The 68,795-nt window shown below is 41.7% G+C and overlaps 4 protein-coding genes across 8 annotated transcripts; 3 read left to right on the forward strand and 1 right to left on the reverse strand.

Annotated features, from left to right (window-relative positions):
- The first annotated feature begins 3,464 nt into the window (after positions 1 to 3,464).
- LOC141017742 (solute carrier family 23 member 1-like) lies at positions 3,465 to 9,113 on the forward strand. Its single transcript, XM_073492473.1, has 12 exons — positions 3,465 to 3,515; positions 4,620 to 4,766; positions 5,097 to 5,254; positions 6,015 to 6,174; positions 6,374 to 6,555; positions 6,865 to 6,985; positions 7,085 to 7,241; positions 7,603 to 7,856; positions 7,978 to 8,142; positions 8,227 to 8,335; positions 8,530 to 8,625; positions 8,848 to 9,113. Exons 1-12 carry the CDS (start codon positions 3,465 to 3,467, stop codon positions 9,111 to 9,113), a joined length of 1,866 nt encoding a protein of 621 aa, XP_073348574.1.
- A 5,879-nt stretch (positions 9,114 to 14,992) lies between these two features.
- On the forward strand, positions 14,993 to 28,762 carry gpcpd1 (glycerophosphocholine phosphodiesterase 1). 3 transcript variants are annotated; one of them, XM_073492261.1, is made up of 20 exons: positions 14,993 to 15,194; positions 16,639 to 16,728; positions 16,979 to 17,069; positions 17,205 to 17,289; positions 18,931 to 19,006; positions 19,805 to 19,846; positions 20,189 to 20,312; positions 20,527 to 20,764; positions 20,912 to 21,074; positions 21,180 to 21,309; positions 21,463 to 21,517; positions 21,606 to 21,698; positions 21,888 to 21,965; positions 22,320 to 22,359; positions 22,561 to 22,619; positions 22,746 to 22,811; positions 23,023 to 23,159; positions 23,516 to 23,651; positions 24,128 to 24,288; positions 27,339 to 28,762. In XM_073492261.1, exons 2-20 carry the CDS (start codon positions 16,680 to 16,682, stop codon positions 27,523 to 27,525), a joined length of 2,010 nt encoding a protein of 669 aa, XP_073348362.1. In that variant the 5' UTR covers positions 14,993 to 15,194; positions 16,639 to 16,679; the 3' UTR covers positions 27,526 to 28,762. The 3 variants fall into 3 exon arrangements, with proteins under 3 accessions (XP_073348362.1, XP_073348361.1, XP_073348363.1); XM_073492260.1 differs by lacking the exon at positions 14,993 to 15,194 and adding an exon at positions 16,008 to 16,309; XM_073492262.1 differs by lacking the exons at positions 14,993 to 15,194; positions 16,639 to 16,728; positions 16,979 to 17,069; positions 17,205 to 17,289 and adding an exon at positions 18,444 to 18,464.
- Positions 28,763 to 31,697: 2,935 nt separating this feature from the next.
- On the forward strand, positions 31,698 to 39,857 carry napbb (N-ethylmaleimide-sensitive factor attachment protein, beta b). The gene is made up of 11 exons (XM_073493425.1): positions 31,698 to 31,838; positions 33,480 to 33,559; positions 33,808 to 33,924; positions 34,700 to 34,746; positions 35,216 to 35,293; positions 35,421 to 35,476; positions 36,626 to 36,710; positions 36,806 to 36,910; positions 36,995 to 37,063; positions 37,164 to 37,214; positions 38,576 to 39,857. The coding sequence occupies exons 1-11, from the start codon at positions 31,738 to 31,740 to the stop codon at positions 38,675 to 38,677; spliced, it is 891 nt and encodes a 296-aa protein (XP_073349526.1). The 5' UTR covers positions 31,698 to 31,737; the 3' UTR covers positions 38,678 to 39,857.
- A 1,525-nt stretch (positions 39,858 to 41,382) lies between these two features.
- On the reverse strand, positions 41,383 to 45,841 carry gzf1 (GDNF-inducible zinc finger protein 1). 3 transcript variants are annotated; one of them, XM_073493467.1, is made up of 8 exons: positions 45,756 to 45,841; positions 44,183 to 45,201; positions 43,883 to 44,066; positions 43,566 to 43,735; positions 43,266 to 43,360; positions 42,926 to 43,093; positions 42,604 to 42,761; positions 41,383 to 42,359 (listed from the first exon to the last, which is right to left on the reverse strand). In XM_073493467.1, exons 2-8 carry the CDS (start codon positions 45,184 to 45,186, stop codon positions 41,604 to 41,606), a joined length of 2,535 nt encoding a protein of 844 aa, XP_073349568.1. In that variant the 5' UTR covers positions 45,187 to 45,201; positions 45,756 to 45,841; the 3' UTR covers positions 41,383 to 41,603. The 3 variants fall into 3 exon arrangements, with proteins under 3 accessions (XP_073349568.1, XP_073349570.1, XP_073349569.1); XM_073493469.1 differs by having other exon boundaries at positions 44,183 to 45,198; positions 45,756 to 45,774; XM_073493468.1 differs by having other exon boundaries at positions 45,679 to 45,758.
- Positions 45,842 to 68,795: the final 22,954 nt, after the last annotated feature.

A 68,795-nucleotide genomic window follows, 5' to 3' on the forward strand; every position in this document is an offset into this window, starting at 1 on the left:
ATTCTGTTGCCCATCACAAGCTCATCGACGAAGGCGGAGGAAGACAAGAGTTCATAACATCGGTTCAGCTTTCACGTGTTGGAGTCACTCAGCTCCCTCAAAGAAAATCCCTTTTTGAGGAAGTCATTTGCTGAGTTTCAACCACACAAAATGGATCAACCCCAAGTGGACTACGCCCTGTCTCACTTGCCCTGCTTAGTTTACAATGGAGCAAACATGCTTGCTGTGTTTATTGTGCAAAGTGATCGCTAGATATTCAAGGCACATGAGCGATGCTGCCTTAATTTATAATCCTGTTTAACTCCTGCTTAATTTACATTTGTGTTACCTTAGAGCCTCTCACTTGGATAGGCAAAGGGGTGAAAAGGAAAGAGAGAACATTTAAATAAATAACGGAAATCAAAACAAGTATTTGCATAAAAAATAGACAGTAACATCGGCTTTACATTATATGTAACATATATAGTATGTTGCTCTTTTGATCAATCTTTTAATCAATAGCACTGAGCCTGCCTTTCTGTGAGGACACTCACACCGGCGTCAAGATCAATGGCAGTTTGGGAATAAAGTTGTGTTTTCCCTCTCCCCCCTGACTTCACATTTGAATAGATTGGTGCTGGCACTTGTTTGCTTTGAAAAGGTCTGCGCTCTCTGCTGGAGACGAGTATTAGCCGTTCAGCCATTAATCAGATTTTACTCAGCTCGAGGAGTTTGGGGCACGAAAGCGCATGCATGTTTGATGTAAAAACCTGTAGATGCTCCTCAGGCGGAGTCAGTCTGACTGAGGGAGCACACGAATAATATCTCACTGCTTGTTTTCATTCCTTCAGAGAGGTGATAGCATGGCATTAAAATATCACAAAGTCTACGATAAGATAACAACAAGGTGGCTTTCTTGCTGAGTATCACAACTAGGAACATGTTACACCCTTTCCAAACCTGATTAAAAGCTGTTTCACCCATGCATGTTAATGTTTGATCTGTCTACTCCCTCCTTACTGGAAGCAGTTAATGTGTTGTCCAAATATCTTTTCAGCAAGTTATGAAACTAAATATTTGACACAAGAATGAAAAGATGCACAGGCGACAGAGCTTTCTTTTACTACTCGTCCCCTCAGGCTCGACTGAGAGACGATGGTTTGTTGCCGGATGAACAAATGCTTCATGTGCTGCGACGTCTGCTGACTGAATGTTCTTTGCTTCGTCTTTACATCTCTGCAGCCTACCTTTCCCTGTCAGGATGTGTCACAATAAGTCCGTGCTATTGTGCAGAATGAAAGTCACAGTCTTAGTCATACTACTGAAACATGAATGTTTTATAAGAGATGTCTCACTGTTTTCAAAAGCATAGTTTGCATTAGCAGCGGGAGCAGTTACCTAATAGATGATTCCCACCCTAAATACAGACAAAATAACTCATTAAGGAGTTCGCTTCTGGGTTTTAATGAGCAGAGAGCAGAGTTACAAACTTTTTACACAGTCTCCACGCAAACTGGCTTCACTAAAACACCAAAGATGAAAAATTAAACCCGCCTGGTTATAACTCACAAAGTGATAAAGCAGCATTATCTGTAAAAAATGTCGGAGGGAGTTAATGATGTGCTGCATCGTGGCCAATGACATTAAAGTTTGCTGTTCTGCAAAGAGCATCCTTTAGAATATAAATGGCTAAGTGCAGAGCCCGGCTGCACTAATAAACCAGCACATATTAACATTATTATAAGTTATTATCTCAAAGTTCCTGCCTGCGTTGCTGCTGGTTCTCCCTCCATGCCTTGCTCCAATTAGTGCCTCCTTACACTGAGGCAGATTAAGTGGTGTGTCAGTTTGACCTGGTGTGATCCTGTGATACTGTTTGTACTCGTGTCACTATGATAATAGTAATAATGATAATATTTATTTATATATAAAAACAGAGTTTACAAAGTGCTTCGACAATCAAGCAAAAAGCAGGAAACTCAGGAAGAAAATAACTAGTAAGTGAGTAAACACTCAACAGTCGAGCCAAAAAACACAAAAAATGTAAATGAGTTATTACAGGTAAAAGGAGTAAAAGTGATAAAAACAGGCAAAATCACAGAAAAGGAAAGGAGGAAGAAAAAAAGAAAAGAAAAGTTAAATAAATAAAAAAATAAAACAATAAAGGACGATTAGGTGACGATATTAAGAACAGATAAAAAAGATTATGAGCAGTTAAAGGAATAAGGGACAATAAATAGATAACAATGAGAAAGCAGGAAAGGACGGTAAGAAGAAAAAAATTAAAAACATACGTCATCCAAGTGCAGTAAAAGGAATAGAGAATGAAAATTCAGTTAAAAAAGGATGACTTAACTCAACACAGTGAGAATATGGGAGATGCACAAGCCCCAGGAGAGCAAGTAAGTCTGGGTGACTATGACCTGACATCAGAGACGACCACAGACAAAGGGCAGGTGCTACAGTCGAAGCTTTCGCTGTCCTGTAACTTCTATGATTGCCTCCGTTATAAAACCGGAGACTAGGAGTGTGTTTCCACTTGATAATTTCCCAAGACGTGTTGCTGCACCTGCCTCGACACATTCATCAGCGTCACGGAGAGATCGTATCAGTTCTCCACATCCTCTCCCCCCCTCTGAGCGAGGGAAACATCTCCTCTTTGAAGGCGCTAAATCTCTTTATCTAACCATCTTCCCAATTTTGTCCCGTCAACAAGTTTTGACAGTTTGACGTAAATGCAAAACACGATCAAACAAAGCGTCGAGCTGAAACTGTCAGCATTCTCTCCAGATTTCCTCCTTTTTTTTTGTCTCAAAATGAAGTGAGTAACTTTGCCATTAACAAAAAGATCTCTTCGTCCATCCTGTTTTCATCCATCAGTCCATTCATCCATACTTGTGTCCCTCAGTGTTGCTCTAAAGCGTTTTTCTTCTCTTTCCTATAGTTGAATATTTGAGATTCACTGTGTGCACCGGTGTACAAGCAGAGTTTTGCACTAGGAGGCTGTTTTCACATGCATTGCCCAAAGAGAAAAATGTGTATGTGCTCACTGAAAATCATATTTTAAGAGGCTTGAAGTAAAGTTAGAGGCATTGTGTGTCCGGTTAAACTTAAACTGTGATGAAAACTATTTGCATATTCCTATATTCTATCATTTTTAATGAGGGAGAAGGAATAGGTGTACTTTTACATTGAAAATAGCACATACTAGTTAGCATACTTACGCAACTGAGTGAAGAATGAGCTTAACTTTGGCCTCAGTAGGTCAGGCAGAGGTGTTGTCACTTTGCGTTGTCATTAAAGCACCTTTACAACTCCCTCTAAGTGAATGATTTCCCCTAGACCTGAATATGACCCTGTGCTCCTCCTTTGACTGGCATTTAGTGTGCCAGTGTGTTTCTCTGCGGTTTGCTTTTAATTTCCAGTTCACCTCTTGTTAGGAGAAATCCAACCTCAAGAAACCAGACACAAGCACTGCAGCTGCAATGGCTTCAGGGAAAGAAAGCGGTTTTGGACTCGACAACCTTGCATTTGATGTAAGTATAATGACTTATTCATGCACAAAATCTTTAGTTATTAATTCAGCATCACCTGGATACATTCAGAAGAAAAACTGCTTTTGGTTTCTTGTTGAACTGTGAGGATTTCACCACACTGAGTTTTGATTTATCGTGCTACACTGTGGGCAAGGGTTCGCACAAGTGGGAGTAATTTGAGGTTGAAAGTTTCTGAAAGTTGTGCGACTGCTGTTGAAATGATCTCTGTGCTCTGACAGCCCTCGTACAGGGAGAGCCCACACAGCAATACATCTTATTTTGTTTGGATCACATCCATAAATCTGTATCTTTTTAAATGTAGTTGCTTTATAACTTACTGTTGGTAAGACTTTACCATGATCTGTCGTCTATAATGTCTGTCGGCCCGAAATTTCCATTTAAAAACAGTGGTAGAAGCTAACTACGATTATTTACTCATGTACTGTGCTTAAAGGTCCTGTGTGTTGGATTTAGTAACCTCTAGTGATGTGGTTGCAGATGGCAACTAACTGAACATCCCTTGTCTCACCCTCTACTATGGTATCTTTGGTTTGTCCACTCTGGGCTACTGTAGAAACATGGCAGAGCAGCATGGTGGACATATAAAGGGCTCTTTCTAAAATCACGAAGCACAACAATCCTTAGTTTCAGGTGATTATACATTGATGAAAACTTAATTATGAATATCATAATATATGTTGGTTGTTGATGCTGTACTTTTATCACACTACATTTATTTTACAACTTTAATTACATTGCATACACATTGCAGGCGAACATTTTATAAACCTATGACATACAATGCATTGAGTCAGGTTAAACATCCCAACAGTGTAAAAAAAAAAAAAAGAATGAAATTAGCTCTGTTGGGAACAAAGAGTTTTTAAATCAGTAAATAGGTAGTAATAAGTAAAAGATCTTCATACTTCCTCCACCACTGCCTACAAATCCAAACTGTTTTGAATAATTCAGCGTGGTATACATTAACTAGATGTTTAAACATGAGAACAAGTTATGCATTGGTACATCTCCAGGTGAGCTTAACTTAACTTTCTGATGATGTCCGTGTTTTTGCATTTGCATGTTTTTTATACGGTGCTGCAGATGGATGACCAAGTCAATGATCCACCCAAAAGAAAGGAGGGAAAGACATGTGGCAGCAGCTGTACAGAAGAGGAAGAGAGAAATAAACCCACCTATTGTGTGACTGATGTTCCCCCGTGGTACCTTTGTATTTTTCTGGCCATTCAGGTGGGTGTGATCCTCTCTGTGTTGTGAGCTGATTTTAGCCTTTAGTATTATTTGAAGTCTGTTATCTCTTTGAATGAGTTGGGAATTTCCTGTTTTGTGACACTGTGTAACCCACACTGTAATTGTGGCAATAAAGATTTCAGATTAAAACTTTTATTACCTCATCATTGTAACAATATTATAGCTCTCATTCTGATTCTAAATGCAATGAAAGAAGATAACAAACTTTTTGTTGCATAGTGCAGCGTTCTTAATGCTGTTTTGTGTTTGTGGTGGTGCGTTCAGTACCATCTATTCATCATATCTCCTCACTGTTCCTCTGCTGTGCAGCATTACCTGACAGCGTTCGGTGGGATCCTCTCCATCCCTCTCATTCTGTCGGAGGGGCTGTGTCTGCAGCACGACAGCCTGGTCCAGAGTCGCCTCATTAACACCATTTTCTTCGTCTCTGGACTGTGCACCCTGCTGCAGGTCATCTTCGGTGTCAGGTCAGAAAAATATGTCGCTGATTTATTCCATCACTCACCATCCTGTAAGAGATACATTGGCAAGATAGTTGGGATAAACTCTGTTAGCATAAGTTAGACCCTAAGCGACACATTTAGACAGTTGAAAAGTGGTACACTCGCTGCTACTTTTACTTTCTTCCTCTTAATGGAAACATTCTTAAAGCTCCATGAAGGATATTTACACAGTGAGCTCCATGTAGCTTTTTAGCTTCTTTTAGATCAATGTTTTGGTTTTACACCACATTTACTTTATGGTTCATACTCCCAACTTTTATCCACCCATTTTCAAGCAGACATGATCAGCAGCTGTTTTCAGTTCAGCTCTGATAAAACTAGCTCGTGAACAAATGCAATAAAGTTGGCAGCTGTTGCCAGATATTGGGTCGGTGAAGAACTAAAACAGAGCTAAAGGTTGAAGATGTGATCTCATCTTCGTCTGGTAGACAAGGCAAGTTTTTGATAACCTTTCAGTGCTACTGTTTAAATTGTGTTATTACTGTTAATTTGACAAAAAAACCTGCAACACTGATGACATTTCCATCAGCCTCAGCTTTGGTTTAGTGCTGATTACAATACAAAAATGTCCATCAAACACAAGCTAACCAGTTGCATACTGCTCTGTGTTGTGGTCTTGTACATTAGTAGACACGTGGCGTCCTTTTACTGCTTTGTTTTGGACTCATATCTCAGTGAATTTGTGTCTGACAGAGAACTGTTTTCATTTATCACACACTTGTAGGCTTCCCATCCTACAGGGGGGCACATTTGCTCTGCTGACCCCTGCCATGGCCATGTTGTCCATGCCAGAGTGGAAGTGCCCAGCTTGGACCCAGAACGCCAGTCTGGTCAACACGTCCTCACCTCTTTTTATAGAAGTGTGGCAGAGCCGCATGCAAACAGTGAGCAAACGCAAACACTGTGCATTCACAGTTTTCTAAAGAAGCAAGCCAACAAAGACGACAAACACACACTTCTGTGGAGCTCATGATTAATTCACTGAGGTTTTGAGGAAGAAACCGATCATATAGTTGATATCAGACAAAGAAAGAACGGTGACGTTGATGTTAATTGTATCGCCTATTGTGTTCCTGTCCACAGCTGCAGGGCTCTATCATGGTGGCGTCTCTTCTTCAGGTCCTCGTCGGTTTCTCTGGACTCATTGGCTTCCTCATGCGCTTCATTGGCCCGTTAACCATTGCCCCTACAGTCTCTCTCATAGGCCTGTCGCTGTACGATTCAGCCGGGACCAAGCTTGGCAGCCACTGGGGCATCTCTGCTATGTACGTAACTGCTCGCCGCCAGTAATGGTTCATTTTGCCAAGTTGGAGCAGTGAACCAGCAGTATTTGGCTACATTTTTCGCCCTGGCCTTTTTTTCAGAGGAGGCAACAGTCTGAAATTACATTCAAAACTAAATTTTTCCTGGTAATGTCGGAGCCTGTAGCCAAATCTCTTTGCAAAATTAGATTTGACAAGCCAGATTTTCCTTCGGTGGGGGAGATGTGATCATCAGTGGCCTGTTTCAAGTCTCTAAAATCACTCTCTAATTATGTATCATCATGCTAATTACAGTTCTTCTCATACACACAGGACCACGGTGCTGATCATCCTGTTCTCCCAGTACCTCCGTCTCATACCAATCCCTGTTCCTGCATATAGCAAAGCCAAGAAACTTCACAGCTCAAAGTTCTACATCTTCCAGATAATGCCTGTGTGTTTTTCACTTTTTATATCTTTTGAAGCATTTTTTGTTGTTTATCATGGTTAACTGGGAATATTGACACTGGTACTAATATTAGATATTGATTAGATTCTTCTGGGCATTGCGGTCTCATGGTTAGTCTGCTACCTGCTCACCATCTATGATGTCCTACCATCCGATCCAGCCCAGTATGGCTACCTGGCCCGTACTGATGTGAAGGGAAATGTGGTGAATGAGGCCTCCTGGTTCACATTACCATATCCTGGTAAATTCACAAGACATACTATCGACATACCTCTGTGTTTATCTGTCTTAGCTTTAATTCATTTATGTTTTTTTGGACGGGGATGGGCAAAGGCAAGCTGGTTAGCATGCTAACTTAATAGATATCTCTGTAACCCAATAACGTAGATATCATTATATCAAAACTGCTATTTCTTCAACTTTAATTTTTTCACATATTGCCCCTTTAATACGTAAGTCATATTATTAGTGCTTACAGGAAGATAAGGGAAGACAAGAGGGATAGTGGGTGTGTAGTAGGAACAAATATTGACAATATTGTTGAAAATACCAGGATGTTTTTATGGAGCATTCAATAATCATAGTTTTGACTCCTCGTTCAGGTCAATGGGGCGTGCCAACTGTGAGCCTGGCAGGCGTTTTTGGCATTATGGCTGGAATAATATGCTCCATGGCAGAATCCGTGGGCGACTACCATGCGTGCGCCAAGCTGTCAGGGGCCCCTCCTCCCCCTAAGCACGCCATCAACAGGGGTATTGGCGTTGAAGGGGTCGGCTCTTTGTTGGCAGGGGCCTTTGGCACAGGCAATGGCACCACCTCCTTTAGTGAGAATGTGGCTGCCCTGGGTATCACCAAGGTAAAAATCATTCATACTGCTTGATTTCATAACTAGGCAGTTTCCAAGTGGCTGTTTTCAGCAAATAAGCTCTGGTAAGTCCGCTGTCGTACGCTACCTGCACTGCCTGTTTGTCTGACAGGTTGGTAGCCGAACAGTGATTCTTCTGAGTGGAGTTTTCATGATTCTGATGGGGATGTTGGGTAAAATTGGAGCCATCTTCACAACCATCCCCACCCCTGTGCTTGGAGGGATGTTCCTGATCATGTTTGGAGTCATAACTGCAGCAGGCATTTCTAATCTGCAGGTAAACGACAGCATGAAATGTGATTTGATATTCTTTCCAAATGCTTCGCTACTATTTAGAATTTGACATGTCTTTATTTTTCAGTCCACAGATATGAATTCCTCCAGGAATATATTTGTTTTTGGTTTTTCCATGTTTACTGCGCTTGTCATTCCGAACTGGATCTTGAAAAATCCTGATTTCTTCAAAACAGGTATAAGCTGCCAGGGAATGTCATTACTTTTTAACAGCTTTCACCTCAACTGCTACGAGCTGACATAAAACTATTTGGTTCTCCTTGTGAAAAAAAGAAGATGAGCTTTCTGACTTGTAACTTGGTTAGAGCAGCAAGTGATGCACATCAATCTTAAGGTGTTTTGACATTTTTTCTCCTCTCTTGCAACTCAGGTGTGAAAGAGCTAGACCAAGTGGTGCACATATTGTTGACCACCCATATGTTTGTAGGAGGGTTTCTTGGCTTCTTCCTTGATAACACAATACCTGGTAAGCTAAAGTGGAAGGGTGTAATTTCGTCAAATTGCAATCAGTGCACATGGCCGCCTTACAGCGTTTCCATGTAGCTCCTGGGCATGTAATTTGCTTTTTGCGTATTGTTTCTCTCCTATTATTGAATCATTATGTAAACCACAGCTTTTCTACCTTGTGCACATAAACTGTTTGTGTTATTTAAGTCAATTTGTGGTGTATGGCTGTCTTCTATCTCAGGGACTAAACGTGAGCGTGGCCTCTTAGCTTGGGACAAAGCGCATCGTGAGGACTCTGGCACCACCCTGGAAACCGAAGAGATATATGACCTGCCCTTCGGCATAACCTCTTGCCTCTCATCTCAGTCTTGGGTTCGTTACATACCTTTCTGCCCATGGAAGGGCAACAGAACTCAGTACAGCTCTGAGGACAACAATAAGCCACAGTGCAAGGGGAATGGGGATCTTCCCAACGGGACAGGGGTCACTGAGGACATACATCTGTAAGGTCTGAAATAGAGGTGGTGTAATAACATACAATAATAAGAACTGTATCTAGATCTGCAACAATTTATTTATTTATTGATAAGTCAATGAGAATAAAATACAAGGCCAACTATTTTGACAAGCTAGTTTGGCACGTAAGAATTCATTTAGGGAAGCTGCTCTGTTGTTGTAAGCAGTTCTGGCTCAGGCGTGTGTGAGCTGACCAATCAGGGCAGACTGGGTATTTGGGAGGAGGGGCCTTAAAGAGACAGCAGCTCAGACAGAGGGGGAATACAGAGCTGCAGTACTGGACATTATGAGAAAACTGATGTTTTTTGAGCATTAAAGCATGTAAATATATTCTATTAGTAAGCCAAAATAAAAATATGAACCAGAAAATGAGCATCATATGTCTCCTTTGATCGTTTAAGTCATTTTTCAAGCAAAAATGTCAAACATTTTCTGGTTTCAGCTTCTCAAATGTAAGGATTCGCTGTTTTCTTCTGGTTTGGGAGTGCTTATGTGTGTATTATGGGGTGTGTGCAATATATGTTATGTGCAATGTGTTTTACCATGGGGCTGGTGCCTTATTTGTTATGTGCAATTTATTGTTGCGACTGACACAGCTGGTGCTTTTTTGATTCATGTAGTTTATCTAACTGTAACTTGGAGGCATTTATGTGCGCAGCATTGGAAGACAATAAAGTATATCGTATCGTATCATATGGTAACGTATCGTATCGTATCGTATCGTATCGTATCGTATCGTATCGCATTGTATCGTATCGTATCATATCGTATCATATCGTATCATATCGCATCGCATATTCATCTTTTGCACTCATTGAGTTGCTGTGCTTCTTAAATGCAAATTTTAAATGTTCCTTGTGGATTTATTAATGTTTTATTCCTCATAATTAGAATTAAAGTAAGTTTATCTACGTTTACTGTCCTACATGTAGCAAGGCTGCCAGCAGTGAGTTTATTTTTGATGTATTTGAGTCTGACTACACACAGAGAGAAATAATAATATCTTATAGTGAAGCGCTCACTCCTGTCTACACCAATTAAAACAGAACAACCAAATGATCAAAGTGTTAAACTGTTTGCATGTTCCACCACTACTCAGAACTCTTCCAGTAGCTCATGGACAGAAGTAGAATAATGCGCTCTCTGTTCTCCTCTTTCAAAGGAAATTAAATTTAGCCTGTGGATAAATTTATTATCACGCAGCCCTATCTTCACACTGCAGCTGCTTAAAAAACCCACAGCAGCAACCCTCTAGCTGTTATTGTGTTCCCCCCTGCAAAAACAAACAGAGATAACACATCTATCTCAATCTTTCTCTTCGATGCCTTCATCTCTTTCTCTCCGTATTCATTTCCTCTGTCTAACCAGCTTTGACAGCCAGGTGGGATATGGTGTAATGCTTTGATCTGTAGAGCCAGAGGTTTTCCCCGGGGCCCATTTAGACCACTGGTCAATGGTTGGCTGCCCGCTCTAATGTTATTTCAGGATGGTAAAATAGCACAATTGTAATTTGCACTTTAAAAATCTTGCTTTTTTTTTTTTTCTCTTTGGCTATCTTATTTGTATCTCACTGAGATCACATTACAGAATATTATAATTTGTGTGTTGGTGTTCCGGGAAGGGTTTTTGCGCATTCACAATAAGGTTTTATGTAACACTGTGCCAGCAATCTGCATTTCAATTGGAAATGATCACGATAACTCAGCAGTTCTCTCCTTATCAGGGAAGGCAACTCTAGAATTTATCAGCACCATATCTTTTTTTTCCTTCTGTCTGAGACTTCGACCTTGAGGATTTACTTTTATTCTCTTTTTGAATTTGACATTATATCATCTTTTCCTCCCAGCTTACAGGCAGTTGATGAGATCTCTTGCGCCAAGTTCATCTTTATGGCTTACATATTATTGCCAATGGAGGTAGGGGAGCAGGTAAAAGTGACGAACAGAAGACATGAGAGACAGAAAGGGAGAGAGCGATCGTGTATTCATGACCAGTAGGTGGGGATCATATGCAGGCAAATGTGGGAGACACTACAGGAGCTCTACACACTCCTGCTGATTCATTCATTCGAACACAAACAGAGTAAATAAAAAATGTCCATGCATGTATACAGGGAGTAAATATATGTGTTCAGCAGATCTCATTTACAGTACCCATATTCATTCATGTGACCGATTTTTATTTGAAAACTGTAAACTGCTTTGATACGTGCTGCAGTTGATGCATATTACTTCCATGTCTTGTGGGCTAGAATTTCAATATTGAATGCTATGTTTCCTTTCTTATTTAATTTATCTAAGCATCACACTCAAAAAACTATGCTGTAGATTTAAACTCAAATACCCTTAAGGCAATTTCTTCCCATAATTTACAAGAGAATTAAATATATCACCATGTCAAGAAATATGTGTGAATACATCGATAAGATACTTGACAATTTTACATCACGTTTTTGCACACACTCTGGAAATATTGATATGTTACCATTCAGTACAAGAGTCCTGTCAAAATGCTGTAGTCAATAACAATGGTAGATTATTATAATATGAGTCAGGTTAAGCCTTGGGCTTTTTAAGTGGGCCATAATATTAAGTTCTGTTCATTTCCCGAGCTCAGTGGAGGATATATCGGATTCTTCAGTGCTCGGAAATACTGTATGAATCAGCACACTGGGGTGAAAATGGCTCTCACTGTCGAGCTCGATCTGAGCGAGAATATTGTGACTGGTGCTTCCCGGACTGAAGTGAGTCTGACTCATAAACCCCCGCCTGACAAAGGAAACTCACACACTGATTTAACATGAATCCTAACGCTTAACCGACCTTGATATTATTGTTTGACAGGAGGTGTGGAAATACTATGAGGAAGGTATTCTGGTAAGTCTCTGCTAACATAATCACTTATTGTAAATCGGAAACTATATTCTAGAATCTAAAAAAAAGACCTTTGTGTAGATGTCGACTTTAAGATGATCTATTCTGTATTGCTTTTTTTCCTGAGACATATAATTGTACTTACATACATTTGTGGACATTGGGAGCAACCCACTGTGTCATATTCACTACTACTATGACTTTTTATTATCACAAGGGTGAGGAGATAATGACTAAATTTTCATTTTTGGCTGAACCTGTCCTTTAACTGGGCATTGTTCTAATTTTTATTACATTAATAATGGGATTCAGACATTAAACCACTGAAATGCACTAAGTGTAACTATATAGATGATTCTAAATGTATGGAAGACATTATAGATTTATTGATCGAGTGTTTCCTAGTAACAACCCACACACCAAGTTGAGTGCAACGGTCTTCACCTACTGCGTCTGTGCCTCCAACTGTTCTTTCCCTAACCGGTGTTGTGTTTCTGAGAGATACGGACTGTTGCAGACTTCCAGCCTCTTCAGCTGAGCTGAAAGCACATGCATGGTATTTTGTATTTTATCACTGGCAATAATTTGATACAATTATGATTTATTCAAGTAGCATTATTTTTTATTCTGTTTTGCCACTTAATGTAACATCAGCTGTGATTCTGGTATATTTGAACCACTGCATAATTAACCTACTGCAGTGACAGAGACATGCAAACAGATAAGTTCACACGTAAATAAATTAGATTAGCAGGTAGTGACTGGTGAAAGTGATCTGTAATGAGAGCACTGCTGGGTGCTGAGAACCAGTTTGAAATATTCATAACGCTGCAGTCTCTCTTCACCCATCATGATTTCTCTCTGTTTCCTTTTCATCGAGCCATCACATTCCTCTCTCTCCCTCCCTTTCTTGCCACCCCAAACCACTTTTAGGTACTGATCCACTGTTAAGACACCAGAGTAATCGGGGCCCATATACTTCACTCTGGCAGCAAAATGCTTTCCAAAACTTTTCATGCTTGAAACAACCAGAGCAGAGATTTTCAGCCTCTTCCCGGGTCAAATGGGTAATTTCCTCCCATCCGGAGGCTTGCCCCTGCCTCATCACAGTGGGATCCCACTGGTGTTCATTAACAAAGTCAGCCAAGAAGTGGAGACAGCCTACTTTAAAGCATTGCTCATCCCAAAATGAAAACTCTCATCTGTCTCATTAATACTTTGCAATGTCTGCCTTATCAAAAACAAGTGGGACTCAGTAATCCCTGCTCAATCACAGGCCTCAGTGCATAATTTACACTGCTTTGTTTCCACATGTGTGTGATTCTTATACAGGCCTATTGCACGTCAGAAATGAGGAATTGCACTGTGAGGAAGTCCTGATTGATTTAGTTTAATTTATAATGCGATGTTTCTTTCAATGGCACGGTGTATTATTTTCATTTGGACACTGGAGGGGGCTACAGGCTTAACTTTAGTTTTCAGTCTGTATGCAAAAAACCTGGGAGTGGTTGAGAGTCATAGACACAAATCTTTTTTGTTTGCAAGAAAGTGGTCCATTTGAATCAGGTCTACTCATTTCCTGAGCTCTGTGGCGAATATATCTGCCACTGAGAATTACTGAATGAATCAGCACACTGAGGTGAAACAGGCTCTTACAATTGTTCTCACTCTGAGCAGGAACTCACACACTGATTCCACATTAATCCAGAAACTCGAACCATCCCTGATTTTATTATTTGACTTGAGGTGTGGCGAACGGACTTATGATAAGGTAGTCCTCTTATAACACAGTCACTGATTCTAACTCTGAAACAGTATTTCAGCATCTATGTGCTTTCTGGAAAATAAACTATATTTTGTTTTGTATTTGTTTTTACAACTTTCGCTTGTAGCTACTTAAAAAAAAGAGCTATTCTGTAAATGGGCAGCACCATTTACAGGTGGTTGGAGGTTATCTACAGTGACACAAGGTCAACCAAAACTTCACAGCATCAACATTTAGTGTAAACGTCCTCCTATTTAAAGGGGTGTTGACTCTTTTATTAGAGATCCAGACTATTCAGTATGTCTCAGTGTAAACTACAGCACTGTAATTTGTACAAAAAACGGTATCACTTTATGTTCAGGATAAAAAAAAGTTGAGCAGTTACTCAGGAGTGAGTGAGAAATGAATCAGGAACGACTTCATAATCAATTAATCTTTATGAGTAATCCCTGAATAACTGTGATTTGAGGACAACATCGTAGATAATGATGAGAGAAACAACATTAATGAATGATTAGTTCATGAATCGCTGTAAATCTACATACTGACCACTTTCTTCATGAGTTGTTCATAATCAACTATCTGCCAGCTGCTGAGTTGGATGAACTAGTGACGACTCATTACTAATTACTTAACCATTAGTTACTCTTTATGAACCTAAAGTGTTTCAATGTATTTATTACTACTATTATTGTTGTTGTTATTCATTAGGCTACACTGTATCAGAAATACTTTTGAATGTGGCCAAGTAAAGTTGGGTGGAAATAATTGAAATTAAAACATAATAGGTAGGCTATAAAGTTTATTGTCAGTCGTTGACAAGGCAACGAAAGTAAGCTGGCCAGACAGCGTTTACCCTGGCACATAATTCATTACACGCGTCAGTGCCTGGACCAACACCGTCCATTAATTAACCATGCCTAGAGAATCCAGTAGCCTACTGAGAGGTTAATGATATTAACTTCTCTATGCTGTATCTTCTGGTGATACACTTTTATGCAAAATAAAAGATTTTATTGTGTATGTAATAAAACTAATCTTCTTGTTTATATGATTATCATATGAAATAAAGACTTTTCAATGAAACTGATGCAGATCTTATTGTAGAATAGACAACATGGGTGAGTGAAAGGTGAAGTGAAAGTGTTGAACTCTGTAAGCCTGGGTACACGTGAGCTACAAAGTCACGTGATCCCTTCTATTCAGCCAGCTGAGTCAAATATTGACATTTTATTGGATGCTTTCGTAGAACAGGCTTTTGCCAAGACTGGACTTGGACTTAACCAGTCAACAGTCAAGGATCACAGTGTTTATCATGACGTAGCGGTCCAAAACACCCCCCTCCTATTTAAGGGAGTACTGCTGCCACATCCTCAAGTCAAAACAAGTTTTTCTTTCACCGGAAATGAGCATTTTTCTCGATTTCTTCTGACGGTATGTTCACACTTGTTGTCATGCAGTGAAATTTTCTTGAACGTACATTTTTTTTTTCCTCTGTTTAGTTTTTATCTGTGAAAAAAACACACGGCAGCCAGCTGACGCGGCATTGAACAAACCTCGGAAATCCCGAAGCCTTTACGCAATTAGAGACAGCACCTTTATTTCGTCATTATTTTGTAATTACCGTTTTATCACCGACCCCGTTTGGTCACACGAAATAAACTGTTTTAATTGATGTATGCTATTTCGCTTCAGAAAACCATGTTGGCTAAAATTATAATGTATTCGCAGTAACATATTATAAAAGCGCCGTATTTCATGTATGTGGCCAACACAGTATCCTTAAAAGTTTGTGATTACGTCACTTTTCCCATCGTCTGTTCCAGCTAACATCTTCGCAGGGAGATGTCTTCAAAATGCGCGAGTTTACCGCTTATTTACAACCTTATACTGGAAATTGCGGTATTTCCGATGGTACGTTAATGCAGCGTGCATGGCACGGACGCAGTTCCGGAGCAGGGCGGTTTGAACCGGTACGAACCATGGCGGAGCCGTCAGCGGAAGCCGGAGCAGGTGAAAGTCAAAATAAAACTAAAAGAACTGTTAGTTCCATAAAACTGTAAATAAAAAACACTGCGACGTCGAAGCAAGTGTGAAGAGTGATTGTGTGTGTACAGAAAAGCCCAACACAACATAATTTGTTGATGAAACTTAGGCTATTTGGCTTCTTAAGGAATCTTTTAATCCAACATCGAAGCACGTTGGCCGCTACATCCTTTACTTCGAAAGGCTCTACCGGAAGCCGTGTTTCACATCTCGGGGAGCTTGACGCGCGTGCGATTTGTTTACTAAACCGTCCAAGTAGCATAACGGTGAATCTTTGTCTCGGCTTGTCCGTCGCGGACGGCTTTTTAAACACAGCTCAGACAAAGCTAACTATCTTAGTCGCCGTTGGATGGACAGGAGGGCAGGAATGAGAACCGATGCCGCTGGTTAGTTAGTCCTGCTTTCGCTCGGACGGATGGCCAAATGCGGCGAGGCGTGTACTCGGTGAACTCTGGAATTAACGGGGCTGCCTGAAAGAGCCGACAGCTGCCAACAACAAGAAGGTAGCTGCTGTGTTGACCCTGGTTCCCTTCCGCTTCGGTTGTTTTGTTCCTGTGTTGATATTCAAAGGGTGTCAGGTAGCTAGTGGACGTGCACTTTACCGGTGGCTAGCTAGCTTAGCAGCTTAACGGTAATGTTATAATTAGCCAGCGACCTTTTGGACGAGCTGGCTCATTTTTTTAAGTGACGCAAGTGCAAGTCATCAAAACAGCCGGTGTCAGTCACACTTGGTGTCTGACTACATTTTCTTTCTGTGCGTTGCTTGTGTTGTGTGATTGATTGTTAGTTAATGAATAACACCATTTTCCTAAAATGTATCGATGTCTTTCAGATTGATACAGCCGCCAATCTTTCTCCGTGCTGTTGGCCATCATGGAGACCACTCAGGTGACTTTGGCTGTCAGAGGAGAGACGTCCCCAGGTGAGGCTTGACTAATGATGAAGTGATCAACACTTGTTAGGACATAATCTTTATTAATCTATGTATTTGAATGTTTTCTGTAACATGTATCCTACATGATTTGGGCCATGTGAGCATTTTATTATTTAGGAATACATCTCAGGCATGTTGACATCAACATATTTTAGTGAAAATAGTTAGAGGTGTCAGTCATGTTTTGTTTTTTAAATGTTGTTATATCAGATTAACACACCAATTTGAACATTTTCAGGGGAGGTGATTGCAGTTGTTGGTAGCTGTGAAGCCCTGGGAAACTGGAACCCTCAAAAAGCTGTGATCTTACACCCTGGAGGTGATGATGGGTAGGTTACATGTTATCTATAATGCCTCACTCATTATAAACACGCCGTTGAAATGTGACAGCATGTTGTTTTTCCCTGCACGGTTGCAAAAGGTGGTCCTCTAAAACATGAATGTGTTTGTTGATTCCCTGACAGAAATGCGTGGACCACAACAATCACTGTGCCTAAAGGAGTTGTGTCCAAGTACCGCTATTTCAAAGGCTTCTTTCTGGAGTCGAAGGTGAGAAGATACCCCTGTTTACATTGTGGTATAACCTTAAAAACAGGGTTCGAGTTACATGGGAGCCAATGTGAGCCGAGCTCCCATAAGGTAGGGTAAAAGTAAAATCTCAGATCTGTGAGGGTCTCTAATACATTACCAACAACCGTTGTTTTAATCACAAATAATGCATGTTTCAATCAATTTTTACTTTCAGAAGAACTACGTACCACAGACTGTAATTCTCTCTCTCTGGGGTGTGCGCTGTCCTACCTTTTCTTCTTTGAATTGAATAACTGCTGTTGTGATCTATTTCACAAAATTGTTGCAAGAAGTGGGCTGCTGTGTGTGTGTGTGTGTGTGTGTGTGTGTGTCTGAAAGTTAATCTGATATGGACCACATAATGAAGTGATGAATGTCATCAGTGATGGCAATATCCCAGACTCCCTTACAAATCAGGTGATTTTAAGAGTTGATGCATCGTGAGGAGAAACTTTGTGAAATGGCTGTGGCAAATTTTAACTCATTGGTGCCTTCATGTAAATTCGGCATTAACTACACTACATTAAGATGTTTCTTTCTTTGTAAAAAGTGTCAGTTTCTTTGCGGTTTTGCTGTAAAAGCCTGTTACTTCTTCGTCGGACTCCCTTAAAAAACCCTCAATGATACATGAAGACATTTTTTCATTGTGTAAAAAATGTATCCGTTCTAATGATGTCGGTGTAGCTGTACACATCTAGAGCGCGGCGCAAAGCGAATAATTTTTTAAAATTTTTCTATTTCCATCCTAACGTTGGTTAGGGTTACTTATCTTAGAGACCCCCACAAAGCTTATATTACAACTCGAACCCTGCTTAAAAATCACAGATTAATTTGCTCATAGTTGCGTAAGATAATCTTTTGAAAGCCATAATGGCTTTTACTTGCTAAAAAAGTTAAATATTGCTAAATTAAAAGCCAGTGTCACGTTTTTTGTTGTCACGATCTCAGATATTCTGTTACATGTTACCTTTCCATTTCAGCTCATCAGCAGGAAGGTCACTAACAGGTTCTGTAGTTTGTTTTTGTTTCACTAACTTTGAAAGAGTGTGTTATAAATTCACAAGATTTTGTCTATCAATTTCCCTATATCTGTGTTCAGGCCCTTAGAAGCAGCTGTAACGCATTATTGGGGACTAGCCAGCCCTACATGCGAGGTAATAGTTGCCAGTGTGCTAATGTATTCATGTTTGTAAGTCATACTTAAAATTTAAGAAACTGAAGTTACACCCACAGAAATAGCAGCAATATATATACAGTTTTCTTGACTAATGAATCATGATTGTTCAGGGTTTCTCTTTCCCTAGTGTAATATTATATTTACCAAAATGTGGTGCTACAAAGGTATTGTTTCTATAATTAACAATGGCTTTATTACAGATAATGAGATCACCCAAATGTGTAACTGAAGTAACGTTTCCAAGTTTTTTTTTTCTTCACTAACAAACACACTTTTCAGATTTCAACCCATGTTGGCTGACTGCCCTAGAAGGGGGACTGGTGACTATAATGCCTCTAATTCTTTTCTCACACTCCAAAAACAGCACGGACGCCAAGACTGAAAAATAGTTCAATGTGTTTGATTTGAAAACCCTAACACTGTACCAAACATTGGAATTGCAGAGTGCAGGTGGTCCCTGTCAAGTGATAGTCAATATGTGGGAGACCCATCATCAGCCCCGCACGATGAGCCCCACAGGTATAGAACAACAACAAAAAACGCTGGTTGGGTTTGGTGAAGAATGTCATACTCAAACCCCCTAAAGATCTCCCATTCTCTGCCATAGCACTTGAACAGTTACCCATGTGACAATGCTAGATGTCTAATCTCAGTGAGGAAGAGGCCTGGACTTGAGGGATCTGACCATTTGTTTGTTAGAATTAACCTACAGTCACCTGATAACAGTGTTTTCCTCTGTCTTATTTGCCAGTGTGTGTAAGCTTTGGCAAAGATCAGGGACAACATTTGCCGGAGTTATCTATATTGCCATAGAGGAAACTCTACAGTGCAATACATGAGCTGATATTGTAGACCTCTCTAGTTAAAACGCCATTGTGTTGGCCCAACACAGACAAAGCTCATTCAAATTAAGCTTGATTAGCATAGTAGTTGCAACCATATCTGCACCCTGCTTGATGTACCTTTGTGACCCCAGCCTGTCACCCCATCCTTGTTTTGTCCCCCCCCCCCCCAGAAAATCATACAAAAACACTATCCCTTTCCCGTGATTGTTACAGATATGACCTAACCTTTAACCTAGACGACAGAGTTGTAGTTATTTTGGAATCAAATGTATTTTATTTCAGTCCACCCTTTTTGAAGTCGAGGCAAATCAGAGCAAACCAACGAAGGCTTGAATTCGGCATCTCGTTTAAAGAGTACAAACAGAGACTTTCCTCTTCGTATGCAGGAAATGCTCTGGTTTGATTTGACCTCTACTTTTGTACTGTAAAGATTCTTCTATCATGTGTCTAATGCGCTTTTCCTTTATTGCAGCATCGCACCAGAATATTGATGACAGAGAATTTGGAATTTACAGTAAGTAATAAAAAAAAACTCTCTTTATACTACTACTTACTAATACTACTTTTTTACTGTATGCAGGTTTAGAGTAAAGCTCCAATAGATAGCAGTACTTTCAAACTAAATTGCTCAATCCGTCAGGGGAATTGACTTCCCTATAGACCGCTTTGTAGTCACTTCCTCTATTTTGTACAGCAGAGGTTTCGAGGTCATTCATCATAACAAAACAAACAGTTGCCTCCCTTCTGCTAGTATCGCTGACATCAGTTCTCTGGTCAGCAGTCACGGGAGCCAAAGTGGCTATATGTTGTCATCACACGCTTCCTGTCTGTGCCCTCCTTTTTCTTTTTTCTACAGATGGGGTGAAATGTGTCGACTCTGGCTGGCTGACGTGCCAGACAGAGATTCGCCTGCGTCTGCACCATTCTAAGACGTCTCCGGTGTCCATCACTAAGAAGAAATTCAAGAAGTCTCGCTTCAGGTAGGGAAGGTCAAATTCGATACCCCCCCCAGAGAAAGTTTGCCTTGAAAGTGACATGTTCAGTGGATCATTACAGTGCTCCTATTACATGACCTGTTAGCTAAGTGTAACAGAAATCTTGCATACATACTAAGAAAGAAAATACACAAAGCTTTCAATGTGATCACATCTGTGTATTTACTTAATGGATTTTTTAATTTACTTATCTGTACAGAATCAAGCTGACATTGGAGGGCGTAGAGGAGGAGGGAGACGAGGAGGAGGAAGCGCTCAGTCCTACATCATGGCACAAAACGACTACTTTGGAGATCAGCATGATCAGTGCCAATGGATACAAGTCGCGCCACTCGCAGCCTGAATGTGGGTATGCACTGGAGCCCTCCCAGTGGACCGAGTACAGCATCCACACCATGGATCCAGACAACCTAGAGCTCACCTTTGAGTTCTTTGAGGTAAAACCCTTTTGAATACTGCCTCTGATTAGCCCATGTCATGCTAAGCAATTTGATTTGTGTTATTGTAAAAGGAAGAGCAAACCAGGCATCATGATGAGATTTATCTATATCAGGTTTGTACTGATTGCATGTATTTGTTTACAGGAGGATCTGGGTGAGCATGTAGTTCAGGGGGATGCTCATCCAGGACACGTGGGCACCGCTTGCCTCCTCTCTTCTTCTTTCGCGGAGAGTGGTAAGGATAACGGAGTAGCCACACTTCCCATTATGGGCCGAAATTCCAGACAGACCATCGGGAAAGTCAGAGGTAAGATACTGTACAAAAGAATTCCAAGCTGGCTGAAAAATGAACGGACTTGTTTGTAAAGTCTTTCTGTGCTTATCAGTTTACATGGTGTTACTCTTGTTTTAGTGGATTATCTGGTGATCCGGCCCATTAAGGGGTTGCAGTGTGACATGAGCTCCTCGTTCACGAGGTACTGGAAGAAAAGAAGTGCTCTGGATGTGGGTCACAGGGGCGCCGGCAGCACACACGCAGCCAAGTGAGTCCTAACAACAGTCCCTTATAGGAACAAATGCCCTGCAAAGAACGCAGAGAGAAAACAAATAGTTTAAAGCACAACAGTGTGTGTGAATATGGTTAAATACAGCTGCGTATCCATGTCAACAAACTCTGTCTAACTTGTGTTTTACAGGCACCACAGAGTCAGGGAGAACACAATCGCCTCATTTAAAAGTGCTGCTAAGCATGTAGGTTACACAAAGGATTAAAGCTTGAGTTAATATTTACCTTTAATACTGCTTCTGCCTTACTCATTGTCAATTCAAATATTTGTAGGGTGCCGCCTATGTTGAGTTTGATGTCCACCTCTCCAAGGATGCTGTTCCCATTGTGTATCATGATCTAACATGCTGCATATCCACCAAGAAGGTAAAATATAGACCTGTTGTACTTCATAATGAACAAATGACAATATCCTGTATAGCATTTATATCTGAAATGTTACACTTCTCTGTTGGTATTTTTTATTTTCCGATTACTAATCATGAGTTGATTAAATAAAGAAACAAATGCATGTCACTATTTAAAACAATGTAATTCCTTCTATCGTCTTGACAGAAAAACGACAAGACATCTCTGGAGCTTATTGAGGTGCCAGTCAAAGACTTGACATTTGATCAGCTGCAGCTTCTGAAGGTAAAAACCTGGAATGATGGCCAAATCTATGCTAAGTTGACAGAAACTGAAAAAGTGGATAATTATTAATATTAGCAACACCTGTCTTTTTTTCTTCCATCAACCTACAGTGTATTCAGAAAGTATGTTACAACCTTATGCTAGAATCGTTTAAATCATCTATCTACATTCAATACACCGTAATGACAAAGCAGAAAGAGAATTTTAGAAATTTCTGCAAATGTATTAAAAAAACAAACAAAAAAACATCTTCTTTCCTTTTGGCCCCCTTTTAATAAACAAATAACATGTGTTTTGATGAAATCATTTGTTGATTTGTAGAGAAGTCAATGTATGCTTTACTTTGTTTAACAGCTGGCCCATGCCACTGCGATGAAAGGAAACGATGACAAAGGTATGTCCGTGTGCCAACTGGCATAACATGTTGAAAAGCCTGTTTTGTTCAGTACAGTTTACTTACATACAAACAGACATGCAGTGTTGATCAAAGATTGCTTTGTGTGTATCCCCAAGTGATGTAGACTAAACGTATGAGTAGGTCAACGGGTAATTTGTGTGATGATTTAACAGCACTCTGTTTTGTTTTGTTGTTCAGATCTGCTGGACGATGAAGATGAAGTCGATGAGCATCAGCCATTCCCCTCTCTCTCACAGGTCAGTTACTTTATGATAGTAATGACTATTGAAGAGCTTATCTAATCAGCATAACATAATTTTTAAAAGTAAGTACTACCGTCTCCTTGTAGCCTACTATATAGAATCCTTTATTCTTTTCTACAGATTTTCCAAGCTATTCCTGAGCATGTGGGCTTCAACATTGAGCTCAAATGGATCTGCCAGATGAAGGTGGGTGTACTTGGTCAAAAGGGTCAATTATTTAATCATTTGATCAATAAATGGGGTTAAGGGGGTCTCCAGAAGAATAAGACATGCACTGTTTTTTCTTTTAAGTCACTAGAAAAGTGTATTGCAAAGAATTTTGTTATTTTAGAATTCAGTGTGAAATAAAAATGTAATGTCTTAAGAAGCTCATGAGATTAATGCTTTTTATTGACAGGACGGGTCATGGGACGGCAACCTATCTACCTACTTCAACATGAACACCTTCCTCGACACCATCCTGTCCTGTGTTCTGCAGAAAGGCGGAAAAAGGCGCATTGTCTTCTCCTGCTTTGACCCAGATATCTGCACAATGTAAGCACAGTAAACAGGATAAAGAATGCCCACATCATATTAGGCTGTACACACGGCATACTATCCATAAACACAATACCTTCACTTGGCAGTGCAGTTGTTGTCTTCCACAAATGGATCTTTTCAACCATTCAAAGGTTACAGAGAAAGAACCATAGAAAGCCTTGTCTCAAAAGGACTCACAAATCCCATGTATTGGCACAATTATTCTGAATACTCAGTGTAGGCTGTTTTTAAAGATTGCGTGTTCATTCAGCTGCAGTCAGTTCAGATTAGTGCATTTGTAAGAATCACTGATATGAAAATGCATGTGTGTGTTATAACTGCTGCTGATATCATTTTGTGGTTTCCCTCAGGGTGCGTCAGAAGCAGAACAAGTACCCCATTCTCTTCCTGACTCAGGGAATTTCAGACCGGTATCCTGAGCTGATGGACATACGCTGCCAGACTACTCAGATTGCCATAAGTTTTGCTCAGAGTGAGAATATTCTGGTAAGCATTTGTGGCAGAAAGTCAAATATTTATCCACTGAATTTTCCAGATTTTGTAAAACTTTTAACAGAAAGGTAGTTTCACACTTACTGTTTTATGACAGTGCCACATATATCTCAAATCTGTAAGCACAATATGTAATAGACATATCTTTTAGATGAAAATAGCAGGATTTGAAAGCCCGTCACTTGAAACAACAGTCCAAATAACACACAAGTCTGCTAGCATAGCACTCTGTCAGCTGACAGACGTGACAGACGTGACTAAGTGGTTTTAGCAAGTGCAAAATGGACTCGAGACAGCTAATGCAGCATAATCTGACGTTAAACACACAAGGAGCTGAATTAGCGTACTTGCTACGTGTCATGTGGACACACAAACTTAACCAATCTTTAAACCAACAAAAGACTGAATAAGTCTGGGGCTAGTTTAAGTTTGAGGTGAGCCAAATTAAACTACTTTTCTTGTGCCTTTAGGGTATCAGTGGCCACACCGAGGAGCTGCTAAAGAACCTCTCCTACATCGGGGATGCCCAGTCTAAAGGCCTGGTGGTGTTCAGCTGGGGAGATGACAACAACGACCATGAGAACAGAAGGAAGCTGAGAGAGCAGGGAATTGATGGGCTCATCTATGATAGGTGAGCTAAACGCAACATGCTTATGTAGCTGCCATGTTGTCTGTTGATGTTAATGTTCATCACTCCAGTCAAAGGTTAAATTATCTTGAAAATGGAAAGATAACTAATGACTAAGGAAATGAAATTGTAATATTTTGTATTTGGGGATATTATAGGTTTTACCCTGGTGCCAAAGGTGAGCCAAAGGACATGACACAGCCTCTACTGTGAGCTATATGAAAAGACATGTGCCAGTAAAGGACATGCAGATTTTGAATAATCATCATCTTTAGCTTTGAAAAACAAGCTTACTCAACTTTCGTGCCATCTTGTTCTGATAAACATTCCCATGATTGTGTTTCCAGCTACAGTCTGCCAGTTATGCAACACTGTGCCCTGCAAACTCTGTTCACCCTGAATCCACACGAGTTAATAAGCAGGGCGTCATACATTTGATTACTCATTAGCTTTTCGTTATGCTGCTGAATCATAACAGCCTTTTTCATCAGCACATTTTTTTAGGGTTCAATGTTATGTAATCAAGCGTTGGCAGGCATGCTAATCACTTGGCACCTGCCATAGCTGATGATGAAATTTGCTTGATTATTCACTGAACAGGTTGTTGGTGAGTGTGAAATTGGTACACAGCATGTACCAGTGCTGTTACATAAAGATGGGGCTGTTGGCAGGATGAAAGAGAATTTCCCCCGGTCATAGCAAAGCTGAGTGGCCAGCAGGACCTGTTTGTTCAGCCGTTTCACTTCTGTGTGTCACTATACAATGACATTTGCTCTATATTCATGTTTGCACCTGTTGGCCCAGACTTGTACAGACCCCTACAGAAAGCAGACTCTATAGGCTTTTAACCGTACAACCCGTCTACAGATGTAACTTAATTTAACATCTTTAACAATTTTAAATCTCCAGGTTGTTGTTGTTATAACTGTGCCTCTTTCTTACAGAATTTGTGAATGCTTGGTGCCATATTTTGATTCAAGGTCTTCAGGTTTCTGTAATGTCTCTCTGCTTCCTGGCTGTGTTTTGTTTATTTACGCACTCTACATGTCATGGCTGTTTTTTGGCTCCACCCTCAAACGCTGCCTGAAAGCTCCTGTCTTACTCATTATTAATATGCAGCAAGAACAAAATGATGTGCCTTGAGAATGATGCAAGACGGTTGACTTTTCATACCCGACACCTCGATAGTACAGTACTTGATTTTTGGATTGCATTCAAAATTGATTGGTCAACTGCCATGTTTATCATTTTTTAAGGCTAGCTTCCCTGAATGATTGCTAGGTCACTTCTGTTTTTTAATGGCTGTGTCTGGTTTTGTGTATGATTTTGAAAGGCCTCCTTATCTTATGCTTGGTATGACAGTGATATTCAACTTGTGGCTTGTCTAGTGCACGAGACACTCTTACTTGACATATTGATTTCTGTTTGAACCAAAAAATAACGTGTTTGCATTTTGAACAGCTTTCAACTTTTAATCTAATTTGGTGAATGTCCAACAACAAATGTGAATGACAGCCTCCCCTACTCACTATGTGTAGCCTGTTAATGTAATGACACTGAATGGGGCGAATTAACTCAACAAACATTGATCCAAGAGAGTCTTGCATTTAAGCCTCAAATGTGCAGCTATTCAGATGTCACATGATGTTTTTCACATGTATGTTTTCTATTATTTGCACATATTAAGTTTAGATCATCTGCTTGTGCTGCAGTTTGATTTCTTTACAAAAAGGGGTGATTGCACCGGATGCTCGTTGCAGACTTGAAAATGAGTTACCATGACCTTCCGCATCAAATTAGTTCATCAAAATATGATTTGCCATCTTGGACTACCACACTCACAAAGCTGGCTATGTGTGTATTCACTGCAAGAGATGGGGTTGATGACTTTATTCACTCAGAGTTCATCCCAAACAGATAGTACTGGGCAAATGTTCCACTTCTGTGGTTATTATTGGCTGGCCCTAATCCCATCCATGGCTTACCCAAACCTGAACCTTGTGATACACCCAATGTCATGAAACACATGAATGTCCGACACGAAAGCCTGCATAGCTGTGATAAATGTTCCTTTACCTCAATAGAAAAGAGGATTTAGGTTAGTATAATGAGTGCATTTTTTTCCATACTTGCCTGGTGAGGATGTCGGCCGCTCGTATGATTTAAACGTAATCTGCTTAGTTGCAGGTTGTAAAAATAAGCTACCTAAATAAAAACTGATAAGCCAGGGTCCAGACCAAAACGTAAACATGCTAACCTCTAATTTTATTACACGAGTCAGGCTCTCGGGCATCGCTTCGCAAAACACTGCACAGGCCAGGCAGGTAAAGGTGAGGTAATGTATAGATGGTGTCCAAAATCCTTTTAACTAATTAAAAACAATTAGAAAGGGTTCTCATTCTCACTGCCAGATGGCGCTCAGTACAATCATCACCTTAGCCAGAATGGGAGATGTTGTTTTTGTGAACATGCGTGCATGAAAAGATGAGTGTGGAGCGACAGTATGGTAACATTACCCCGTGGCTCATTAGTTTAGAGCAGAATCAGAGCAGTCTTTGTAGTTTCCATTTTGCCTGGTGGGTGTTCTACCATCTGTGTTTCACTTATATCAGGTAACATTTTGTTTTAAGTGAGTACAAACGACAGATGTTGTTCCATTGGGCTACTTAGTACTGTTGGGCAATAATTCATTTTCATCAATTCGCACCCTTAGTGGATTGTATTTTAGTAATACAAACATACCATCACATCCTACAGTGTCACTGACAATAATATGTTGCCTAAAACATTGATTCCAAGCAAACTTGTATTTAATGTTACAGAATGTGTTGCTGAAGATTTTGTTTTACAAGTGTGAGGAGTGTAATAACTGTGGAACACTTGATTATCTTACATATGCCATGTAATATCATATGTAAGCATTTTTTTATTCCACTCTGCTATCACTTTTGTTTGTGAATGACTGATGGCATGTAAAGAAACTCGTGAGACACCAGTGCACACTTACTACCGTCACTGATCTAACTGAAGCATGTCTCTGCCTTTTCTCTCAGTATCTGTGAAGACCAAGGAGAGCAGCCAAACATCTTCCAGGTAGAGGAGCAACACACCCTGGGGGAGGTTATTACAGAGGAGACCCTAAAGAGCTCCTCCTGTTCCTGCTACTCCATGCCTGCCTGCTTTGCCAACAAGGCCCGTACTGGCAGCGCTGAGTCCGACTCTGGCCTCAGCTCTTCATAAATTTCCACCTTTCAGTGGACCTCAATACACAATACACTCAAGAGGATTAACTTGGCGATGGATCATTCAACAGAAACATATACTTGCTCCAAAATGACAGCTTAGGTTTGTGTATATATTCTGAAATTGTCCGAAAAGTCTTACAAGACCAAGAACCATCTTCACTCCACTCCACTCTACACAATTACAGGTTTAGTCGATTGTCATGTATCTTCACTTAAGTTTTGTTATTTATGCTTTCAGTTGAAATAGATAGATGTTTTGCCAAAATACGAAGCCAGCCATACACAGGTTTTTATTTTTAATTTTTTCTCCCTGTTCAGGAATCAGAACAAGCTGTACAGAGGTGGCATAATGGTGGAACAATGTCAAATTTGGAAATGATGTGTGCGAAGTGCTAAACATTAATGCATGCTGTATTTTACGGGTGCGAAAGTGACTGAACTGCAAATTGTCATACAGTTTATGACAATGCAGGATTATGCTGTTTTTCTGTTCCTGTTGCCGTCTTTTCTGTGCACATAGCCATTACAAAGTGTCTAGCGCATCCATTATTGGGCCAGGTGTGTATACTACACGTAGTACAAGCAGATGTGTATTGCGGTGGTGGTGCAGGTTGTCATTAATGAATGCTCTGGGTGAATGGAGTACATGACTAATTAATCGGCTCGAGAATGGACTGTTGAAGGCACTTGCTGCTCCTCTCCAACCCATCCTGCCTTTTAAGTATTAATAGCTATTATTGTAAATTAAACACAGCAAACTGGATGTACTGTAACATTAATCCTTTTTATCTACTTGATTTAAGAAAAGGAGAAGAATGTTTTATTGCGACAGTGCACACGCATATCACAGCCTCAAGGGGGAAATGGATGTCTGTTCTTACTCATCATCTATTAGTATAGACTTGACTTAAGATGTCTGTACAGAATGAACAAATACTTCCTATAAGTCCTGTTCAACCTCACAACACCGATACCTATTATTGCATTGCAGACTATTTTTGGGCACAAATTAAACTTGTATATGAACTTGCTGGTTAGCTTAATGCAATGGTAATGCTGCATTTTGAACACAGCAAAACAAATTTTAGTATGCTACCTGCCTCAGTCTCATCGCACAATCTCTTAACTCCAAACTCTCATGACGTGAGTTTTGCATGGTCTGACTGAAACAAAGCTACTGTTTCAGCAAAGATGAGTGTAAATTCGACATGTAAATAAAATCAGAACCTATATTTGTTTATTTCGTCAGGGACTTTTTTTTCTATTTCACATCACTTGAGTTTTGGTTGTCCTTTGTACATTTTGTTTTGCTGCCGGCTCATCTTGCTTATCAAGTAATACGGAGTGATTGTTTTGGGAGGATTTGCATTTTGCTCTTTTTCTTCAAAGTGATTCTACAGTATCACCGTTAGCAAGACGCTAGTTCTGGCATAAAACATCTGAGTTATTGACAACACTAAGCTTTAAAGGATGGGTTTGCAATTGTTCAAGTCTGTGAACATCAGTCAGGAGCCCAAATGAACATTACAACAGGTGTGGCTTGATAGTACTCTGTTGGGACAAAACCCAACACTAAAAACAAAACTTTTAGTGTAGCAGTTAGAGTGAATATTTTAACTCAAAAAATGGTGTCTTTTCAAATCAATTTGGGATCTCTGAGTTTCCAGAGACTTGGATTACACCTGGCGAGCTGTAAGGAGCCATTTTGTGTTTTTTTGAGCCATCTACTTATGTTGTTCAGGAGAATGCTGCAACGCTGGTTTACTGTGAAGCTCCAGAAAGGACAACAAAAACCTTCACCTGCCTTTCCATTGACACGGCAGGGAGTAGATGGTCATTATCTGCTATCTATTTTCATTTTTTGGTGAACCTATCCTTATAGTTTTAATATAGGGCCCTGACTATTGTTTTCAGACGGACTTGAAAAATTGTGAACCTATCCTTTAGTCATCATATTAAATGTTTTGTTGAAACATTTTATAGAAAATGCCAAAGATGAGCCAGTGTGCAAAATTAATGCAGTGCAAGTGTTTTTATTCGGTTAGACATAATCAACAAGAACTTGTCAGTAACTTCAGGGAGTAGCCACAAGCAGATGGCACCTTGTTTTGTTATGGTGTTATGTTGGTATGTAAGCACGTTATTTTTTTAATCCTTGCAAATCGTGTTAGTCCGGTTTAACCTATGAGACTGATTTTGTCAGTGTTAACCATTTAATCAACAAATCAAACATTAAAATCGACTGCTGAATCAACGGTGAAAAATAGTTTAATAGTTGTGAATTATAAGCTACAGCATGTTTGGTTACATTCACACGTGTGTGTGCCCATCTTACATAAGGCTGTAAAATAATATGACATGGCATGAATTAAATCAGCTTTGCCCTGCAGATATACACGCACTGAATATGCCTCCACCCATGTAACGCTGCTGGCACAGCAGTGTAGCCATTAGTCAATGCTTGATAAGATAACATATGTACACTCAGTAATAGTAGGCACCACTGATGATGTGGGGTTTCTTTCTTATCCGATGGTGATTGTCTTGGGCAGTTTTTATCAGCATGAACCTTGAAACGGATTAATCACTGATCAGACTTTTCATTTACATCAGCCTGGGCTATTGTATGCTGAGGGCAAAGAAAAGTATATATTCTTTGGCAGATGCAGGGTTGAAGAAGATGTAAATTAACATGAATGGATAACCAGAATATCGCTTTTTACACCTGAACCTGCAAAATTACAGATAATGAAGTTCATACTACACCACTGTTTATACATCTTTGATTAGGTTAAAGCTCTCTCTCCCTATTTGGAGACCATGTCTGATTTAAGTTAGGCGGGATACACCTTTTCATTGCATACATTTACATGTTACAGCATAAAAGGCCAGGTGTAACTAAGAACATTAACATGGAAGCTTTCTAATTAGGTGTGCACGTGTGCACGTGCCAGGGTTAAGATGTTTTCACAGCAGACATTTTGACTTGTCAAAGCAAGAATAGCAAAGGCGTGACCAACCAGCCAGTCCCAGCCTGCCTGGGTTCAACACTCCTGTGCTGGCGGTGTAAACACCAACACTTCTCTGGTGCTCTAAGCTCCAAGCTTGAATGCTAGCTGCACGGCTAAGTGAGCTAGTTAGCTAATGTCAGCTACAGTTGGCAGCAGTTAGCAGCTTACCTGGTGACCTGGCCAGTTCTTACATATTGCACCTTTAAGAGCATCAAAAGCAAATATTCCCCTTCAAGAACTGGCTGTTTTATTAATAACGCTGTTGTACAATTACTACTGATGCATTAATGTGTCAGCACATTTTAATGTTGTAAGCAATTCGAGATGGGGCTTTCTTAGTCTTCAGTGTGTATCATATTTGATGAATTGATGATTTGTACATAAGTGTGAAGATAACCTTCAAACATAATCATGTAATTGACTGAGATAAGTGGAATATTTTCTTTAGACATAGGAATTAAGTTCAGAAAATGGAAATACTTAAACTACGACTTCCTCAAAAATGTATTGACTGACACCTGTGCTCCCCCTGCTGAGACTAGTGTAAGTGTTTACAATGGAAAACTGTTTAAAAAGGCTTTAAAAAAAACTTTTGCGCAATTGTGCAATTAACTTATGTTTGGTGTCGACCTAAAAAGCTGGCTTAACTCTTTTTTTAAAATATATATATAATGAAGGGAAAGTCTGGCCTCAAAATGAAGGAACTGGGCCCCTAGAAGAGACTTCCGGGTCAGTTGTAACGTTAGTGTTTTACCGCCCTCTGCTGTACAAACAAACAAAGTACACTGACTATGTAGCTTCTGTGGGATTTTAAAGACATGATTAAATTGTTTTTTATCTTTATGGAGAAGCGAAAATAAAACGCGATTCCATCATGTAAAATCAAATGTCAGAAAATAAATGAAAATATAAATATACGCTCGCGAGTCGCCATCAGATATTACGTAACACGGCGTATTAAAAATAGCTTCGTGTCTCACTGGGAGTTGTAGTTTTCTTCTGCTTCGAAGCCGACCGCGTCTGTCAGCTAAAGAACTCAAACTCCCGCGATGCCACGGGGCTCGCCTAAGCCACTAACTGGTGCACGCCCACGTTAAATAAACCCATCGACAGTAATCTTCGCCGTACAACAGCGGAATCCTCTGCGGGTATTTTCTGCCTTACTTTGAATTTCCCCTCACACGTAAAGCGCAACAATGGACAACTCCGGGAAAGAGAAGGAAGCCATTCAGCTAATGGCCGACGCTGACAAAAAAGTCAAGTCCTCTGGCTCTTTTTTGGGAGGGATGTTTGGAGGGTAAGACAGCATTGCACCAAAGAACAAACAGCTAGCAAGCGGTAAAACTGTCAGCGGCAAAGTTGGCACGCAGCCTGTTTCCATGTAGACTATTCAGTGTGTTATTAACGCGAAGTAACAGGACATTGTAGAAGTTTAGTTAGCTGGTAAACCAGAGGGAGACGACACGTGACATTCAGTGTATCAGCTAGCTAAGTTAGCTGTCATTATCACTGTAAACAAGCCAGCAGATCACGACTCTCTCCTAGCATTAGCTTGAGAGCTACGCAGTAGATTGTAATTTAGCTTTAACTTAGATAGATATCTGCATTGTCTATTTACTTAAGATATCTACTTATTCTGTTTCCACCAAGTCTCCGCCTCATCCAGGGTGACATGTATGTAAATATGTGTTGTTATATTGTCTGAACAGTTGATTTATTCAAGCTTGCATCTCATTGAATCTCCAGGAATTCATTTCTACACTCAAGAAAGACCAGTTTGTGTGAAAAGCACCCTTCTCAGAGTGAAAACCCAAACACACTTTCTTCAGACATAACGTCATAATCCCCAGGGCAATGACCACGACATTATTGCTTTCAACCCAGGAGTATTTATAATATAGCTCAATAATGATGGTAACTTTCATCAACACCAGAGTTAATCCCCGAAACACATAGACCAGAGGTCTCTGAGAGGATGAAGGATGAGGGAAACCTCTATGCTAGGATTCTTGCTGGAGGTTTTAGTAGGCACACTCAGCCTCAGGTCCTTTCAAATTAAGATTTCAGATATTTATTGACTCTATACCCTGATTAAATGGTATGGAATACAGACCAGGGATGCAACGGTTATAGATTATGATGGTACGATTACAGTTCGACCCTAGTTTCACAATTATAATGCATTATTGTATTTCACAAGGCTACATGTGCAGTAAAACACGAGCATTTCTATTTACAGGCTTTATCTTATATTGCCCCCACATTGTTTTTATTTTTTAACAGTCGCTGCCTTTCGGAAACTGAAACAATACAATAACCACATAATACAGAACAATATAATAATTAAAGCTAAACTAAAAGTTGTGTTAGGGTTAGAGCATGGACGGGTTTTTGAATAGGCCCAAAATACATAATGCCATCAGCAGTCACAGTGACTCAGTCTTTTTTCCCACAGCTCTGTCCGAGGTGACCCCCAGATGTTACGAGTCGGCAGTTCTTGCACGTGATAACTCTTGGCAGGCTTTATGCTAGGAACTCTGTGGCTGACCGAGCCGTGATGTAATCCTCTGCCATGATTGAATGGCCAGAGTATTATTACAACTACAGGGAGCTCCCAGGGGTCCACTTCTTGTCATTGAGGGAGGGAGATCTATAGTGCCTGTGTAGAGGGATTTATATAAGCCAGTCCAGCATGTCATCTCCCTGAGAAATGCAAAAACATCTTGGCAAAACTGGAAAAACTGGAGGACTGAGAACCTTCATCAACCAACATCTTGGCACTTTATACAGTTTATTATCCTGTAGTGCCATTTAGGCACAATTTATTTGATAGAACTTCAATATGTAGGTCAGACTTGTGATTTTTGTCATGGAGCCTGTATGAAAATATATTTAATTCTGTGCATCTGTTTTCTTTTTGTTTCTTTTCTTTGTCTAGAGGACATCACAAAGTGGAGGAAGCATGTGAGATGTACTGCAGAGCTGCCAACATGTTCAAGATGGCCAAGAACTGGAGCGGTGCGATAAGCTCTTTTCTACTAAAGATGACAAACATATCAATTTCAACACGCTTGAGAAGCTGTAGGATTATGTGGTTGATTTTTTTTTTTGGCACTATAATTGCACAGCGCAGCACTTGTGAAGGTGCCATGAGTAAAAACAGGTGGAATTATGTGCATAAATCAGAGTGTAAGCTAAATGCAAAGTGTAGAGGATGTGTGTGTATAACAGTTTCTGTGCTTCTATTATCGCCTGTCTGTCTTCAGCTGCTGGAAGTGCATTTTGCAAGGCCGCACGTCTCCATATGCAGCTGCAGAACAAACATGACTGCGCCACCAGTTTCATCGATGCAGGAAATGCCTACAAGAAGTCTGACCCTAATGGTAAGATTGTGTGGTAACTAATTAGGTTGAAACCTAATCTCAAACCATATCTCACAGTATAGTGCCTGAATTGTTATTTCCCCTTTCTCAACTCAATATTTGTACAGTAGCACTCAGAGGAGCGTTATTGTTGTCATTTATCACATTCCACGATGTTTTCATGAACACTGTATGTAGGAAAGTTGACTTCTACATCGAGCTGTGTGGAAATGCACACGGGACATTTCCTCCAACAGGAAATTAGTCAAGCCTCCAGAGATAAGTCAACATAGATATTTATACTGGAATACTATTCTTGATCACAAAAACAAATTATTTTTGGCAACAAATCAGGGCAGTTTACTACTGAGTCTCTACCTCTCTGAGCCTGTAGTTTAAGAGTTGTAGTGCAGTGTAGTTCAGTGCTGTGCTATAGTTATTGCCCTTGAATTGCATGGCATTTACCCTTAGTTGATTTATAGTGCTCTTTGTCCTTTCTGTGGTTCATTTAATATTCTCCTAAATATAGATTTTCGACATAGGTCTGGGGGATGGTAGCTCGCTGATGTGTTTGTTTTGTAGAAAAAAAGAGGAGAGTCTTGCTTGTTTGTTATTTCGTGTTGTATTTTACTGCTCGTACTAACGCCGGACTGCATGCAACATACGATTTGAATTTTTCACCTTGTCTCACCTTGTTGAAATAACTCAGCATGTAGACTGATGCAGAATGAGGTTCTGTTAGATCTGAATTAACATGTCTAACTTTCCCATCCTCTTCCCTTCATGCTGCCAAAAGAGGCAATCAAGTGTTTAAATGCCGCCGTCGATATATACACAGACATGGTAAGATGAGCATAGAAAGTGTCCGTCTATGTTCAGATCCACAACAGCACATTTGGCCATATCATATTTCATGTTTATGGCGGAGAAGTGTTTGTTGTGACTTCCTCTGACTTACAGTATTAGTTCTGGATATCACATCATCTAGATGAATGGAAAATCTCGATACATATTAATGTAGTAGACTCACCCAGATTTTTTGAGGGGGCTCATATCAACATATTCCTAGCCCACAAGTTTGTTTTTTTAATGCTGAGCCCGTTATCAAATTAGCCTATTTGTTATTCCTTGTGGCGAGGATTATTTTTCAAAAGCTTAAACCTTGTAGACGTGAAGCCACAGGCAACAACGTGACCTCGCCTCTCTGCACTGACGATGTAGCACAGCACTTTCATTGACTTGAGAGGCGTCTGTGGATGGATCCAGTTAGCAATGATTTCTCCTCCTCCTCCTCCTCCTCCTCCTCCTCCAGGGAAGATTCACCATCGCAGCCAAACACCACATCGGTATCGCAGAGATCTACGAGTCTGAGCTGGTGGATATCGAAAAGGTGATATTACACGATCAGAGCTTACACAGTCTGCTAACACCACTAATAATGATTATAAATTCGAACACTACAGGGCATATTTGTTTGAGCTGCACCAAACAGTATTTGTTGCTTTTCTCTTTTAAAGGCTATTGCACATTATGAACAAGCAGCAGACTACTACAAAGGAGAAGAATCCAACAGGTACTGTTCTTACGGTTTCTTTTACGATCTGAAAATACTCTATATTATCAGTCTTTTTCAGCCCTATCATCACCTCTTGCAGTGATTTCAGTTTTTCTTTTTAGATAATTCTTTTCATGTTAACACTTCAGAGCAATGCTGGAGAGCTTCTATTCCAACCTCAACATGGCTCTTACAATACACAATCAGAAATGCTCTTGTTCAGAGAGACTCTTCATAATAAGGAAAGCACAGCTGTCACTAATAAGCGTATGCACACGAGCCAGCATGCAGAACACCTGGGCCCCAGAACTGACAACATGGATTGCACTCATTACCGTTATTAATTACACCTGCGTTTCCCTGCTATGACATGTCAAAATATCCGCAGTGGAAACAGGCCCGTCTGCATAATTACATGAGTTTGCGGCTTTGATTAGCAAGGCAACATTTACCAGGTTATTGAATTGATTTCAGGGACCTTGTCTTTCATGGTAGCTAAGAGTTTGCCGCATTTTAAAAGTAGTCAACCTTGAATTTTTTATGTTAGAGAAAGTCAGAATGTGGACACACATTTGCATTTATTTCAAAATAAGCTTGTCGTAGTTATCTCTGTCTTGTGCGTTCAGCTAAGAAACTAATATGCAGGTTAAGTCATATGCATGTCCTGACAAAAAATGCGTAATTTTATGTGTCTGGATTAGGTACCTTAACGTGTTTGAAATGTACTCTTAAAAAGCTGTGCAAACCCTCAGTATGAATCACGAGTTGTACTCTGAACAATAGGTCTATTTTCACAGAAGACATTTTTTGACACGTCACAGAAGGAAAAGCCCAGAGGTAACTAATAAAGTTAATGATGGCTGATTTAAATTTCCAGTGGCTGCTTCAGTTTCAGGATCCTGGTCACACCATCATGACTCACCGGGACTCCTACATAAAACAGAGCCATTGTTAATGCTGTTAGCTTCACCCTTTGCTTTTCCTACTGTGATAAGTCTAAACATCTGCTGTGCTCCGAGCTCTGCTCCATTCTTGATTCACCATTTCATTTTTTAGCGTCACATTCAAGTGAACCGCATATTCCAAATTCTTGAATAATGGATATCACATACTCCAAATATGTAGCTCTTCTAGTTTGTTATACTAAATGTGTTGTTGTTTCCTTAGTTCTGCCAACAAGTGTCTGCTGAAGGTGGGGGCTTACTGTGCTCAGTTGGAGCAGTACCAGAAGGCCATCGAGATCTATGAGCAGGTGTGTACTTACCTGTATGTGGTGCGTCCATGCTTACCCTTTCTCTATCAACACTGATCAGGACATATCTAATACATTTTGTATGATTCATCTAGGTCGGAGCCAACACGATGGACAACCCCTTGCTGAAATACAGCGCCAAAGAGTACTTCTTCAAAGCCTCCCTCTGTCACTTCATTGTCGACGAGCTCAACGCTAAGGCGAGTGTATACCTTTGTGGTTCAGTCCCAGGATTTGGGACGTGGGAATGGTGGTAGAATTTTTAACATGTTGTCTCTCCACAGATCGCAGTTGAAAAATACGAGGAGATGTTCCCGGCTTTCTCAGACTCTCGAGAATGCAAGCTGTTGAAGGTAACTTGATGCGAAGAACTCTGAGGAGTCTGATGGCTTACTTTTCCCCTTTAATTTATTCAGTTTCTATGAGTAACCCACTTTTTTTCTGTCTTAACAGAAACTTCTTGAGGCTCATGAGGAACAGAACAGCGAGGCTTTCACAGACGCAGTAAGTCTTGTATACCCTGAGAAGGTTTTCAGGCTTTAAAACGGGAGCCCCACTGCTTCAGCCCTTGTAGTTTTGTTGGGTCCCTCGTGTGTTCAAGGAAGTTGAAGGCTGGATCTCAGGTACCCATTCAGTCTCTCAGGACTGTCTGTTTGTGTGGCGCTGGTACAGACTGGAGTGCATAACTGAAATTTAGCTGAGCTCCTGAAAGATTTTTCAAAGTTAACTCAAAGTCAGTGAAGAGGAAAGAGTTTTCTTTTACAGTATGATGCGCTCATTGCGATTTTTATGTCAGAGGTTTGGAGAAATGGTTAGGAGCACACGGAGACTGGCGTGTCTGTCTGTCTTATGAGTGGGTGCACAGTTGCTTTTGTACAGCAAAGGTGTTGGTTCATTGTCGCGGAAGAGTTTATCATCTGAGATGATAGCTTTCTTCTATATTTCAAGAACTACTTCCCAGAGAAAACTGCCTGTTGATGCCAAAATTGGCTCCTCTCAGTTCCTTCCAAGTTCTTTGTGCTTATATTGTTCAAATTTGGTGATTATAGGTTGGGATGTTTGTGGTCCTTTGTTACGGCCGCCAGATGGTGGACAGGATGGAAAGTGATTTTGTTTATTTTGTCAGATGATCTTGAGTGGAGTGGTTAGGACATTTTTCTGAATCGCTTCAGGATCAGAGGAAGAGTGGTCTGATGGTGGGAAATGAGATCATCTCACATAGATCACGCTCTGCAGATCTAGTATGGTTTCTTTTAATTTGTTTGTTGTCTCTGGTGACGGTCGCTTACTAAACAATGACAGATTGGATGTTTTTTTTAACTTTTTTTCTCTGCGGTTAGAGTGCGGATGTTGAACTTGGAGCTGTGTTGTCTTTGTGTAAACAGCTCAAGAAGGGAAATCCCTTATCCCAAAGCAAACGGTTTACGTTGTGCATCACTAACCTCAGGGAAGCAGCTAAAAAGTTCCCGTCTGGGTAGGTGAGTCTGTCAATGAATCGGGTGAACAAAGGCATTAGGCAGAAAGAGTAGAGCTTGTTGTTGATCCCTTTTTAGATTTCTGCTCATTATGCCAAGTTGATTGAAGCGCTCGTCAATTAAATGTCCCAGTTCTTCACATTTGTCAGTTGTAGAGCGTTTAAAGAGGGAAGAGTTGTTATTTCAGAAGGTCGCCGCCATGTTGAGTTGCACATCAGGTCTTGTGAGATCAGGAATCAAAGCATTACCCTTCACTGAACTGTTTGTTGTGTAACGTCCTCTGGAAATAACCAGTAATGTGTAACAACTTAAAATAAGAGAGCAGAACCTTCCGACTGTAATTTTGGGGGATAAAAAAGCATATCTCCTTGTCCCTTTGCCCGCCTGCAGGTAAAAGAGTTCGACTCGATCTCACGCCTGGACCAGTGGCACACAACCCTCCTGCTGCGCATCAAAAAGACCATCCAGGGTGATGAAGGGGATCTGAAATGAAAGAAACCCAAAGGGCTGGAAGTGCAGCACAGAGGGACAAATCCATCACGCATGCTTTCACACACACAGACACTCGCACACACACACTCTCTTTCACTCCTCTCACTGTGTATAGCATCCGGAGATGAGTGTCCGCTGACGATTTTGAATATTCCACTGCTCATTGCTACACTGTCAGAGTACTATCTTTGCTTTCCTTACGAGCCTATCTGGATCTAGTCAGAATGTAAATGCTCTCGCCCTCACCTCTGTCTAGAGGATTGCTGCATACCTTTTCAGCTGAAATCTGTCCTGGAGGGATTTCAGAGCGGTATATTGTATTGAAACTGATGTTAGTATTGACGACAAGCACTGCATGTTTTGTACAATTATTGTTCCTAGTCATTTGCGGCTTGTTTTTTTATCCAGTTTATTATTAATTACTTAAACAGATTATTTAAATGTTTCGGTTTCTTGTACATACGATGTTCATGGTGTGTATGGATTTCAAGAATGTTCCATTATCTTAATTTTTTTATCTGTTGGAGTAGAAGAGAAGGGAACAGATCAGTGTCATTATTGTTCTTAAAACTAAAGTTATTAGAGCAACAAAAAAAAGTGATTTTGTTTCCATTTTTTATCACCAATGGGGAGAGACTCTTCTTGAAGAAGGGCACTGATATGCACAAACAAGTGTAGACTGTTAAACATTTCCATCTAATCGCAGACATACACATTCATTCTTACTTTACTTTAGTAGGAGTATCTGTTGCTTTAGGATTCGTTGATGTAATAATACTTTGGATGTTTGAATCTGTAAGCTGTGATTTATAGTTTGCCTGTGGAAAATGTATTTTTGAATCAGAAGCACTGAGATGGAAACCCTTACTCCTTATTTCCAGGGATGTAATCTTTGAGGGTAATGTGCATCATTAGTCACTCATCTCGTGCCGTGTCGTGATGTGAACTCCATCATTGAAGGTTAACTGCCGCAGTGAGCCTTCCTAATGGCCAGTCGCTAAGCATGTCATTGTGTATAGTTCAGTGTTGTGTTACATTCACTAGTGTGAGCCAGACCAAAGTTTTTACAAAAGGGTCAGTCGCCCTGCGTATCCAGCTTCTTCCAGGTGGAATGACAATGGACCTTGGATATGATCTGTATGCTTGTGCGAATGGACAATAATAAAGATATTATATCCCAGCTGTGCCGTCCTGCCATTGACCTTTAGTTAATGTTCTTCCAACTGCCGTTAAATCATCTTTTTGATCCATAATCCTACATTTTCATGATAAGACAAGCTTTTAGGTAGAACATTAATTATATTAACACCTCCAAAGGGGAATATTCCAGTACTGTTCATGCACCCAGTGAAGAAATCCTACCTACATTAAGGTGTACTATGTAAGATTTAGCCATCTGTTGAATTTATACTTTAAACAAATAGGGGGCAGCATGTCACCAGTTACTGCTAAAACAGGTTTTCAGTCCCCTGGCTAGCTAGTTAGCATGCTAACTTCATTAGATATCTCTGCAACACAGTGCATAGATGTCAGACTGTTGATAATTTTAGTCATTTTCTGAATGATGATTATTGTTCGTGTTATCTTAATTATTAAAAATTGGTAGCAAAGTAAGCTGAACTTTTTTTTTTTATCATAAGTTTGTTGTTACACCATTTATCCATTGAAGATAGAATTTTGTGAGTTGTATTTACAAGACTACTGAATACTATGAACTGATACACAATCAAATTCATTTATATACCTTTATCTGTCTTTTCCATTCCTGTTGTGTGTCATTCTTCCTGTTGCCCTTTCAGACTGTAACCTGATACTCAAACATGACCATTTGATTGGCGGAGCCTTTTGGGGTGATGACTAATAATAATAAAATAAATCAACTTTATTAGTCATCTGTTACAGTGTATAGTAACCTACTCCTGACATTACTGTGTTAGGCCTTTACACAACAGTGATTCAATCTACATTGTTCAGTATGCATTTCCTTTCTCATTCACACATACCACTCATAATGTAGTCGGCCAACCTATTAGCAACTGTCCAAATTGACAATATTGTTTCGATGGCAACATTTTGTTTTTACCAGCCATAATACATTTAAACAGCCTAATTATTTTTCCCTGCGACAAACATTCAGAACTATAAGTTTTATGATGAGAAGCAGCCTTATTAAATGATTTCATGCAAGTACCTGCTGAACATAACAGACCGTTTGAAACACATCTGTGGTGTGGAAACAGCTCCACAGCGAGTGCCAGAGTTTTGAAGGATTTAACCTACTGCATTTACATTCAGCTCATCGTTAATCATTAGACACGGTTTGCAGAAAATATGCTGCCATTACGAAGGTGAATGGAAAGCTACTTGAGGATTTACTGGGGAGCTGTTCTGCAGCTGCCAGTGACTCCTGCCAAGGCCCCCCAGACCATCCTACAGAGTATAGTTGTAGCTCCTCCAGAATACTGTGTGATGTATGTGGAACAGATGGCTGATATTTATTAATGTGGTAAAAGGTACCAATCCTGATGTTATTTTTGCCATTATATGTAAAAACTTAATCACACTCATTATATTTGTATTCAATATAACGTGCTGCAATTTGCCCTTTTCAAGACATTTACACTATTATTTAATTAATTAGCTATACATATTGTCTCACTAATGCCTTGTTTATGGCTCTAAAGCATGTGACTAAAACACAAGCAATTTGTTAGGATTTTTTAATAAATATCATGACATTTCAAAAGAGTGACAAACACTGATCATCACATCCAAGTCTGTTAATAAAACACTGGACTTAAGATCATAATAATGATGAAACACCACATGGTCAGAACACATTGAGACACTGCTAATGCCAGAATAAAATAAGTGATTTTAAATTTCCTACACCCAGAAGAAATGATTTGTTCTCGCATGCATTTTATTACACGGCGTCTGGAGCTGGAGCCCCTTCAGATTCAGCTAATGGGTTGTCTTCTGTTCTCCGCTGTCCAGCAGCCGTTTGTTCTTTTCTACAAACCTCATCGACGACAATCACAGTCTTAATATCAGGCTGCAAAATCTCCGTCTCTGAAGTGGCTTTAGTCTCCGAGACTGGAGCCAAAATGGTCTGTGAGGCGGCAGCTTCCAGGACGGATGACGTAGAAACAGTTGGGATCACTGAGACCGACGCCAGCGTGCCGTCAGAAACTGAGAGAGTGGGTACAGACAGAGAGATGTTGGACGCTTCAGAGGACAAGGGGATAGGCTGAGCCATGGACACTGGTATAGAGAATGGGATGGCTGATCCGTCTATGGAAATGACACTGGCCCCTGTGCTGTCAGTGGTTACAATGGGCTGGATCTGGGTACCAGGTGGCATCTCAGTGTGGATGACAGTAATCCCTCCAAGGGAGCCGTGGCTGACCAGAGCAATGGCCCCATGAGTGGTCCATTCAGAGGGGATGGTGACTGGCTCAGCTGGCACCACAATGGAGTCACTTTGGATTTTAGCAGGACTGCCAGCAGCACCAGTACCAGCAGCAGCAGCACCACCACCACTTTTCCTCGTGGTGCTCTTTTTCTCTCCTGCTCCTGTTTTTTCAGTTTTTCCCTTAGTGGGGGTTTTGGGTTTCTTGTCCTCCACATTTCCCTCCAGCACCACAAGATAGGTTTTCCAGGGAGCGTCTGAGTCATGAATCTGAATGTGAGAAGAGCTCATGTTATTTCCACAGCAGTGTGATGTGTCAAAGGACTTTAAACACAACTTATCTGGTGATAAACATGCATTAATAGTTATTGTACAAAAGCCTATATTTCCTTTTGTTTTATTTTATTTTATTTTTTTCATCGTGGGTACTTTGGTCCTTAACTCAACAGTGTATCCATGCAGTTGAAAATACCCTTGCGGATATTGTCACTACAGTCATATAAGCACTGCTCACCATAGTGTGCCTACGAAGGGTGGACTTGTCTGTGAAGGTGCGTCTACAGAGGCCACACATGTAGGGTTTCTCCCCCGTGTGGATGCGCTGGTGCCTCTGGAGGGCGTTGAGCTGGGTGAACTGCTTGTCACAGTCTTTACAGCTGTACGGACGCTCACCTAACAATCACAGAGAGGAAACAATGAAGCGCTGGATAACACCCAAGTACGATTTAGACACGAATAGAGGAGAACAGAAGAGAGAAAAGTGGTTCCTCAGCTGTAAAAGTAGATAAAACCTCTGAATTAGTGAAAGCAAATACGTCCATGATTTGTTGAATTACCTGTGTGTATTTTTAAATGCTGGTGGAGAGAATTCCTCTGAGCGAAGCCTCGGCCACATTGTTCGCACTTGTATGGTCTGGACCCAGTGTGGATGTTTGAGTGGTGTCTCAGGTATTCTTTAGATGCAAAGCTCTTCCCACACGCTTCACACATGAATGGTTTTTCTCCTAACAGAGGATTAAACAGCAAAAGAACAACATTGTCACTTTTGGTCTGGTATGTGTAGATAGCCTCATTTTCAAGGCCCACTTTATAAAACCTTTTTTTTTCTCTTTATTATCATAGACGGGATGGGTGGGGTCTGAAATCTGAAGAGTTATGAAATGATTTCATTTTCACCTGTGTGTGACCGCTTGTGATAGGCCAACATGTGCTTCTGGGTGAACCGGGCATCACACTCGTCACATGCAAATGGCTTCTCTCCTGTGTGAGTCCTACAGGAGTAAAACAGACTAGTTTAGCCCTCATCTGTTCATACATATACATATGTTATTAGTATGTTATGCTAAAATCCAGGTATTTGTCACAGTGAGGCGGGATTAAGGATTAAAACCTGTCACCACCACCTGCCTTTCTTGAGCATCTATACGCCACGCCAACAAAAGGATCATTTCAGCAGCCATCATCACTGATCCCTACCTGCGGTGCATCTTGAGGGCAGAGTTCTGGGTAAATCGGGCCCCACAGTCGGTGCACTCGAAAGGCTTTGCGCCTGTATGTGTCCTTTCATGCAACGACAGGGCGGTTTTAGAGCTGAGTGACTTTCCGCAATCGGAACAGACGTGTCGCAGATTGTTACGTTCGTGTACCTGAGAAACAGCAGCATAAATTATCGAGTCAGGAAAAATCATCCGAGAAATGTTTATTCATGCGTGGCTACATGTATTTCATCATGGCAGTAATACTGTATATGGCTTTTAGATACAGGAAGTGTGAGGGACCTTATTGATCCTCACCTGTCTTTGATGGCGGACAACATCCTTCTTGCGTTTGAAGGTCTTTGAGCAGGAGTCGCAGGTGAAGAGCCTCTCAGTACTGTGGACGTGCTTTTCGTGGATCTTCAGGTTGCTGCGGTTAGCAAAGGTTTGCTGGCAGGTCTCGCAGCGATAGATGACATCTGCTTTCACTCCATGGTACGTGCTGGCCGAGAGAGCAGTAACAGGTTACGGCAATATCAGAACACACGGGAGCTAAGTGCTGACCTCACTGCAGGTATCAATCAATACATTAAACCCAGGAGCACTAATGTTTCCTACCTGATGTGCTTTAAGTAGCTCCTCTCATAGTGGAAGGTCCGCTGGCACTTATTACACTGGAACTGGGCCTTGGATGTCCTTTTTATTGTCTCCTTGGACTGTCCCTCGCCGTCTTCATCGTCGTCGTCGTCGTCCAGAGATAACAAAAAGGTGTCCTCAGCATCATTACTCTGCTCATCCTCCTCACCTTCCCAATCATTCGCATCACAGATCTGCATTTCCATCGATGACTCGTTTCCTTTCTCTTCCTGACTCTCTGGCGGAGCCTCGGCTTCAGTCCTGCCCTCATTCTCATCTGTGTCTACATTGCTAACTTGGTTTTCATTGTTAATATCCTCTTTTTTAGTGTCCAAACGCCGCTGAAGGACTTTCCGGCCAGCCAGGCTCAGTTTTAACATCTTTCCCCCTTGTCTCTTTTCATCCGTTACAGTGTTCTTTGCCTTACATCTCTTTGAGATGACTTCTTTCTCCGAGCTCTGTGGAGAGAGCCGCCTCTTAAGAACTAAGCTTTTAGGCTGCTTCTTCCCTTTGGTCCTTTTTTCTTTCTTGGCACCATACAAGTCATCTTCATCGACAACCTCTGATTCAGATGTTTTCTTTGCAGGATTTTGTAGGATGCCAGCACTCATGGCCTTACCACAAACCTCCGCCAGGTCCTCACAGTCCAAAAACTGTGCCGCCTGAAGAACATCACCAATCTTGTCTCTGGCAACTTCAACCTTACCAGTGTAGACGAATTCCAGAAACCTGGAGAAATTGTTGGAGGGCATATTTGAGAGTGACAGTTTGTCTCGGGCGGCATCTTGAGAGAGAAGGATCTTCTTGAAGTAGCCACTGGATGCTGCGAGCATCACCTGGTGGGCCTGAAACTCCTGCATGTCTCCCTGGTAGTCCACCTGCACTGTGACGTCACTGAGCTGGCCCTGCAGCCTGAGCTCTTGCAGAGAGGCCAGGAGGTTTTCATGGTGGGACTTAGAGGTGAGCTGGATTACTTGGACCCCCATGATTCATTTGTGCTGCTGAAAAAATACAAAAAATGGGGGAATGTTGACTTCAAATGCTTACAGCCGTTGTTATTCATTTCACTTATGAACACACTCATGCTTTCTCTTCAGTGATCAGACTGTATTTTGGAGAGTGTGTGGCTCTTGTGTATCATCATTACTGGGGCTACTTCTAGGTCAGTGAACGTTGCACATAAGCTAACCCTGATAACACCTACTTGGAAGTAAAATAGCTCATATTAAGCTAATGCTTGGGTGAGTTTGTTAAAATAACTACTCCTTCTGACATAAAGTGAATCAGAGAAACCTCAACCCCCCGGTATAAAGTCTCCCTGCCACGACAACAGACCGACTAGCGTTACATTTGTGCGCTTTTCGCCTCGGTAATGTTCACTGCTAACACGCTAGCATCACAGACACGACGGCTACGTTGGCTAACATCGACTGTTCACACAAAACAAACAGGTTGAATGGGCGACGCGTTGAACCTACAGCACACACAGCACAGTGCATGAGCGAATATATGGCAGCCAGCTAACAACACATCAACACGGAGCAAGTTTTCTTACCGTAAGGTCGCTAAAATGGCAGCCCTTCACAAATGCTCCGTACAGCGGAGGGTATTTCCTGTAGAAGACGGCACTTGTCTTTTTACTTGCCGACATCCGGTGTCGAGATGGCTGATCCGGGATCGGTTTAACATTCGCGGCCGTGTTTAAACGGTAGAACTGGAGACGACAACTGCTGCTCCTGGGTCAGTTTTAGCAGGTTTATTGACTGTAAGTGGGGAAAATAGCGCCTCGTACGTTTTAGACCGTTGCCCTGAGGCGTTTGTAGCATTACCGTCAAGCTAATTTAGCTAGCTGTTAGCTGGCGAGTGATATATGTTTGGCTTAGCCTCACTTTTCTCCAAAACACTGTAAGTTCCACTATCATTTCATAAAATATACATTATAAATATATATATAAACCAGTTTTGGGCAAGTTACTTCATATTACATATTGCTAGTTACCTTCATTTTAAAGTAATATGCCCAAATAACCTGTATAAAATAACGAAATATCGTGTTGCATTCACTGTCTGAGGTTAAACTCTGCTTCATTTCCTTTATAACTTTGCAAACTAAGTGTGACTTAAGTTTGTAAAAAATAAGTCAAAGTGGACAGTAAAGAAACATTGTTGCTTAATTTTAAACAGTGTTTTAGTGAAGTTATGAGTTTACCGTAACTCAAACACTGGCAGTAACTGAACACAGTGTTTGTTAGTGCATTACTGCCTCCTCCCCGCACGGGGGCGCCATTGCACAGAGAGACGTGACATCATATGAACTGCCTGTGTTGGATTATAAAGCAGTTCAGTCTGCACCTTTAACAGCCACATTAGCATTTTATTCAGCATGATCAGTTTCCACACAGCCTTATTCTCATTCTAGGAGATAGTTTTACATAGTAGATCCACTCATTATGCATTTAACTAGCTGCTTAAAGAATAATTGTTTAGTACCCGTGAAATAATCTGTTGCAGTTGTGTGAGAACGGCTCCAAAAATAACACAAGATAGGCCAACACACACCGAAGGATTCAGGCTAATTCATTTACATTCCAACCAGCGTAAATCATTTTGGTTTGCTGAAAGAGTGCTGTCATTCCAAAGGTGTATGGAAAGCTACTTGAGGATTCACTGGGGTGCTGTTCTGCAGCTGCCAAAGGGTTTTTTTCTTTTTCTTCCAGAGGAAATCCATATACCTTACATTTGTCTTAATGAATTCTGCAAGCTAGCAATCTGCTCTGTTCCGGTGACTCATGCTGCTCTGGAGCAAAAGCTGTGCAGACTTCACTTCAGCTCTGACCTGGAACACTGTGTTCATCTGGCTTCTATTACGTTACACTGCCACACACACACGCCCGGTACCAATTTATTGATGACACTTTTCATACAACAGGTTCTTCCTGATTCATGTTTATGTTAAGGGCACGCCACATCTGCAGATGTAATGATCTGTGCGTGTGTGCTCTTGGGAATTGAAAGTATTTGCATAGATATTAATATGGTGCCAAGTATTACCATGAAAATAAGCCCAGAGTTTAATGAAGAAGTGAATTACAATGTGCAAATTAATTCTCTGAATGTTGCCATTAGTACAACTTCTAACAAAGACGAAGACTACTGTACAGTAGTGGAGAGGATTTTTTTCAAGTTGGCTGTTCATAAAAACTAAAATGATGTTTTAGAGTTTAGCAGTTTCAGGTTGTAGGTAATATGGTAAATATTAAACCCAAGTTGTGGGTTTCGATGTTGTCACAGGATGTTTTGTCAGAATGGCAGACACTTGAGGTTTCCACATCTCATCGCTGATGAGCACATGTTTCATCGCTGAAATAACAAAAGGTCAAAGAGTCATTTCAGAAACATGCCATTTTAATCTACTTTCGGCAGTGACACTGGTTGACTTTTCAAGTGACTCCAGGGCTTTTCTTTCAGAATTATTCGAAGGTCGCACAGTTGAGCTGGGGATAAAGAAAGTGGATGTCATGTAACTGCAGTCAAGGGTTCAGATGTTGCCAGCTGCAGCACCAGGCTGTCCGACAAACAAATTAAATTCCCACAGATACATCGTCAGGTTGCCAGTGCGGAAGATGAGGTGCAAACGCTCGCTGAAAGGTGACGGGCTCAGCAAACAAAACATTCTGGCGTCGTGTTTGCTCCGCTATGGTGTAGACTCCTCCACACAACCGAAAATATCTGCGCTGACGTTCCGCAGCGCACAAACAACATGACAATGTGTGCACTGTGTGAGAGGGGAAAAAAAAAAAGTGCAACTCAAAGCCAAAGGGACGATTTTAATTTGAGGCTACAGAGCACACACAACGTAGAAAAACACAGGAGAATTCAGGAGTTCGGTGGTGATGGCTGTGTGTTGGCCTCGGTTTTGTGTGCTGGAGTCGTACAAACACTTTAATTTGGATGCAGCGAGGGTAAGACGGTGTCCCTGCAGGACCTCTCTACAGCTCCTTTACAGGCCTGACTCATAATCCCAGCAGATGAACTGAACCAGAGATGGTAAACACCAGAACATTACATGGAAGTGCGGACATCGGTGGTCCAAGAATAACCGCAGCATTCTCTTTGTGCTTGCCCGTCTAACCACACAGCTGATGCCAGACCGATCACAAACCAGACCGACTCAGTACTCTGTGGTCTTTCTCTTCCCCTCCAGTCAGTGAACTCTGTTAACAGAAAACATGTTTCATGAATTTACTTTATTGTGTTGCAACATCCATACTTTTTTTTTTTTTTATCAATGGCATGTTTCTGCTTTGACACTGGGACACACATGGAGAGTTTGTGGGAGTTGGTTTTAGTTGTTTGAGCAAATGGACGTGACTCTCCACCCATGTTTATATAAAGGAAGAAAATTGGGCAGGAGTCAAATATTGTACATGTTTGTGCAGTCATGTCAAGGCCAAGGTTGCTTTGCCAGGATACGCACAGCAGTCCAGACCTGTCTGTGGTAGTCTCTCCAAACACTTCAGCCTAGCTTACTTTCTCCCTTTTGCCCTTTTCTTTCCCTTTTCACTGGCGGGAGGCCACGCCACATTCAGCCCGTCCAGAATATCAGCGGAACCCCTAAAACCTCAATGTAGCATCGAGACATAAGAAACCAATGATTCACAATAATTGCAGAAGACTCTTCGTGCCGTAATGTGGAGTCTTGGGGGTTCTTGGCTAAGAAAGATGAGAAATTACAGTATGCAGAAGTAAACAGCCTCACGCATGAACATATGAGTTCAAAGTATGCTGCCTAAAGATGAAATGTTTCAGCAACATGGCTCTGGGGATGGCATCGTCTGCTGGTCAGTTGGTCCACCACCTTCCAGGATATCTGCAAATTAAATGCTTTTAAAACCCTCTCAAGATATTTTTGACCAAATTCAAGACTGAGTTTTGGACAAATCACCTTTTTCGTATTAAAGCACACATGGCCGGACACACAGTAGTCCAATCAGTCAGCATCCTTGGTTCTGGTGCATTGCAGGGGTCTCCTTGGGGCGCTACGGGTCGTACTGAGGCGTCATGGGTCGTTGGGGTTTGCGCGGACTTGTGGGGTCTGTGCTGGTTCGGGGACGTGCCGGGTGCTGGGATACCCTGAGATTCCTGTTGACTTTTCCTGGGATTCGGCTTCTCGTACAGATTGTTGGACCCGTCGTCTGTGTTGGAGAGGGTGGTGTTATGTTTGGAACGGGTGCTGGGTGCGGATGTTCTGGCTGGTGGTCTCAAGTTTTTATTAAGTATTAATGATAGTGTATTGTCTCTGTATTTTATTAATGACTGTGTTTTATTTATGTGTTTAGCTCAAGATAGCACTTCCTCAGTTCCTAAGTTCCTGTTCTTGCTGTGTATGTATTCATGTGTGTGTCTCATTGTCTTACTTTGATGTATGAAAAGTTCTATACAAATAAAGTTTGATTGATAACGTGTGACAGCCAACGATAGAAGTGACTGTTCTTTTGCAAACAACAATGGCGGCTCCTCAAGAGGTTACTCCTGTAAGAGTTTGATATACCTACTGGTGATAGGCCTCTCCTACTGTTGATTAGCCCGTGGTAGATGGTAATAGATAGACTGTTAGTTCAGTCACCTGCCACCTGCTAGGGCGCCTTTCCAGAAGGCTTCTTTGTAACACACCATTGGGCACGTGCTAAACAAGTTGGCGACAATGCTAAACATTACATTTGCCAAGTATCTGCAGGTGAGCATCGTCATTGTTAGCAAGCAGAGCCTCACAGAGCAGCTGGCAGGGCTGCAGACTCTTCGTCTTGTTTTAAACTTCTTTCACTGCAGTGCATCCTAACAAACAACTTCACCTACGTAGAATAATGGAGTGCAGAAATAGCCTCTGAATGCTATCCGTCGTCACCCACTCAGATAGGCTCCGTTTCACCGAACGGTGATGTTTACTTCTCCTTGGTTCGGAAAATACTTTCCTTTCATTGATGAAAAGATATATGGCATTCAGCGATGAAATTACTTTCCAAATGGCCTCTGACTCACCATCTCTATTCCCATTGCTCTCTCGCACTCACCCTCCCTCCCTCCCTCACCCCTTCCCCACCTTCACTTGTCCTTGTGCATGTTCTATCTATTGTAACTGTATACAGCACTTAGCACTTCAGACGGCAGACAAACCAGCTCAAGGACAACCACCCACTCTTGCCATGCTCATAAATAGACTATTTGCCCAGGCTTACCAATCACCTTACCCACTGAGCCTGTGTGGGTGCTTGTGGACATTGTGTAGCTCGCACCGAAATAGATCTCCACTGCTGCTGTGTGCGGGTGGATTCGGGCCTTCAGCCTGCAGTGAGAGAGGGATTGTTGTGCCTTTTGAAAAATTACAATAATGACTCACAAAGTCTATCCCTTTTATAATGTGTGATTTTATCATCCGTTTGCAATCTGCAGCGCACGAAAACAGGTGGTGTCACCTCCGCAGATCCTCCCAGAATGCAACACTCTCCCCTCCGACTGTGTGGGACATGACCGTCAGCACATTCCTGGAGAGCTGGATCCCCAGAAGCAACAATTCCTCCTTCCTCTCTTCCCTCCCTTCCTTCCTGCCGCCCTCGTGTCCTCTCCTTCGCTTCCGAGGATTGCATCACTCGTCTGCCTCCTGGCCTCCCCCAGCTTCGGACCCTTTAATCACATATGGCGCTCACACACACAAGAGTAAATGTGCGCACACCACAGAGACACACGAACGCAGACACACACACGGCCATTGTGGGCAGCAGGCACCCTCGTCAGATTCATACTGGTTTCGTGGCTTCGGTTGGAATTTTATGGTTGGTTAGAGCAGAGGATTCTGGAGGCTTTCCAGCTGCCCTCCAAAGACTCTGCTCCTCTCTCTCCATCTCTTTGTTCCTTCCCTTCAGTTTTCCTCTCTTTTTTTCTTTTCCTCCCCTCTTTCCTCTCCCCCCTCCCTGCTGTACCCGCTCGCCCTCAAGGTCAGAAATATCCTGTGGTTTAGGTTTGATCCCCTTGGATATGCCTTCGCTCTCTCCCTCGCTCTGTCTCTCCCTTCCTTTCTGTCTCGCTCGTGCTCGCCCAGGCACACACACACACAGACACACACAGACACACACACTTACTGTAAGCATACTGCACTACTCCAAGCATTCCCCATACAGGAAACACATGCTGGGATCAGCATAGGCGGTGTCTGGGTGCTTTGCAACTGCACACACACACATACACACCCTCCCACCAGGGGTCAACGGGCCAGCCGAACATGTAACATTCAGGAGGGAAAATAAGTTGTCATCGCTGAAGATCCATCTCAAATCTGATGGTTCAGTAACAGTGAATAAAAGAGACTGATCCTCAACTTCTTCCCCCTGCAGTCACAGTCAGTTGACTTTCATTTTGAAGGGACTGCACCGGCTGCAGGCAGGTTAACCCTGCTCCTCTGGGTTCACCTATTCTCCCGGTTGTGTAACATGGCAGAGGTCCAGCACTTGTGTAATCACAGAGGCCTTGGCTGGCTGAAACGACGCCAGTTCGACCAGTCATCCTCTCATATCCGTGAGTTAATGGAGGAAAACAAAGTCTTGCCCAATTAAAGCCCTGATCCTGAGTCTCACGAGTCTGACCATCAGTCACAGTCATACAGAGTTAGGGTTTGTTGGAAAATAATGCTCCAAAACTTTGGATCTTGTAATAGAGCATGCTTCTTCCTTTTCTTCCCATTATTTTAGAATTGTATGTAATCCAAACTGACAGTCTACGGATGGTAGGTTTCATATACTGTGCATTTTTATGAAGCCCTTTGAGGCAAATTTGTTATTTGGGTTTTTGGGCTTCGTGAAAAAATTGGACTCGACTCGTCTTGACTTGAAAGAAACAGCAAACCAAGGTATCTGTGGAGTTTTCTTGAAAACTTCAGTTTACACTCATTTTCTCACCAAAACACATTGTGTGTGTCCTTGACATGTAACAAAGTGTTGAGTACATTTCCTCATAAAACAATTACAAAACCGACTTTTTGCTCATTTTGAAACCTCGATCTCTTACATCAGCTTTTACTTGCAAGCAGTCTTCTTGACAACCCAAGTAACCAAATAAATGTTGGCAATGGATATGTTGAAACTTGCGTATGATCTGGTTAGGTTTAAGCAGAAAAACCACTTGGTTAGATCATGTTTTGGGATAAAATGACTGCTTTTGTTGAACCAAGTCTGGCAGGACATGTCCCGACTTCTTGTCCAAGAATATCCGGTTTTGGTTGCCCCATACACGCCTGGAAATTTTACAGAGGTTTCCTTTACAAATATCCAGCGGTGTCTCACTTACAATTGTTGAAACACAGTCCTGAACTGAGGTCAGTGGCTTGGCAGCCTTCTCGCCTACCTTGTCCTAATGCGTTTATGTGAGAACAAACAAAACACAGACCCACTCAATGGACTTAAACTCTACAGAGTAACTTTAATGTCAATCCCAGAAGGGGAAAGTTTTCATTTTTTTTAATTCTCTTATAACTTATACAATCAATGTGCACAATACTGAGATAGCGAGCTCAATACTGACCTCAGATCTGTGTAAAATAACCCTGGGGGGCCATAGTGATTTCATGAATCTAAATTTTCTTAAAGAAAAGTTCATTTACGAGTGTAAAGGGACTTGCGATGGCCATTCTGTGTAATTAAAATGCCTTGTGCAGCCATGTGGGACTTTCCTAATTATATTTTATTACCACTTTACACTTACAGGGGCCTCCTGGCATGCCGAACACTCAGCTAGTACATCTGGCCTTGAACTGAGTCAATCACTTGCCGCGACAGGAGCTTTTGACAGGGTTACTCTTAGCACTGCTTAGGATTGACGCTTTAACAGGGAAGAAGAAGAAGAAGAAGAAAAGACTCTCCCAGTAAAATAAACCACAAATAGTTCTCGAGAAACGCTGCACCCCGCTGCTCGGTTTCAGCTTGTTGACACAACGGCTCAAGACAGATTGTTTTTCAAATATGCAACCGGTTGTCAAATATACAGTGTCAAATTAACTCCGGGGTTGCCTCCCAAAGGTCTGTGTTCCCCATACTGGATTTGTCCGTTTTCTTTGGGTGGTGTCCCAGAAGTGGAGGAGACCACAGACATGAAAATACCTATGTGAAGTGAAGCCTAACCATACGGCCAACTGGCTCAACTCATGTAATGTAGCCGTGTTTGTAGACATAGAGTAAGAGGCTGGACTGTTTCTTTTAATTATTCTCATCACAACTTTAATTCTTTATATAACATTTTAATACATGGCCTTGTTTGGTTTGTGCAGCCACCATTATTAGCTTCAGAAAAAGGCTTCATACTATCTCAAGCTGAGTGAGAAACTGAGGGAGGTACAGTTTTCCGAGTATCCGAGCTTTTAAAGTAAGATCTTGAACGCTGACCCCCCTCCGCTTCTGACTCTTTGTGGATCACCACACAATCCCGATAATCCCGAGAAACACAGCTTTGCTTTCTTTTTGTATGAGCCCCGCTTTCCTTCAACATCCTTTTGAAAATGCCCAAAAATGGAGAGGAGAGAGGGAAGAGACCGCTGTGGGGGGGGAGGGGAGGATCTGACAGGCTGCTCCGACGATCAGACCCATGACTGACACATTTACTGTGGAACAAGACAAGTATGTGAGTGTGTGAGAGCGATAGACACGGGGAGCGAGAGGACGAGATAGGAATAACGTCCCTCACAAACGGAAATGTTGGAGTGTCTCTTTCTGTCAGCTGAGTGAAGTCACGGGACCCAAGCTCCAGTTCACTAATTTCATTCCGTCCAGCCTGGCGAGGAATTTTGCAAGGGGCACTGGCATCTCACCAGGGCCGCAATCTCTTTATATCCTGACTGTAAGCCTCGCTACAGACACTGATGTGTCACTTTTTCCATAATCAGCTCTCGTTTGATCCGCTGCCATCGAAATGGCCTTCCGTCTGAGACAACTGTCACTGTTTATCCACATTATGATGATAACAGGGCCATCTTCTGCGGTTTGGCAGTGTCAGATGAGTGGAGTGTGGAGGAGATTGTCAGAGAGGAGGAGAATGATTCATTGTGTTGCTCTGTAATTGAATGATCCAGCATTCATCGTAGGCATGATGGTGAGATCATCTCCCACCATTAGACGCTCAGGCCTCGGAGAGGACAGCGGAGTTGTGCACAAACACATTTAAAGGACCATACCAGTGGCTTTGCGGGTCTTAGCTTGTTAAGTGTGATTTGCGAATTCTTCATTTTACTGCTGACTTTTTTTCTGAAGCAAACCATAAGTGTTAAAATCGATATCCCACCTTACAGGAAGTCACTGGTTTCCATTTCACCACACTGTGAAAGTCATTTAGCAGCAGCTTGAAACTTCATTGAAACAGTAATCATTCACACTAAACATTTATTTGACTTTATTTTCCCGTCAAAGTTACTTTAACTTCCCTCGATGGTGCATTCAGGACACATGGACATGTGAGATTTCTTTGTGAAAAGTTACTGTCTTCTCTTTGCTCGTCTTCTTGGTATTATTTTCCTTGCTTTCAAGGATGTCACACCTGCATTACAATCATGTAACTCACAAAAATGAAGTTCTAGCAATCTCAAGCAGGTTTCAACAAACAATACCTACAACTTGGTATTGCACTTCTATAACACTGGGGGATTTGTGATGGATGAAGAAAAAAATGGTAAAACCTGTGACACAATTATTTTGAAATGTTCCTGACTTTTAGTCCCTTGTATTGAGGTCCTACAATTCCCATCATGCAACTCAATAGCCCCAAGTTTGTAATGCAGGCTTTGTTTTATAATTGTTTATTCTCAACCCCAATTCAAGCTAGCCCTGATGACATCACCAGGGTTATGTTTTCAGATTTTACAAAGTTCCTCTCAGAGCCACAGAAGATATAACACATTAGTACTAGTAGTATCTAAAATCAGTGGAGACACCCTGAAACTAAATAATGGTCTAAAAGATGTAAATTCACCATGGCTCAAGCAAATCACAGCATGTTTTATGTAGCTTTTGTTGGAGGGATGAGGTTCCACTGATAATATTTGTACTTTTAAGGCCTAATACTTAACTTTTAAAACCTCAATCTAAACTAAATTCACTTTTACAAGTATAGTCTTCGCCTTTGTACATCCAGTTTTACATGTTAAAGTGTGTTTACAGGTCTTGAGGAGTATAACTGTGTATGTGAAAAAAGTAAGCCTTTTGTGGCTCCAGAGGAAGCTGCATGTAATCAGATAAATTGCCTCCAGTGATGTCACTCAGTGGCTAAGTTGCATTATGGGTATTGTAGGCAGCAGGCGTTGAAAAGCAGTCCACTGGTTTAGCATTGCACTCGGAATCGGAAAAATTATGTACAGTTTAACAACAAGGGAGCCACCTACATTACCCACAATGCAACTTAGCCAATAATAATTTTGTTTGCATTTTAATCACAGATTACACCCTTATGTACAGTACATGGACATGATAGAGAATGTTGCAGTGACTTGCGACAAAAACACAAGATCAAGGAAAGTGCTTGACCTCCCTTAAGAAGCCATCTGTGCACTTCGTGTGACTCCAGTAGAGTACAGACTGTCCATAATGGTAACAACACAGATACCAATACTGTCAGAGCTTTACAGATTAGCTGCTAACACCGAGATGTAAACTATGCTGTGCTGCTACAGATATGTATAATCACTAAGATGGCGCCATGGACGGCTGCCTCGGTGCGTCGGTGCGCATTGTTTTGTCTCGTTTTTTCACACTCTCTTTGTATTTGTATAGTTTTATTATGTCTTTTAAGTACTTTGGTATGATGTCTGGTATCCAAACAAAAAGATCCTCATTTTTAGAGACTACTGTTTTTGATCACACGTCAGTAGTCGGACACGGTGCCGTTGTGACATTGTGAATACTTCACAGAAGAAGTGCGGGGTCACCTTGACATTGGCACTGCGGTGCAAAATCAGTAAGTTAGAGAAGGCAATCTTTTTCACATTTGTCTAGCGAGTCTCACATCAGAGCACAGAGAAGCAATTTACCCCCTCAGCATTGCACAAAGTAAATACACGAGCTGCAGTCATAACCTCGCCTCCTCCCTCCCTCCTTCTGCCTTCCTGTGTGTTGCGTGAGTGATAAAAGGCACGAGGAAAGCAGAAAGACTACTAGGTACACAGGTAGATGGACAGAATGATCTAGTTTGCCTCATTAGAGAAAAACGTTATGTTCCCGGCCGATCCTGGCAGAGCCGTGTCGTCATGGAAACCGAGCAGCATTGTTGCAGACTGTTTCCATGGGGTTCTCGTCTGTCTGTCTGTCTGTCTGTCTCTCTCCACATTTGCTCTTCATCAGGGACACACAGATCACTAATATTCTACAGCACGAGGCTATGACTCATGCACATCATTTTTTATTTATTTTTGTTGCATCTGGCACAAAAAGGGGTGGGAAGAAAATGATACACACGCACACACACTGGATAGGCTGGACACACACATCTTCATATACACATACACACATATATTTATAGCAAGCATGCACAGAAGTGTTCTAGGACACAGAGGTTTCGCTCTTCTGACTTTTTCATAACATGACAGATGTGCACCACACCACGCAGTCCTCGTTTTCTGAGTGGTTATCTTTGTGTCCATCCGCCCTTGTGATCCGGGCCGTTCCCCCTCATTATATATCAGGTAGATTATGCGCTTTAATCGCCCTTTAGTCTCACAGATCGGCTGATGTGCTCAGTGCGTTTCCAGCTTATCTAGGCCACCAGATGTCAAAATCTGGAGCCTTATGGAAAGTCAGAGCGGCATCCTCGGCGCCGCTCAGGGAGAGAGAGAGGAGATGACTGATGTGGAGGAGAATGCCAAACTTTGTAAGGAGGAGAGGATCTGTGGAGAGCGGCGAGATGCAAGTGTGTGCCAGAGATGTTTCAGGTACACGCCAGGTGATTTCACTTTGAGTTAAGGGTAGGGGGGCCCGTGTAGGACACACAATCACACACACACACGCACACACACCCTGGGGTGCAAGTTAGAACAAAGTGACGAGTGACCCACTGTCTTATCGCTCTCCTGCCATTTCCTACGGCTGTTTCATCAAAGCCTTTCTACTGGCACCTCCTCATGTACTCTCACACAAACACACACTTCTCCCTTTTTTATTTCTTTCCTTGCACTACCCCCCTCTTTAAACTGGCATTTACTACACATGGTACACTCTACATTCCACATATGGATCCATAGATGGATGGAGAATGAAAACATGTTAGATACATGTGATGTCTTTAATCATTACAATCCCTCTATTGCAGCACCGTCCCTCGGTTCCTCCTCCTCCTCCTCCTCCTCCTCCTCACTTTTATATCATGCGCTTCCAATGATAATGATTCTCAAAGAATTCAATGGCTCGTGTATGTGTGGCATTTTCAGCCCTCTATAGGTATACCAGGTGTAACATAAAGTAGCATGTAAATGGTATCATCAGTCTTGCAAGCATCCAAATTTCAACCCGTTCTTATTAAACCCTGGTTTCTGTGATGAAGAGAACGCTGCTGCTTGGACTCCGGTTGGTCTCCCTGGCTTTGCTTCATGGTTGCATGCTCAGGGATAAACATGTTAGCTGTGAATTTTCAAGCCGCCTTTTATTTGGTGCGCTATCTGCCTTTTCAAGCTGTTTGTACAGGAAGATCAGCAGCCCTTTCAGTACAGTAAGAAAAAGAAAAAAAGGATAAAAAGAGATTCATTGCCAAATGTGACCCAATTCTTCTTAGAAATGATCTTCCTCAGTCAAAGTAAATATCCTGTTTTCTCACATTAATCTGGTGAGAAGTTAGTTATGTGAATATCTCAGTGTAACGCCTTTAATTGCAAAGCCTAAGCACCACCTGTCTCTTCCGTGTGTGCAATTTAGCACGCACCTGTCATTGTGACCTTGAAGAGTCTGACTTTGCTTGATTTATTTATTTATTTGTTGCTTGAGCTAAGATGTTGTTAGAATGTGTTCAAGGCTAGATGTTAATGGTTATGGTTTGATACAGAAACTCCTTTGGTTTCCATTAATCTTCGAGCCAACCTATCTTTGCACCTGTTTATATCAAAGAGCCATGAAACCAAAAATAATAGGAATGAAAATGGCTTCACGACCTTGACCTAATGGAAAAGGGCTCCAGCGGTGGCACGCATTCAGAGTTTAGCCGTCCTGCGACCGCCGCTCTCCAAAACCATCTGTATCCATCTTCCAATGCATTAAATGAACTAATGAGGTGTGAAACTGGCTGTTAAAGTCGCTGATTGCAAAGTGTGGGGCAGCTTCCATAACAGAACAGCATGTAACATGTAAAGGCGGCTATTTTGCGGCCAACTGCAAATCAAACATCAGTTTAACAAGAAAGTCAGAGAGTCTTGCATGAATCTCAGCGGAGTCTTGAGCTCAGCGGTGCATAGCTGATGAGTTTCCTGCCTAACTGCTTCCAACCAGCCAGCCGCTCCCTGGCAAACCAGCCTGTGTATGAGTCATCACATGGAGCATGTGATCGTTCTCTTAATGCACGCACGCACACGCACACACGCACACGTACAGTCACATTCATCTGCAAGGGGCTTCCCTCCCCGACAGTGCATTACATGCGTTACGAAATCCCCGACAAGCATACAGAAAAGGGAAGCCCTTTGTGTTTAAGCGTGGTGTGTGAGTGCATGCATGTGTGCGTGCATGTGCGTCTATGTTTGGTATTGTTTATACTATTGGCAGTGTGAGTGGATGTGTGAATGGGAGTGTGTTGATTTTCCTACAGGGCCAACGTTTGATGAGGGATGACTCATCCGGATGGAGACCCCGAGGAAGACTGGCAGGTTGGTGATTCACCCTGCATTAAGAAAAAAACTGTCTGTGTGTGAGAGACAGTGTGTGTGTGTGTGCGTGTGTGCCAGCATTGCCAGTATCTCTCTCTTTCACTCCCTCGCTCTAAGCATACACTTTCACAACATATCTTGTGTGTGTATGTGCAAGTATTAATTAAATTAAATCATTAATTAAACATATGCTATATTGACAAGTGTGTATGCGAGCATACGCAAGTGTGTCCATATACAGTATATATGTGTGTCCTATGGGTCGACAGCTTGCTTTGAGCTGTTTTTGTTTATCTTCCTGTAGAGTGGGGCGAGTCGGTATGTGCATAATCAGAGAAACGCCACGGGGAATTGTTGACTCCATTAATCCAACATGCAGGAGAGCGTTCCTCATTCCACACCAGACGCCCCCCAAACTCACACTCTTATCAGCACGGCTGAAACAATATGAAAGGCGTAATGCAACACGGATGCAAGCATCTGCGTTTATGCGCAGATGTGATTGAAGTGATCTCATTATTTCCTTGTCAGATATGTCTGTACCTTCAAAGCAGGCGAGCGCAACATTGTGCAGCAGAGAGGACTTAATCAAAGACATCAGAGACTCGGAGGACCACACTGATATTCCAGTGGCTCCAAATCTGCATCTTTTTCTATTATTCAAAAGTGTTTTGTGTCTGCTGAGAAACATCCTTGATTTTCTGACGGAGTTGCATTGTGAAGAGATTCATTTTGATCACCCAGCTTTGCAGCTGTCATGGAACTGCTTCTGATGAAGACGCAAGCTCCCAATAAACTTTGAGATTTGCACAGCGGACTATAAAAACTTTTGACAAGGCGATTCAAAGTGCTTTACAGAAGGCATTAAAGTCAAACTCAAATTACCTCTTATGTTTCGAATAACGTCCAACCAATAGAAATCTGCCTGCTGATGCTACATCAGAGAGCGAGGAAGGCAGTCGGCGAACGAGAGTAAATGTAACCTGAATAAAAACACACAACGACAAATTAAAGGACACTTTCCTGCCTTTAATCCCGTGACTTTGTGACATCACATTGCGTCATCATGTCACACATTTGCATGAGTTATGCCTAGCGGCTAGATTGGCACGTGAAGAATTGATTTAGCACAGCTGCTCTTTTATTGTTAGGCGTGTGTGAGCTGACCAATCAGAGCAAGCTGGGTGTTTAGGAGGGCGGGCCTTAAAGAGACAGGAGCTAAAACAGAGACAGAGGGTGAATTACATACTGTGCATTTAATACAAGACATAAAAGAAACATGGGGCAACATAAAGAGATACCAATTAAGCATCAGGACAAATTGCAACAACTTTTGAGTTTGATTACACGAGCACCATTCACCAAGAGTCATTAAAGGTCAATAAAGGCCAATAACGGAGCTGTTATGGATAGACTGTCTACATCCTAGCATTCACAGGAGGACCTCACAGAAGCCGTAATGAGCGATCACCAGATGAATGAGGCTGTGGTTAAAGCAGCCAGAGTCTATCTCTTTACATTAAGATGATTGATCAGCGGGGTGGGATGCTTGGCTGATGATGAGGCAGTTATCAAGAAGAGACAACAGCGAGATCATTAATCTTCCCCCTGTGATGAGGATGCAGGCGTGTGTGTATGTGTGTGTGTCAGGATGCCCACGTGTGGCATTTTGATAGGTGAAGGCAGCAGTTGTTTGTTCACAGCGGCACTGATTAGGATTTATCAAAAAAAAGGGGGGGAACACTCCGTCTCTCTAGGACTCACACACACACACACACACACACACACTGATTTGCTCTCCCAGGGGTCACCTTGAGCTGCGTAAATTGGCTTTGGTTGGTTGAGGTCTCAGCGCTGGCAAATTAGTCAGGCACTGCATCTCTTTGAAAGTCTGAACTCGACTCACTCTCCCAACTGTCTCTCCAAACATCATGCTCTCCCTCCTTTGTTCCCTTCCTCCAACCCCTCCCCTCCCCTTTTCTCTGTTTTTGCAGCGCTCTCTCTTGTTTTCTCTTTTTCTTACTAATTCCCCTTTGCTTGCCCTTCTCATTCATCAAATCCGTATCTCTTTCTCATTTTATTTTTGTCTCTCCCTTTTCCCCTTCGCTCACTCACTCGCCCGACGCTTCCTCTTTCACTGCTGATGAATGAAGTGGAAAGTTCTTCCCGCAGTATCACTAAACGCAGCTGCTGTGGCATTTCTTTACTCATTCATTCAGAGGGCTGTTAAATACAGTTCCGCTTTTCAACTGTTATTCTCCCTCCGCTGTTTTATGTGAATGCATTACTTCAGCCTTACTTATCGTCGCAGTGAATGAGCTTGTTTGCTCAGCTGACACGCAGGAGCTTGGCAAGGTGCTTTCATTTAGGCAGAATGATATTGCTGTGTCACCAAAGTAGCTGAGACTATCACTTTCCCATAAACTACAATGACAGTGGAACACAAGGAACCATTTTGTACCTGACATCAGTATGCATCTATATTAAAATGGAGAGTGTGTTAACAATCAGGTGTGTGAATGACAAGTAAGATCTCTTCCTTTATTGATGACAATGAGTATTAACACACTGAGAAATTAATATGTAACACAGCTTATGGACGTTGGGTTTAGCGGCTAATGTTTACATCCTGCTCTTGTCAATACAGCATCTGCATGAGATGTGCACTTGGTGCTGTATATCAAGTGTCTTTTCACAAAACTGCAAGAACTCATCCTTTGTTCTCTACCTACGTAACAACTCAATTTTAATCAGCATAATTCATTTTTCTCCCGATCAGATCATGCACCTCCACATCTGCCACGAAACTGGAGCTGTTTCAGTTACACAGTGATAGATAGATACATAGCAATGAAGCAATATCAATACTAAAGTGAAGAAAGAAGAACCAGGGGGTAGTAGCTGCCTGGGGGATACATGGAAAGCTTTACTAATTAACCTTTACTGCATTTTCTTTCATCCATATTTGACAGCTGACCCATGTTAGTTCATACAGAAAAGTGCATGCTGTATGTATTTTTGATACAGGATAGTCTGCTTGGTTAAAATAACAATGCAGGTTTTCATCAAAACAGTATATATTTTTTTCTTACTGCATGTAAAATGACTGTCATGATGTGATTTTATTCAGAATTTTCTAATAAATATGGAAGTAACAGCTAATTTTGTATAACAATATATATCGGGACTGTGGAGCAAGATGGCGGCAGCAGAGACGCAAAAAGGCCTAAATGCTACACCGAATGTGTATATGTGCAGCTAAAAGTAATGAAAAACGGTTGAAATTGTTAGCTAAAATGAGCAGTTGACATAGCTAAACGGAGTAGACTAAACTGTAGATATCGTTGGCTAGCCTGTGTAGGTTTTTGGATGAACAGTGAAATAGTTAGCTCAAAATGACGACTAAATGCTTGAAACGTCCAGCTCCTGACACTTTCACTGGTAGTAGCATGAATGCAAACTTGACAAAAATGACCGTTAACACTGACAAGCTGCATTAAAACAAAACTGTAACGATCCACATTAACAGTGTTAAATAATGTCCATATCTGGAAAATAACAGAGTCGGGTGACTTTAGCTCACATGACAGGGCTGCAGCGGCAGCGGGGGTATATCTGATGAAATACCTTCGAGCTCTTCTCTTTTATATCTCTCTGTGTACAGTATCAGTTTCAGAACATGCTAGATAACAAGAGCAACAGACCGAAGCAGTGGTCTCTTGGACCGAGTGAGTCCTCATCTTTTGTCTTGCCACTGGCTGCGTTGGCATGGAAACCCCGGCAGAGCGGGGAACACTGTGGTCGATCAGCAAATAGGTCACATGGAGAGGAGAACAAGCACACGCACTCACGTAGACACAAATACTTAAAACTTGTGTGGCAACCCGCACAGCATCATGTGCAGTGTTACAAAGTAAAGAAACCCCTGACCTATTTCAACATCAAGGGGAAAAAAAGACATGAGCCCCTTTCTTTTGCACAACATGCTTATGTTGCAACATATCATACAGTTTAAGTATAAGCCATGAGCCATATGTTTCACTGAGTAAGTGCAGGACTTTTTTGGACTGTTCATTTTCACTTTCCTTTCAAACATTCCTTTTAAGTCATTTTTTATTAATATCATAGATGGCTGTCTGTCTGGAAGATGGAAAAGCCATTTGGAGGGCAGACGCGAGAGAGAAAAGTGTCCGGAAGAGCATTTGTAAAAATTAACATTCGCTTTCTCTCTGCGGCTGGCCTCCGCTTCCTGCTGGTGATGCTGAAGCAGAAGGCAGGAAGAGGGTTATAGGCGCTGGCCTCTTGCTCGAGGAGAGCCCTGCACGGTGACTCATAACTGGTTAGCAGGGAACACTCGCCGGAGACAAAAAGCACAGGACGTGAGGAGAGGGAAGAAAAGGAGTGGAGATTAGGAAGAAGAGAAGAGAAAAGAGGAGTGAAAAGAGGTCATGGCGGATCATTCTTTGACATTCATTCTGATCTCTAACTAGATGCCCTCCTGACCGATGCACAGCCCAAGACAGTGTTTACTTGGCTCCAAAAGACTTACATTAAAAGCCCACAAACCAGTCAAAGATTTAGTGCTACAGGAGCTGTGTGTGTGCCTTGGTCCATTGCCACATCTTGGTGACCTTGTAAAAGTATCTGCAGGGCAACGTGATGCAATAAAAGATCATGTTTACTGCAGCAAAATCTGCGGTGGCAAAAAAAAAAAAAGAAAGAGTTCACACGAGAAAATAACTCCTGTGTCTAACAACCCTTTTGCAATTAGAAGGAAATGGTGACACGAGTGATGTAAAGAGATATAAAGAGTGAACACATACATGCAGACACGCAACATTTCAGCGTGTCTGGCTGGCTGGCTGGCTCTCCTGCTCGGTTTAGGGCTGGCGTTCAGTTACATCATTCTTCAGAGAACGGAAGCTCAGATTACAGGAAAGGCAAACACAGGCCTCTAGGGTCTGTATGAGTGTGTGTGCACTTGCTCTCCCTGTATGCTCTTCTTATATAACCAATCAGGATGCCCGACACGTCTCTCTCTATGGATGCGGTTTCGTTCGGGGTTCAGATTTCATCATTCAATTCAACACACAGTTTCGGGGCTGTTTGTATAGTTGAGATTTTTGGTGATGTGTTTGTCTCTGAGCGGTGCGCTTCATGTTACAGTGGTAGCATAGTACTTAATTAATTGATTAACATATGTTGAAAGTGGTTTTGGAATCCCATTAAAAATAGATTTTGGTAATATTAAATGTAATAATTCCATGTTTAATACAACTTCACATATTTGCAGCGCCAGCACGGAGGAAATACTAAAGCTAAATGAGCCAATAGTGTGCAAATGTGTTAAATTAAAAAGAGGAACGTGGCCGGAGAGGTCATCTGAGGTCCTTGCATCTTATCTCACAACCTTCACTGTAGTTACAGTGGAAAATCCTCTGCATAATCTTCGCTGAAAGGCAACATATTAGTGCTGGATTTCTGCCTAAGTAGGTAGATAATATTTCCAGGCTTTGGAGCAGTTAACCACGCAATAAGGCTGCATAATTACCATGGAGACGTACAGTGGCTGAGAGCGTCATCGTCAGGCAGGTTGAACAGGAGATAAAGTAGAAGTCAGGACACAGTGTTCCACAGTTCACCAAGCATCTCCTCCCTCGTCTCTGCCGCCGAGCGTGAGTTAAATTAGTGCTGTATAATTAACACAACCAAATGGGCTCGCAGATGTTCCAAAGTCAATTGAACATCAATAACTCCAGCTGAGACCGGCGGTGACTGTCTTTCTCTCTCCGTCTAAGTTCTGTCTCACCGTCTTCGTCTTTGTCTACAAGTCGAACTCCGTCCTTCCGTCCCTCTACCCCTCACTTCAAACTGTGGAGCCGACACGGATTTCACAGTCTGTTTGAAGCTGCTTTTTAGTGGATGTGGATGGATGGATGGGTACAGCGCATTTTCTTTTCTGTATGCCACTGCTGATGCTGCCATTTCTCTCTCAGCATCTCCGGAGCTGGGCGGGCTGTCACATACGTCTCCCGCTCTCTGCCACTCAAAGCTTTCATGCTCGGATCACAGTGATTTGAGCCGGGCCCTGTTGATTATATGTGCTACGGTCCTGCAGCCTATATGAGGAGTGCCACCCAAGCACAATTCACATACTGTCAGTAGAAACGCTGCCCTTTCACGCTCACATTTTGACTATTATTAACTCCGACATTTTCACACATAATCAGGCTTAAAAAGGGGGTCTGAATCCGGCTAATGGAAATCTGGTGCAGGTTATTCTACAATCTACTCTTCCGATTTACCAGAAGACATATTATTTCCTTACCTCCAGGAGTGTTCACCCATGCAGATGTCCCTGAAATAGCTGTCTGGTTATTTATATCCCTTATTACAGTATGCATGCCTCTAATCATCTGCACTGAGGTGTTTCTTGATTGCTCACCATCTGAGCCACTCATCTCTCATCCAAAACGGTGTAGAAACCTGTAAAAATGTGTTCAGATGCTGGGGTATCCTGGTTTCTATTGAAGTAGTCAAGCTAGCTCATACTGGTTTCTCAAAACTGTAACAAGATACTCCAAAAACCAGATCACAAAATATTCTAAACTCTTGTTTCTGAGCTTTCAGGTATAGTCTGTAGCCCTTGTCAGCGAACAGAAATTGCTCAGTTAGTTGGTTGCACGTTATCTAAGGAGGGATCTTTGATCACATGATAACAAGTGGTCGGATTCTCTCTTCAATTCAATTTTTTTTACAGTAACTACACTATTCTATACACTGCACACAGAGAAGGTTTGAAAGGTTAGATCTATGTTATGTTCTGACTATCCAACCATGTCAGGGAGTCCCAGTGGCATGTTTCTGGTGGTCCTTGGTCAACTTCAGTTCAACTTCACCGTATTGGGATGAAGGCAGAAATCTCATTCACCTATTTTAACCCAAACAATGATCTTTTCCTAGACCTAACTAAGTAGTTTTGGTGCCTAAACCTAACCAAACTGCAACGTTTCAAAAGATTAACCACGTGTTTATTATGATACCAGAAAACGAAGGCCACCTGACTATTATCACACTATCACATCACTTTATTCTTCCCACGCATTCCCAATTACCGTTATTAACGGCAAAGAAAACTCCAGGGAGTGTTTGTATTTTCAGGACAACGGGTCTTTGGAGCAGTGAGCTTTTGTTTTCCTTGTAAAGGGCAGTCAGATAAATGGGCTTTTGGAGTTTCAGAATAATGGGCCATCAAAACAATGGCCAGCCTCCAAAACCCTGAAAAACAAAGCAAAAACTACCTGCATGGCCAGATAGCACTAGAGGTAAGAAAATACATGTTATTCAATTTATAGTTACTTCTAACTCTCAGCCCACAAGGCATCGGGGAAGTTTAACTTACAGTACCTGAAATGTGACACTTGAAATGAGACCTTGTCCTAATAAACGTCTACGCTTGCATACACACATTGATATGCTGACTCGATTTTGCCCAAACTAGGCCAACATCCCACATGACTTCAGAGGCTTGGAGAGGAAAAAAAAAAAAAAAAGCACACGCACACATTGTAGTTTTTCTCAGCAAAGATTCACTGAGCATTACAATCTCTTAAAATTTAGCCAGAACAGCAACTTCTGCTCTTAATTAGTTCAAGAAATAGTGCACTTCCGCCCTAAGGCTTTATTAGCAGAGAATCAGATAGAGCTATGATTAATCTATGCTGTGGTAAAAACTGAAGCAAAAGGGCGTCGCATTCTGCACACACTGAACTGAACTGCGCTGCGAGACACAAACTCGCTCAAGTCTAGAGGCTAATTCACAGGAGGGCAGGACAGAAACTCCCCCTTAGTGAGTGCAGATTGAATTCACACCTGCCTGAAGAAGATTGTCTCCCCGTCTCCCCTTTCTTTTTCTTTTTTCTTCGCTCTCTAGAGTCTCCTTCACTCACTTTCTGTAATGCAATTCAGCAAGGTGACAATAATGTGGCCCACATGCAAAACCTGCTGGCCGTATGCAAAACACAGTCACTCAACTCGGGGGGGAAGACAAAGCTGATAAGATGGCAGTGATGAAGGAGAGCAGGCTGATGGCTAGAGGTTGATATTTAGGATTCGAATTTCAATTTCCGAAACACTTCCATAAATCATGTGCAGAGATTGTTATCTGTTAGCCTGCCATTGCAGATGTTGCCCCCTTCTTGTCTTTTCCTCGAGATGACCAGGCTTACGTCTGTTGTGCCTCTTGGTGTCTTTTACTCTTTTCTCCCTCTTGAATTATGCTGTTATTAATCACTGTACTCCCTCCCTGACTCTATTGCTTTTTCTCTCTGTGTTTCAGTCTCTCTAAGGCACATCAGTGTGCATGAGTCATGCACACTGATAGGCTGACTGACTGTTCTGTGCCACTCTGTTCCCCTCTTTTCCGCGAAACATCACAAGTATCATGAATTTTTCCCCTCCCCAGCTGAGGCTGGCAGAGAAGGGAGATGATAAAGGGGGAGAGTAATAGAGGGGAGGATGGGGTAGATTGACAGAGCCATAGAGCCACGATGAGAACGAGAGAGATAAACTTTGACTTTTAGCTCTTGAATGAATAATCTGAGACGAGAGAAAGGCAGACAGAATAAGAGAATAGGGACGGGGGGAAGAGAAGCTCTTTCTCCTCAAGGAGTGGTGTGATGTGGCGTGTGAGCTGAGGCGAGACCATGGCGGTGAACAGCTCTCTTAGCAACCAGGAGGAGGCTTTACAGTCAGGAAACACAATATAGTCAAGGTACTGTTGGTACACGAATAACCCATGGCTGATCCCAGTGGTTTGAGAACATGTGGCCTGTGATAACACATCATGAAATACAATTGCAAGCAGAGTGGCACTCTTATACAAGTAATGATGTGATCCAGTGTTGATATAAAAAATATTCATTATAGCAGCTTTAAAGGTGTAGTATGTAAGAATTGGCCACCTGTCAAATTTGTACTCAACACAAATAGGAGGCAACATATCACCAAAGCAACTGCCAACTGCTTTGACTGTAGCTGCCGTTAGCTAGTTAGCTTGCTTAGCCATGCAGTTAGCGGGAGCTTCCAACTGGGAGCTCGGGCACCAGGGGACTCTTAGTGTTTACACTGCCAGCACAGGAGCTTTGGATCAGGATGGCCCAGGGCTAGCTGGTTAGCTTGCTCACTTCAGTATATATCTCTGGAACACAATACATAGTTATAATGTCAAAACTGCTATTTATTCACATTATGATGACACTTTTAGTTCATATTTGAATGTTTGCAACAAAAATTCATACATATAGCCCCTTAAGAGATTAAGGACTAATAATGATAAAAGTAATCAAATCCAAAAAATGACTCATGAAGCTCAATGAGATTTCAGATTCCACATGTTGTTCACCCAGTGACTTTGCCATCACGCTGTCAGTGCAGGTGGTTCACTTCTCGTAGTCAAATGATGTAAATCTATGTAAAGTGTACGCAAACCATACTGGAGTGATGCACACGAGCCACCTGCTCAAGTCATTTGTCACTCCGCAAAGTGTGAGACAACGTACAAAATCAGAGTAGGCTGTATCAGAGGAAGTTGTCTGCAAACTTTCAGGTTTGCATTTGCAAAGAAACTATAAGGCAGAAGCAGAGAAGTGAATGACGTCATATATTAATAGTTTGGAGGTTATTTTTTCTTTGAAAGGATGAGCAGTTTGTACAATACTGTCA

Source organism: Pagrus major, chromosome 22 (genome assembly GCF_040436345.1).
Source record: "Pagrus major chromosome 22, Pma_NU_1.0".
Taxonomy (NCBI): domain Eukaryota; kingdom Metazoa; phylum Chordata; class Actinopteri; order Spariformes; family Sparidae; genus Pagrus; species Pagrus major.

Excerpts from the sequence above, each read along its gene's own strand:
- LOC141017742 (XM_073492473.1), top strand. The coding sequence starts at position 3,465 with ATGGCTTCAGGGAAAGAAAGCGGTTTTGGACTCGACAACCTTGCATTT. Across the intron at positions 5,255-6,014 it reads CAGGTCATCTTCGGTGTCAG|GCTTCCCATCCTACAGGGGG; the intron begins GTCAGAAAAATA and ends ACACACTTGTAG. Across the intron at positions 6,175-6,373 it reads GGCAGAGCCGCATGCAAACA|CTGCAGGGCTCTATCATGGT; the intron begins GTGAGCAAACGC and ends TCCTGTCCACAG.
- gpcpd1 (XM_073492261.1), top strand. The coding sequence starts at position 16,680 with ATGGAGACCACTCAGGTGACTTTGGCTGTCAGAGGAGAGACGTCCCCA. Across the intron at positions 16,729-16,978 it reads CAGAGGAGAGACGTCCCCAG|GGGAGGTGATTGCAGTTGTT; the intron begins GTGAGGCTTGAC and ends GAACATTTTCAG. Across the intron at positions 24,289-27,338 it reads GATGGGCTCATCTATGATAG|TATCTGTGAAGACCAAGGAG; the intron begins GTGAGCTAAACG and ends CTTTTCTCTCAG.
- napbb (XM_073493425.1), top strand. The coding sequence starts at position 31,738 with ATGGACAACTCCGGGAAAGAGAAGGAAGCCATTCAGCTAATGGCCGAC. Across the intron at positions 37,064-37,163 it reads GAGAATGCAAGCTGTTGAAG|AAACTTCTTGAGGCTCATGA; the intron begins GTAACTTGATGC and ends CTGTCTTAACAG. Across the intron at positions 37,215-38,575 it reads GCGAGGCTTTCACAGACGCA|GTAAAAGAGTTCGACTCGAT; the intron begins GTAAGTCTTGTA and ends GCCCGCCTGCAG.
- gzf1 (XM_073493467.1), bottom strand. The coding sequence starts at position 45,186 with ATGGGGGTCCAAGTAATCCAGCTCACCTCTAAGTCCCACCATGAAAAC. Across the intron at positions 43,736-43,882 it reads TTGTCCGCCATCAAAGACAG|GTACACGAACGTAACAATCT; the intron begins GTGAGGATCAAT and ends GCTGTTTCTCAG. Across the intron at positions 43,361-43,565 it reads GCCCTCAAGATGCACCGCAG|GACTCACACAGGAGAGAAGC; the intron begins GTAGGGATCAGT and ends TTACTCCTGTAG.